The sequence below is a fragment of the Dermacentor albipictus genome, chromosome 9, assembly GCF_038994185.2.
Source record: "Dermacentor albipictus isolate Rhodes 1998 colony chromosome 9, USDA_Dalb.pri_finalv2, whole genome shotgun sequence".
NCBI classification, from domain to species: domain Eukaryota; kingdom Metazoa; phylum Arthropoda; class Arachnida; order Ixodida; family Ixodidae; genus Dermacentor; species Dermacentor albipictus.
In genome coordinates, this window is record NC_091829.1 from 71994476 (window position 1) to 72066564 (window position 72089).

The 72089-nt window shown below is 46.4% G+C and overlaps 1 protein-coding gene across 4 annotated transcripts; it reads right to left on the reverse strand.

Moving 5' to 3' along the window:
• Positions 1-17933: 17933 nt before the first annotated feature.
• Positions 17934-53838, reverse strand: LOC135921062 (endothelin-converting enzyme-like 1). Of its 4 annotated transcripts, none has more exons than XM_070524715.1 (9): positions 53503-53838; positions 50707-51053; positions 47826-48215; positions 44324-44719; positions 42167-42426; positions 39829-40086; positions 36744-37020; positions 32864-33141; positions 17934-20554 (listed from the first exon to the last, which is right to left on the reverse strand). In XM_070524715.1, the coding sequence occupies exons 1-9, from the start codon at positions 53810-53812 to the stop codon at positions 20170-20172; spliced, it is 2901 nt and encodes a 966-aa protein (XP_070380816.1). In that variant the 5' UTR covers positions 53813-53838; the 3' UTR covers positions 17934-20169. The 4 variants fall into 4 exon arrangements, with proteins under 4 accessions (XP_070380816.1, XP_070380815.1, XP_070380817.1 ...); XM_070524714.1 differs by having other exon boundaries at positions 32864-33138; positions 39829-40221; XM_070524713.1 differs by having other exon boundaries at positions 17935-20554; positions 39829-40221.
• Positions 53839-72089: the final 18251 nt, after the last annotated feature.

The window sequence follows — 72089 nt, forward strand, 5'->3', positions numbered from 1 at the left end:
AAGAACGATTATTGATAGGCGTTCAAAGCCCTAAGATTCTAAATGAAAATCAAATTCAGTTTTGCTAGAGTGGTACAAACTAAGCGCTGGTGCAAACGGCGGGCAAGCGCTGTATGTGAAATGCCCTAGCAATATTCGCTTGGGTGCCAGCAGGTGCGCTGTTTCTCACCCAATACTACGGTGGAGGCGGCCAGGATTACGCGTGATTTGTTTCGCCTTCATAACCTTCTGTACGTAAGCATTTCTCTATTCAGAGAAAAAAAATATATACAGGGATCACGGAGGCGAAAGTGCCAGCCCGTGGAATAGGATCAGCGGCTTTCCTTTTTAACCAAGAAAACACAGGCTCGGGTTGTTACTGCTTTGTGCGTGCTTCAGTCTGCCCTCGCAGGGGTGCCCGGAGGTTTGGAACGAGGATTCGAATAAACTGCAATCGCACGCGGAAACAAGGACGTAGACAGTGAACCGATGGCCTAAACTGCTCGTTTAGGCCATCGGCTCACGTTCGAGGATCCAATCTCCCGGCGAGCAATCCACCGGGACACGCTCGCTTGGTGCCATGCGGGACCCGCTGAACACGCCGAATATCGATCCCCCCTCGGTAGTATGGCCAACGGAGTTTGCGCAGCACATGAGAGCGGAGCCAATTTCCCTAGACAAGCACCGCGAAACGAGCGTATCAAAATTCTGGCGATGCAGGAAAACGGTGCGACGTGTGGTAAGGCATTCGCTCGAAGTCCCTGTAGGATTATTAGTTTTCGTCACATAGTTAGCACCCTTCAAGTTTTTTTTTTTCTCGGAACGGGTGATGTTGCTTTGCACTGATGTATTGCTCTTCAAGTGCAACTCTTGGGAAATTGTGTTCAAGCGGGTAAGAAGAAGGTCTCAGAAAAGGAAGAAATACGCATCGATATATATATATATATATATATATATATATATATATATATATATATATATATATATATATATATATATATATATATATATATATATATATATATACTTGTACCCTGTTTGCACACGTCAACTTTTTTGCATAATGAACAAGAAATTCTGAGTGTCTCAATACGTTATATTAAACTATACAATATGAGACGCTGCATTATTTCGTGAAGGCCATGGCATTGTGTGGAATTATGTGGCACATCTATCAGGTGACATCTAAGAGAACAATCAAGCACCGCATTGCACAAACGAATAATAAGTATATTACGTTACGGAACAGATTATTGCCTTTCTTGGCGCAGAGCGGGACATGAAGGCAGGGACGTCTGAAATTTCTTTTTCTTTATTTTGTTTACCTTGTTTTTCTCGTAATTAGCGCTCACGATCCCTGATTCTATCATCGAATCAACAAAAGAGACGCCTTATACTTGCTACTGTAGAAAATGCTTCCCTCCAGTACTTGCAGGTGATTGTCGTAGAAGACTGGTGACTTTTTTTGAAAGGGGCGAAATGCGAAAACACCCGTGTGCTTAGATTTAGGTGCACGTTAAAGAACCTCAGGTGGTCGAAATTTCCGGAGCCCTCCACTACGGCGTGCCTCATAATCAGAGTGGTTTTGGCACGTAAAACCCCATAATTCAATTCAAGACTGGTGACTTTGTGCATCAGGGTGAAAGCAACCGAACCAGGCAAAGTCAGAAGTTTCTGCCCCAAAGGCTGCTTACAAAAGCGTTCCAACGTTGCATTTATGCGATAGCCCGCTGTCCGTGTGTCATCACTCGTGACGGTCAATGAAGCGCAAACGAAGCGTTTGCAAACTGGGAATCCTTATCAAGCTCTAATGCGAATTTAGCTCGTAAAAAGCGCACCAAGCTTCGTCAGTGAGAGCACTGTAGCAATCAATAACATTCACTTTGTTTCTTTATCACTTTTTTTTTCTTAAAGTGGAAAGCGTATCGCCTTACTTATCTTCATGTTCAGCGCCATAGCATATCACTCATGGCCAGACATTTCGTTTTCAAATTTTCATTCTGAATTCAGCATTGCCAGATCGTCAATAGCTCTATCCGAATGGAAAGTTCATTTGAGATGCGCCGAACTTTGTCTGCGTGGCCTGATGTTTATAAATCACCGTATTCATTGCATATCTGAAGGCAGCATCTTGCATCAACTCATTCGAATAATACAAACAGTTGAGCGTCGGGATCATTTAGTGTTGCCATAAATAACGGCTGTCCTAAAGTTAATGACATTTCTGTTCAGGGATTCTTTATCTTTTTCTTAAACTTATCACATTAGACTTTTTTTCCGAGCAAGATAACCGAATAGTGGACCGGAGAAGAGAATGTGCGAGAAGCCAAATTCTGGCGTCGTTGCCGACTGTATTACGTTTGCGATGAAGCAACTAGGAAGTTCTATATTAAATCATAATTTCCCCGAATACAGTCGGCCTTTAAAATCTTTATTCAATGACTGAAATTGGTAGTTATAGCCACTTTTCTATACCGTATACAATATATCACGGAGGTAGTTGTACCTTTCTCCGCCAACGCCAGCACGCTATTTTGCAGTATGAAGACGCATTTAAAGGCTTGAGCTCTCTGCTCACGCGTCAGCTGAAGTCAACTGTTTACATACATACATACATACATACATACATACATACATACATACATACATACATACATACATACATACATACATGCATGCATGCATACATACATACATACATACATACATACATACATACATACATACATACATACATAAATACATAAATACATACATACATACATACATACATACATACATACATACATACATACATACATACATACATACATACATACATACATACATACATACATACATACATACATATTTATGTTTTATCTTCTGTACCTGCGCCCATGGGAGCCACTGGGTGTCGACGTTACAGGGCTTGCATCAACGGCTGGGAATGGTTGTCGGGGGCGCTTTTGTCTGCCTTCTGGAACTGGCCGTCGCCTGCGCGATCATTCATCGACGAGACCTTGGAGGCTTGGTGCCGGTGGCATGCAGACATACAACATAGCGTCAGGGAGATAACCTGCACGGACAGATAAATATGTAACGTAAGCATATATAAAAGCGCAGAATCAATGACATGATGACTGTCGACATTTTAGAGCGGAGTTCTTAGGCGCCCATTCCTGTGGCGAGCGTCAGTGTCGGAGTCATCGGCGGTGGCGTAAACGAGAGAACGAGCGCAGCGAAAGATAAAAAATGTGAAAAGCTGCGAGAGTTAACAGGCGCGAGGAGGAAAGCAGAGGAGGTGACAGCGAAAGGGTGAGAAGAAAAGCGCAGGATAAGTTTTAAAGCTTTTCTTATGTGACATTCATCAAACTGATTCCAACTTGCGCCAGCGAATTTCCTAATTTCATCAGTCCACCTAATTTTCTGTCGTTCCCGACAGCGCTTCCCTTCTCTTGACACCCATTCTGCAACTCTAGTGGCGAACCGGTTACCTAACCTACGCATTACATGGCTTGCCAAGCTCCATTCTTTGTTCTTTTAATGCCAAATAGAATATCGGCTATGCCCGTTTGCTCGCTGATCCGTACTGCTCTCTTCATATCCCTTAACGTTACGCCTAACATTTTTCGTTCTATCGCTGTTTGCGCGATCCTTAATTTGCTTTCGAGCTTCTTTGTCAGTCTCCATGTTTCTGCCCTATATGTTAGCACCGGTAGAACGCAGTGATTCTACATCTTTCTTTTCAATGAGAGCGGTAAGCGCCAATTCAGGATCTGGAAATGACTGCCGGTTGCACTCCAACCCATTTTATTCTTCTGTAAATTTTCTTATGATGAGGATCCACTGTGAATAATTAACTTAGATAAACGTACTCCTTCATTGAATCTAGTGGCTGACTGGCGATCCTGAACTTTTGTTTCCTTGCCAGGCTATTGAGCATTATGTTTGTCTATTCAGCGTCGTATGGATAGACTAGCGTTGGAACGTTGGGCAACGTTTTGCCAGACACTCGACCCCCGCAAGCCACTGTCACACATTTGGAAAACGGTGGAAGGTCTGCGTTGCCTTCCGGAACAGCGTTTTGCATTCAAGGCGCTCGTGCTTTTCCCAGGGCGGAAAGACATCGATGTCGCAGAAGATTTTTATGCGCGGATCGCATACCAAGCGACTCGTCCAGATCGTCCAGCCCGAGATGACATTCCCCATTCCCGTGATTGCCGCATGGACGCTCCTCTTACAATGGAGGAGAACCAGGTGGCACTAGCTCTCTGCAGGCGTTCATCATCTCCGGGTCCAGATGGTATATCATACCGAGCCTTGCGTTATCTTGGAGAATCCACACGGATATAATTGTTGAGTCTTTACAACACCTCATGGCAAGAGGGAAATGTTCCTGACGAATGGAAAGTAAGCCGCCTGGTGCCACTTTTGAAGCAGGGAAAATTCCCACTTCACCTCTTACAGTCCAATAGCGCTGGCCAACTGTGTGGGAAATGTAATGGAACGGATGACCCTTGGCCGCCTGGAATGGTTCCTTGAACACTACAAGATATATCCGAATTCCACGGCTGGTTTCCGACATGACCGTTCTTCCATCGACAATGTAGTTGATCCCATTTCATATGTCCAGCACGAAAGGTCCCGTAAGCGTTTATCTGCAGCTTTATTCTTAGATGTGAAAGGGGCATATGATAACGTATTAAATGAGGCCATTCTCGACGCTCTTGCCACGGTTGGCCTAGGTGGTCGAGTATTTTTGTGGATTGCAAGTTACCTTTCTGCAAGATCATTCTATGTGTTAACTGACGATGGCCCAACTACGCGAACGCTATACCAGCAGGGGCGTTCTTCAAGGCGGTGCTCTCAGCCCGTTACTATTCAACCTCACTCTTGTTGAACTTGCAGAATACTTATGAACTACCATCAAATTTTTAATATACGAGGACGACGTCTGCGTCTGGACTTCGGCAGTCACACGTCCTCAGATACGTGCGCGGCTTCAAAGAGCGGCCACTTCGACAGCGAACTACTTGTGTAAACAGGGTCTCAGCCTGTCACCAGAAAAATGCGCACTAGTAGCATTTACTCCCAAACCGATGACGCCTTATGTCATCTCAATCAATGGGTGGACGCTTTCTTATTTCAGAACGCACATATTTCTTGGCGTAATTATTGACCGAGACCCCTGCTGGAGACCGCATGTGGCCTACATGAAACGGCGCCTCACAGCAACTTCCCAGTTGTTTAAATACTTGACAGGAAAGACGCGGGCGATGTCACTAGATGTAATGCTGAAACTCAACAGACCTCTTTTTCTTGGTTGTTTTTAAGATATATTCTACCTGTACTGAACAAAACCTGCAAGACAAATATTCGTGTTCAGCAGGCAGCACAAGCTCAAGCACTCAGAGTTTGCCTTGGTTTGCCCAGATGTACGTCAACAGAGGCAACTATTGGGATTCCTCGGCGCCATCCAATGCAAACTAACATTACAGTGGAAGCGCTGAAAACGCACATCAGACATTCTGCACATGCCCCCTATCACCACCTTGCAACACTACCTTCAGTCAGGTTGCGTTCAGGAATCGCACTTGCGTTTCTGTGGCCTTCGACAACCGTAACATGCCAAGGCGTTGTCTAAGAATCTTGTCCAATAAGAAGGGTCTTCCGTTTAGGTGGTTAAAAGCGCTGCGCAGCGCAAACCTTTGAATTTCAAGGGAAGGGCAGTAATACAGAAGGTGTGCTGCCGTCTCTTCGCCACCAAAGGCGTTCTATTAGGTGCTATCATTCCTTTCAATAAAAAACGAGCGCAACACCAAGGCGTAAGCAGAAACGGCTGTTACTTTACGTGCGGAAAGACTAGGGGTCGCTTGCACGAACATTTAATAATGAAATAATAATGCATTTAAGAACACGTTCTTCCACAAACTAGGCGTTCTCTATGAAACTTTTAAGAGTGCATTGTTAAATTCGTTATTATTTTTGTTATTAAATGTCCGTGCAATCCGCTCCAAGTAACAGGCGTGGTGGCGTAAAATGGTTGAGTGACTGCCATGATTAGTGGGTAAAGTGAGGTGTGTGCTCCCTTCCGTAACGTAAAATTATGCGCCAACTTTCCTAAGATGTGGGTGACGTCAGTGCTTAATAAAGATATATAAAATAAACTAATTCCGCCGTGTGCTTTTCGAGCAGCTTTGTCGGTGAAGTCCCAGAGCAGTAATTGTATTTTTAGTTCAGGATACTGTTTTTACAGAAGCCCTTTCTGGGAGTACCTATGAGGGAATAATTAAACCAAGTTCTATGACAGAATGTCTCTCTTAAGTCAGAAAATATTTTCACTTCAAAGAGAATTCTAACACATTGTTCATGTGCACTCGATATAACCGGCGCGGTTAAGTGTGGAAAAGGAAGATGAACTAGTAATGCGCACCTGATCGCTGCCCAGATGAGACTTCCCCTTCTGTCAAGCTGCCTGCGGATTTTACCTAAAAGAACATCCCGTTATTTCTAGCCATGGGGAGTGCACTGTTATGAAACAAACAGTGGAATAATCATTAAAATAAAACCAATAAGTACATTATTTTTTAGCAATTTATTTGCAGAGCTAGCCATAACTGAAAACTCCCGTCAGCTCATCAAAAAAGTTACTACAGGCTATAGATTGGGATTCCAGGGCCTAAATTTGATTTTAAAGCGTCGCTATCCGCGTATCAGAAATGATACAATGGGCTTTATAAGGTTAAAGAAAAAGATATTGAAGATTGTAATGATCGAGTTAAAAGAACAACATGAAACTATAAAAGAAGACAATTTGAACAAACTACACGATCTGCTAAGGCTCATTTGCTCTTCGTTATCCTAAGAGATTATGATCTAAAATTGTTTAAATACGCTTATGCCGATTGCTGTCCTCTACTATGGCCGTCATTATCACTTTTATTTTCGTAGCTCTGTGAGATCCTTAGCTGTTCACATACTGCATTAATTTATACCATTCATTACGGCCTCGGCTAACGCAAATGCCACACCCGTTCTGCCCAGATGCGACTTAGCAACCAGAATCAATGTGATACCGCGTCGAATTAGCTCCACTGCTGATGAGATGGATCGTTAGTGAGAGCTCCATCGCTAGTCTGTTGAGTCTACCACAGAGTGTGTGAACGGTTGGCTAGCCAAAGAAAACATTGACCCGCCATTTGTGTTACGATCGTATATTTTCTTCTCGAGCATGTACACATGTTACCGTTCCTAAATTGGGAGTGTGAGCTAAGTGGACATGATCAGACTCTTCCTTTTTATTCTCGTGCAGGTATGCCCACCCTGATGCAGGAGCCCATGATTACTTGGTCAAGGTCATATACACTCGTCCACTGCTTCGACAGGCTCACTCTCAATACACAGGTAAGTCTTCAACTTTCCATTCAGCTTTCCTAATCATAACCCTGAAGTAAAACCCACCACTTTATTGGCGTCATATTGCAAGAGATGCGGTTACATTGGGACCCTCGTCTGTATATTACATTTATGTACCTATGTTTTGCATTTGAATAAATTTTAACTTGAACTTGAGCTTCCCTCTGCTTTTAAGCAGATGCAACGCGTACTGCCGATGCTTTGCAATCCGGGACGATTTCCCGCCCCTTTTCCAATTGAATGCAGAGAGAGCGATTGCTACGCCTTCTTCAATTCTCTTCCGGAGGAGACCTGCGTAGTTGGCTTCGCCTGCCATGTATTATCAGAGTGGAAACCTCCAGCAGCGACTCCAATACATTCGTTTGTTGCTCAGTGGGTAGTAAACACTCGTGTTTTCTTTCGTAATGCACGTGAGGATCAGCCCCTGAACTGCTGCATTGTTTAAGCACCGTTCAACTTATTCCAGTATGTGTAGTTTTGTTTGGGCCAGTCCTCGCGGTTATTAAGTATAGCCAATCGTGGAATGCTTTCTGCAACGCGCAAGGAGGCGTTCTTTATGTTATACGTTCAGAAAACACTCTGGATCAGCCTTTTTTGTAGGAAAAAGAGAACAAATAGATGCACGATCACTGCATGTTCCAAGTCGAATTGGATTCGACTCCTCTCGATACAAACTGCTGAAATAAGGTGCGCAGTAACTTGTAGGCAGTGTTTGTACGGATGCGAGCGCGTAGTATACTTACCGGTTTTTTGTCACGATGTCCTTTTGAAACATATTGTCTAACGCAGCAGGCATGTCGCGCTGGGCAGCTGCCTCCATATTGTGAGCTGTCCTACACAGGAAGCTACAAATGCCTACGTGCGTGAAAAAAACATTTGCGGTGAGACCAACGGGAAATTACAAAACTGTACGGTCAGCTTAAGATGCACATTCCAAAGCGCGGACTTTTCAGAAACAACGTTGCCTAGAGGTACAAAATGACAGTAATCAGTGAGGTGGATAGAAATTATTAGAGGATAATTAGTGAAGCGTAACGTGTTGACTTCAGTGGAGTTTGAATACAGTGCATTACTAGAGTACTGCATCAAACTTATGATAGAAAGGACACCCCTTGCGTTAGAGCTAAAAATACTTGTATCTAAAATTGTACTGGTGCAATTGCAAAGAAAGTGACTGGGAAATATTTTGAAGAGCGCTGTCTTGTATAATTTAGTTTGCCTTTCGTGGAAACAAAATTTGTTTTTCTGGAAGAGAAAGAAATTGGAGCCTCATCAGTTTTTCCACTTTCATCGGTAAGGTATACTAAGAGCCAGTGTCACTTCAGCTTGGCACTGAATGCCTTGGACCATGCAATGCGTATTTTGTGTGCTCGAAGGCGCGACCAAGGCCCTTTTTTGAGCGGGACCGAGTGCGGCCAGGGCTCGGCGAAAACCGCTTCGGATTGCTCGGGCCCATGCAATGCTCTAGTGAATACGCCTGATGAAGATTGTCTCGAATGACAAATAGAGAGAAACAGGATACATCACGTTAATATTTGGATGGGTAAAATGCCTAAAGGGGTTGATTGAGCTGTAGGATTTAACGTTCCAAAGCAACACCGTGTATATGAGATACGCCGAAGCGAAGGGGTCCGATGTTTAATGGTTCCCTGGGAATATTTAATGAGCACCGAAACACAACTACAGTATTGCCTTTTGTTGCATTTACGTTTTGCTTATTTTGGTGCGCAATACGAGCCAAAACCAGGATATGATTATGAGGTACGGTTTAGTGGGGGCCTACTAAATATTTTCTATCATCTGAGGGTTCTATAACGTGCACCCATTGCATTGTGCATGGGCGTTCTTTAAAATTTTCCCCATCGAATGGCGGCTGCCGCGGCCGGGCCTTTTTGCGTTTTGCCGCCATACGAATGTGGCCGCCACGAATTGAACGTGCAACGTCGTTGTCGGCAGAAGAAAATTGGTTACGGTAAACACCCGATATTCTCTGAAGGACATTGTCCCGAGAAGCAGAGAGTCTGGCCAAAGAATCAGGAGCGAATCCTGCCGGAAGGCGCTCTCATGATGGCTGCTGGTCCCATGGCCGCCAATCGGCCATGTTCCAAATAGATAGACTGCAATCACCCCGGGGCAATAGTACAAGGCGGCAGCTGCTGGCAACAGTAAAAACGAAAAAAAGAAAGACACCAGCGACCGCGATGTGTCTCCCTAAACTGATCAACGCTCTGGGAGCCGTGCGACAGGGCGGCCTTTCGCTCCGCGGTAACGCCAATGAGGGTTTGCCCTGCGGGGGCGCGGTTCGTTAGCCGGCGTTCACCGCGACCGCGTTCTCGTACGAAGCCAACTTATCCTCACCTCTGGCAACGTGCACCTGAGCAAGGCACTGAGAGACTAACTGGGCGCGTTTTTTGCCACGAAGCGATGATGGCTATGGTGCGTCCTTCCGTGGCGTGCGCTAAGGTGGCTCTGGTGTGCAAGATGGGTGGAACGTTGATGTGCCCTAACGAGGAGCCGAGGGCGTAAAAGAAAGTTGGGCTGCGACTTTCACTCGCAAGCCGGCTACACCGCAAGGAGGGAGAAGCGTAATGATGAGGCAGGCAGCTACGTTCAGCTGCAGGAAATCGGTGTACACCGCACCTGTTGACGCTGGGATAGAAGAAGAAGCGCAGACGGTGTGCTTCATTGCACGAGTTTATGTGGTCGAGTATAAAGGAGCCAGCTTGATGTGTTTTTTTAGCGATGGATAATACATAGCTATGAAAGGTCACACTTGTGATTGTATACTTACGTGGTAACAATACGTAATATCTAGCACGAATTCGCACGAAGGTATTTATGTGCAAGTGTTCACATATATATATAGTTAGTTCACATCAGAGACTGTGTCTGCGGAACATCTGGAGTTCGTCGTCTGGGTTTTGTGTCTCTGTGGACGTACAATGGCGACGCTGCACTACAATGGTAAGGGAGGATGAGGAGGGGGCGCTAGAAAGTTTTTAAAGTTGACAATAGTGATACATAGGTCGCCCAACCTCCAGATCGGGCTTTCTTTCTTGGTACGCTTAAGTTGTTGCATAGATGAAAAATATAGTGCTGTACTTGTCTTCTAAGGAAAGAAACCATATATATATATATATATATATATATATATATATATATATATATATATATATATATATATATATATATATATATATATATATATATATATGTGTGTACGTATAGTATGACAGTGCAGATAGCGCGGGCATGGCGTGGCGATGTTTTCAACAGAGCGATCATTCGGTGCCCCTTTTCTACATCGCATACACCTGCGAGAGAAGGAGTGAGTGCGAAAATAGATCAAGGGCACAGCGGCGCAGGTCAGTCTACTGTTAAAGGGAGCACGCGAGCGCTTGGCTCAGGTAGGCTCATGCTCATCGTAAAGCCAGTTGCAGGAAGCGGCGAACACCAAACGCTTGCGCGGAACACCACAGAGCTGGTGTGTTCCTCATATGGTCTGCTAGCAAACCGTCCCTTCGCGGCTCATGCGCCATCTGTTGATATGGAGAGGATTTAGAGGGCGTTGTGGCACTTTACTAGTCGGCAAAGCAATGGCTATCTAAAATAGTCTTTACCACACCTTGCTGCCTTGGTCTGAGGCAACCTATGCGTTTGTATGCCATGGAACGGCAGGTCACAATGCATTCAATTAGCGAATGGAGCATGTCGTAGCCCAACGCCAACGGGCCGCATCGCGAGCAGCTGGTTTTTAGAGCTTTTGCACATGGCATGGCCTCGGTGATCCCTGGCTACGTCGTTATCGGTGCGTGGAATGATAGGGGGATCTGATCAGTTTTGTAAATCTGCTTCTGGCGAATCGGAAAAAGAAATTACATAAACAATAGCTCTGCTGCGGCTTTTGCAAATTCCTCGCCACTGTAGTAGCATTGGCTGTAATTTACGCTTTGTACTTCTCGGGATTGTCAGCGGGCGAAATTTAACGTTCCCAGTGCAAGTTGCACCGGGCGGGTGATCTCACGTCCGGACGGCTACCCGCATGCGAATAGATGCGGTGGTTCGGTAGCAGACGACACGCGGCATGCCCCGGCTTTTTCGGCATTTCGCGCCTGCACTCAGTTGTCGCCGCTTCCTAGGCCTGGTACTACGCAGAGCTTAAGCCATTTGTTCGCGCGTTCACGCTAACAATGGGCCGACCTGCACATCTCTCACATCGAGCAAACAATATACCGTCAAAGCGTGTGAGTACGCCATTTCCGTATGATTGTTACCAGTTCCCGTAAGCCGAACTGTTACGAAGGCCATGACAACAGTGGCAGTTCAATGCCTGATTTGCGGAGGCAACTCACTACGTTCGTTTTGAGGAGCAGCTCTTTATCAAAACAGTGAATAGGCACAACTGCTCATGCACCTACATTTAGATGCGTGTTTGAAATATTCAAGTTCGTCACCTTTGACACGTGAAACTGCATTAAATCATAATGCCCAATATGCAAGTCCGAAGTGAACACGAAGTGAAGTTTCTTATTGCGACAGAAAAAATATAGGTCTTAGCATGACAAATCGGACTAAGGTTTATCTGTCTTAATCTCAAAATATTTTGTGACTAAAGAAAATTTTTTAATATGCCACACAAACATTCGGTAATGTCTATAGAAAATACTTTAGCATGTCAAGATTGGATTCTCTGTACCTGCTTTGAAACAATTGTAAGCGAAAATTTACGTTCTCGAGTTACGTAGGTTACTTGTTTCAGCACTAAAATTATGTCGTCGAAGCAACGTTGCCTGTATGTTTGTGTTCTATAACTTTCCAAGTAGCAAGATACCGCTATTTCGTACATACCTTTAACTCATGGCTAGGCTCGTAGGCAACTTCGTACTGAACGCATGCTCTTTCAGGTGAAACCCATGAATACATGTCGTCAGGGTAGGATTGTAAAAGACGTGCACAGTTTCATTGTTCCAAGAAAGAATACCCGTGCTCAAGCTTACGTTTCTATAGACATAATTAAGACGAATGTCACACTTACAGAGAAGAGCGCTTTATGGAAGCAGTTGATTACAAACATCGCGTTCATAAAACGCTACAAGTTAGCCCTCATGTGCCTACAAAGAAAACGGCACGAATTGTTCGCCGATGGGGTCGTCTCTCCACCAGGAACAATAGCACAGTACTTGAGTTAAGGGTAAAATTTTGTTTGCTTGACCATCCAAACTAAATGCGTCCTTTCGTCCTTCATACGGATCCTCCTTCCTTGAGCGCTTGCCTAACTTTCTACCTATCATGGGTCTCACTCCTGATGTTGGCAGTTCGCGTTCTGGTTTTCTTCGCTAGAAAACTCTTTCAGTCGGCGCTACTTTCGCCGCATGTCAAAAGTCATTAAACCAGCTGGAACTTCCACGCAACTTCCGTTAAGGTTGCCTCCTGTGTGTGCGCGTACTGTTCCTGCAGCCCTTCACCCATCAAAGTCGAAACAACGAAAACGCCAAAGTAATAACGTTTCAAATTCTTCACCCGTAAGCCTCAGTTTATTGCCCATCGCCTTTTAAACTGAAGCTCCCTTCATTCATGGTTTCACGTCACGGGTCTTTACGCCTGCGACACGCTCGAACCCACACGCATCCCAAAAGCCGGCGGTAAGCTGTCGAAATCGCTGCGCCGTCTCCAACACGCACTGATGAGCAGCGGCCCCGCCGGAGCTTTTGCGATTGACTCCTGGTGAGGTCAGACTTCATAAGCCATGGTTATTTCCACGTAGGAAAGAGCCGCATTCCCTAGGCTGTGGCCATCATGCGCGTAAACGCCGGCCCGTACAGTGTTGCACTAATGGGCTCATCCTCGTCGGTGACAGCGCAGCCCCTGTCGGCATCCCCGCGAAGGGGTTCTCCCTAGCTCGACGTGTCCCTCTTTCGATTGCTGCGTCACTTTCAGTATACGGCGATCCGATCTTTCCATCTTTATACACCTGGGCCTTCGATACTTTTCCTTGCGAAGAAGCTTCATTGTCGGATTCCCTGCACTTTGGTTATCGCCTCACTTATCGCTACTTTCGGCACAGAATCACCAATTATAACTCACATTACTAGAGCAGCCTTTTAAACAATGTGGAACACATTTTTATGAACAGCATTTTTTTTTGAACTCCGTACACAATGCTTCAAAAACAATATGAATTTGCCTGAGAAAAGGTCACACATGCTGCAATTAAACGCAGTCGAAAAGTCAATCACGGCGTGGTCACCATGAAATATTTCGGAAAGGCTCACTGCGGTCTAGCTGTCCGATGAAACTTAGTGGGGTTAGGTGTCGTTCGAGAATAAAATATTACACGATAGCTGAGTTTGAGAACAATAACAAGTCATAGGAAAGGCAATGATTAGTTCTCACTTGACTCCCCCCCCCCCTCCTCCCCTCCGCTTTCTCCGGGCCAATAATAACACCAGCACAATTACTCAGGTGCAGCTCTGCGCGCCAATTTTATCTTCTATTTCATTCAAACTGTGTCTTAAGTTTTGAAGATGGCACACAAGGCACAACAAGGCACAACAAGGCACAACAAGGCACAACAAGGCACAACAAGGCACAACAAGGCACGAGCTACTATGACGATTTCGAGGTGCTATACGAGAACTGCAGCAGAATGTATAACGTGTTGAATCAGATAACTACGCAAAAGTAATGTGCAAGGAACATTGGAAAAATAAAATTATACATCTCCTCGTGCTCTCTGCGTGGCTACCCCGCAGGGGCGTCTGCGCAAGCAGGCGTTTGGTGTGTTGCGCCACCACGTACCCGAGCACACGAGGGTTGGACCCTCCCGCGTGTAGCCGTGCGCGGCTTAGCCGTGTCTGGGGAAAAGGGGATCCTGGGGGTTGAGCTGATGCTGGGTGTTTGGACCTTTAAGGCCCCCCGGCGGAGGCAACACACCCCTTTGGCCTCTGCTTTACATAGACGGCACCCCCGGACTGACCCACCCGGGGGAAATCGGTAGTTGCCTTTTCCTGTCTCTCTCTTCCTCTAGTCTTCGTCTTTCTCTCACTTTTCATCTTTCCTGTCTTCTCCTAGCTTCCGCTTACTTCAAATTTTTCCAGGCAGCAAGGGTTAACCTTGTGTGAATAGCCACCCTAGGTTATATCATATTTGGTTATAGTGGTAATGTACAGCTGGCGTTTGCAGGCCGTGTCTCACAGGTCCTGCAACGTCCCCTTGTAGGACTCCATGGTGGGTGGCTGGCGTTACTGCCGAAATTACAATCTCTTATGGCTTCTTCTTTTCCCCCCTTACCTGATCGCTCCCTCAAGAGGGGGCGCACCGATGATGTCTTCGAATTTTTTGCCCGTCAAAAAGAAACTTTTCCTCGTTTCCATGTAGTGCACTCCGAAACACCAGACAAACCAGTGCGAGCAATCTCACCATTCCTGGTGTCCAAATCTCTGACCCAAGTTCTTGGTGCAGGCTACAAAGCATCCAGAATGGCAAGTGGTGATCTCCTCTTGGAGCTCCGCAACCTGAAGCAATATGAAAAGCTACCTAATCTAGTATCATTTGGCGACGCCAAAGTAACAGTAACACCGCATCGTACTATGAATACAACCCGTGGCGTAGTCTCCCATGATGATCTCTTGGAGCTGACTGAAGCTGAGCTCTTGGAGGGCTTCAGTGAGCAGAATGTCTTCAACGTTAAGCGAATTAAGATGAGGCGTGATAATAAGGAAATTCAGACCAAACACCTGATTCTTACTTTTGGCACAAGTGTTCTGCCCGAGTCCATCGAGGCCGGCTATATCAAGCTCCGTGTTCGCCCATATGTCCCAAATCCCTTGCGCTGCTTCAAGTGCCAGCGTTTCGGTCACAGTTCACAGAGCTGTCGAGGCCGCCAAACCTGCGCGAAATGCAGTGCTCATGAGCACACCTCTGAAACTTGTGAAAACTCTCTCCATTGTGTAAACTGTGAAGGGGAGCACGCTGCATACTCGCGGTCGTGCCCATCGTGGAAGAAAGAAAAGGAAATAGTTACAATTAGAGTAAAAGAAAACATAAGTTTCAAAGAGGCACGCAGGCGTGTGTCCTTCCTGCCAAAGAACACCTTTGCCGAAGTGGCGCGTCAGGGGGCAGCGCCACAACGGTCTCCGGCGGCTGTCCGACCCACACTCAGTGAGCCGGCAGTGACGCTATCCGCCCCCCCCGGCGTATGCAGCTAGTGCTGCTGCGCCAACCAAGCAGACGGGGCCATCTACCTCCGGGCAGGTGACCTCAAAGGCCTCGTCCAACGTGCCGAGGCCTTCACGCCAAACAAAGCGCTCGGAAGAGCGCGTGTCCAGCGCCTCGCAAGAGGCGATGGACACAACCACGAGCAAGACGGCGCCACCAGCGCCTAAGGAGCGGCGAGGCGGTCTCGATCGCTCCAAAAGAGACAAAACTCCCGTCACGGCGCCAGAAAAAGGCCCGTGAGCCAACATCAGTCTCTTAAAGACACAGCACCCTACACATATAGCATAATGGATACACAAATACTACAATGGAATGTGCGAGGACTTCTACATAACCTCGACGACATTAAAGAGATCCTACATGAATATAGACCAAATGTGCTGTGTGTTCAAGAAACGCACCTCAATCATACGCAAACTAATTTTCTCCGACAGTACGCTATTTTTCGTAAAGACCGTGATGACACTGTCGTGTCGTCCGGAGGTGTGGCCATTATAGTTGCCAAAAGTGTTGCTTGCCGGGAATTAAGACTTCGTACGCCCCTAGAGGCAGTTGCTGTCCGAGGAGTGTTGTTTAACAAATTAGTCACGATTAGTTCCATATACATTCCTCCGAATTACCATCTTCACAAAACAGAATTTCAAAACTATATAGATGAACTTCCGGCACCTTACATAGTTGCCGGCGACTTCAACGCACATAACACTCTGTGGGGAGATTCTCGTTGCGATGCGAGAGGAGGCCTAATTGAAAACTTCCTCTCCTCCTCAGGAGCATGCATAATTAACAAGAAAGAGCCGACGTACTACAGTGTGCCACATAACACGTACTCATCAATAGACTTAACTATAGTATCGAGTACACTAATTCCGTATATTGAGTGGAGTGTTCTGAAGAACTGCTTTGGGAGCGACCACTTTCCAATTATTTTAAACCTAACGAAACAGGATGCATGCTCTCCACATTTTCCGCAATGGAACATTAACTCAGCTAACTGGGAACTGTTCCAAGAGTTGACGTATTTAGGCGAAGATAACATTGCTGGTTTTAATATAGACGACGCTGTGGCATATCTAACAGGTTTTATTATTGACGCTGCAACTAAATGTATCAAGCAAACTAACGGTTTGGCAAGCAAACGTCGCATCCCATGGTGGAACGATGAATGTCGGAAAGCACGAAAAAATCAAAATAAGGCGTGGAGATTGCTTTGAAATTGTCCAACCGCTGAAAACCTTATTAAATTCAAACAAGTCAAGTCACAAGGTCGGAGAACACGTCGACGAACAAAGAGAGAAAGCTGGGATAGGTATATCTCCAGTATAAATTCATACACTGATGAAACAAGAGTATGGAATAGGGTAAATAAGTTAATAGGCCGGGAGTCACATCCCCTACCGTTAGTAAGTAGCGAAGGTGACAGCCTGGAAAATCAGGCGGATTCTCTAGGCGACCACTTTCAATATATCTCCAGTGCATCGCACTATACAGAAACATTTCTGAGACACAAAGAACGCGAGGAGCGGCATCCCCTAAACCGCAAAGGCTCATCGAGTGATGCTTACAATTGTCCATTTACTTTGGCGGAACTCAAGGCGTCTCTGGCTTCTTGCAGCCACTCGGCGCCAGGTGGCGATCGTATCATGTACGAAATGATTAGGCGCCTTCACCCTGAAGCTCTGGAAACACTTCTATCTCTTTTTAATACCATGTGGGCGGCGGGGTACATTCCATCGTCCTGGAAACAAGCTATAGTTATTCCCATTCTCAAACAAGGGAAAGATCCGGCCTTAGCCAGCAGCTACAGGCCAATAGCGCTAACAAGCTGTCTTTGCAAAGTTTTTGAAAAAATGGTAAACCGGCGCTTAATCAGCTTCTTAGAGAGCAACAATAAACTAGACCCCCTTCAATGCGGTTTCCGAGAGGGAAGGTCGACAATAGACCACCTTGTCCGCATTGAGGCGAACATTAGAGATGCGTTCATTCATAAACAGTTTTTACTCTCAGTGTTTCTGGACCTAGAGAAAGCGTACGACACGACGTGGCGATACGGGATCCTCCGCGATCTTTCCGCGATGGGCGTCCATGGGAACATGTTAAACACAATTGAAAGCTATCTCTCTAACCGCACTTTTCGCGTAAAGGTTGGTAACGTCTTATCGAAATCATTCACCCAAGAAACTGGTGTTCCGCAAGGAGGCGTACTTAGTTGCACACTTTTTATTGTCAAAATGAACAGCCTACATACAGTCGTTCCACGGACAATGTTTTATTCCATTTATGTTGACGACGTACAAGTAAGTTATAAATCTTGCAATATTGCTGTCTGCGAACGACAAGTGCAGCTTGGGGTAAACAAATTGTCTAAATGGGCAGATGAGAACGGCTTCAAAATAAACACCCAAAAAAGTACCTGCGTACTCTTCTCAAACAAGAGGGGGGTAGCACCACTGCCTAGTATTACGATCAAGGGAGACCACCTCTCTGTGAGCAGTCAGCATAAATTCCTGGGAATCACTTTAGATTCAAAGCTCACGTTTATTCCCCATATTCAAAATCTGAAAATAAAATGTTTGAAAACAATGAACCTCCTCAAGCTTCTGTCACGCACTACATGGGGTAGTGATCGAAAGTGTCTATTAAACTTATACAACAGTCTTGTCCGCTCCCGCCTTGATTACGGAGCAATAATTTATAACTCTGCAACACCAAGTGCATTAAAAATCCTAGACCCCGTCCACCATCTGGGTATCCGTCTCGCGACGGGCGCTTTCAGAACAAGTCCAATCCAGAGCCTCTACGCTGAGTCAAATCAGTGGTCACTACATCTACAACGGTCATATAGCAGTTTCACATACTTCCTGAGAGTACAAGCGAACAATGAACACCCTTGTTATTCAACCACAAACAATATCACCGCTGCTACGCTCTTCCATAACCGGCCTGCAATGAGGAAGCCGTTTGCTTTGCGTGTGAGGAACCTAATTGAGGAAATGGGTGTTCCCCTCCTTGAACAGTGTCCTATGACTCAAGCGAAACTGTTACCGCCATGGCAGTGGCAGATCATAGACTGTGATATGTCGTTTGTAGATGTCGGGAAACATGCGCCAGAGGCACATATTAACATGCATTTTTTAGAACTCCAGTATAAGTACTCTTGCACTGAGTTTTACACGGACGCTTCCAAGTCGGATGCAGGGGTTTCTTACGCAGCCACCGGCCCATCCTTTTCAGAATCCGGCGCACTGCACCCGGAAACTAGTATATTTACGGCAGAAGCCCATGCACTTTTGTCGACAGTGAAGCATATAATGAAATCAAAACTTCGGAAAACAGTCATATATACAGACTCTCTAAGTGTCGTAAAAGCCCTGAATTCACTCTCTAAACACAAGAACCCTGTACTTGTTGAGCTCTACTACGTTCTGTGCAGAGCATACATATCTAACCAGCATATCATTATATGCTGGGTACCTGGCCATAGAGGTATTGAGGGAAATGTTCTAGCAGACCAAATGGCCAGATCAATTACATCGCAAGCTACTCTTACCGCTGGGGTTCCTGCTACTGATCTGAAGCCTCTCTTACGAAGAAAACTACGGAACCACTGGCAACGCCTGTGGGACGCGGAAACAAACAATAAGCTCCACGTGATAAAACCACAATTAGGATTCTGGCCCTCTGTAGCAAAATCACGCCAAACGGATGTCCTGTTCTGTCGTCTCAGAATAGGACACACGTTTGGCACACATAATTTTCTACTCACCGGAAGTGACCCTCCAACCTGTGGTAGATGTGGGGATAGGCTTACCGTCCTCCATGTCCTCCTGGAGTGCCGGAAAGCCGAAGCGGAGAGAAAGAAACATTTTCCACTTGCATACCATTACCACATTCCTCTTCACCCGGCTATGTTTCTTGGCAGAGAGCCCCTTTTTAATTTCAAGGCAGTCCTCAATTTCTTAAATGACGTTGTCCTACATATTATAAGCCCATTACATTCGTAGAGCATCCTCGTTCCAGAGGATGCCGCTACGATAATTGTGTTGCATAGCACATGCCTCCAGACCCTTGCGTTTCAAGGGCTCTAAGGAGGCAGTAGTGCTCCAGCCAATCTTATAACCTTATATATTTTTAGACATCGTATCATTCTTTTTAAATGCATCTTAATATTCATAGCACACAACATACGCCATCGCCATAATCTTATTATACAGATTTTACGTACTTTAGAGCAGCTACACTTTAAGGCCCCTTTACAGCCACATCGCCCCAACTTCATGGAACTCATTAATTAAATTGCAAACCCATTATCATCGACATGGTGCTCTTTGGCCATACATGGCCCTTGCGCCATTAAAAATCAAACATTCATTCATTCATTCTCTGCGTGGCTACCTCAAGTCTTCAGGACATTCAAGCCTGGATGCATTAGCCATACTTAAATACAGCAAAAAATTGTTAGGGAATGAGCGATTCTGAAATCAAGATCGTAGCATTAAATAGCAAATCAACAAAACATTTGTGCCATCCACTAACCAAACCGGAAGACGCGTCTTTAAGGCGCACGCACAAATCTCACATAAGGGCCGTCTTGTTGGAGGGATTCATCGCACTGCCCAGTTCGCACCCAAATGCGTTGCCGAAGCCCTCAACGTTGCGAAATGTCTCGTCGCACTCGGCGCCGGCGAAGGGCAGCACGGTGTCGCTTCCCCGACACAGAGCGTAACACGATGCGATGAAGAACATCGCGGCAGCGCCGTAGCCCTCGAATCCTTCGAGGTGCTCGTCGCCCTCAACCACGCCGGCAGCGCGGTACGCGTCGTACGACACGTCCAAGGCCAGCGTGCGCAAGATTTGGACGATCCTGTCGGGACCACCAACGTCGCTCGGGCGGCTGGCTTTGTTGGCACTTTCGATGACCCGAATGATGGCGTTGACAGCGTCCCGAGATCTGGCGTAGCTATACGCAGAGGAAGAAAATAACACGCTTCAAATGTCAGCAAGTGGTAACGAATGTTCCCCAATAGTTGCCACAATAGCTTTCCATACTAACAACTGACTTTAGATTACTTCCGATAACTATCAAGTGATGAAAGCATATCAAGTCGGCGGGGCTTCTCTGTCATCTTGTTTATATACAGTTCAGCTGCCGCCTTCTGTGCGTGACTTTCGCGTGACAGCGGTAGAGACGTATTGATTTTGAGCTTGATCGCCGCATCCTAATGGAAATGCTCGAATTCATTTACAGCTGCGTCGACTTCATTGTCCTCTTAGAACACGGGGTTTCTGAGCTCTGATCTCCCGCTCTGAACCATGCTCTCTTGACCGGAACAGGCAACCGTACGTAAGCAAACAAGTACGGATAACTGAGACACTGTTCTGCACAGCGTGCGTAAATTAAAATAGGCACATCGCATTGCACGTGGCGCCCCATAGGGGCAATGCTTCGTTCTGTGTTCATGCTTGGTTGCTGACAATGCACACCACTGGAGGGACTCCGCACGAATTTCGGGTGAGTTTGTTAGTGACTACTCCTCTTGCGCTGGCCTCTGAAATATTTGTACAGCGGAATGCCAATAAATTCAAGGGCGGCATTATTGTGTGTGGCCAGGAGCATCTGTATATTATGCGTGTTAGGCGGTGTTGGCGTTACGACTCGAAACGTGCTCTGTAGTGACGCACACGAAGATTGAATGCGAGCTTTGCCTTCGCTATTTGATGGTACGTGAACGCGAATCATCACTATTTTTGATGACCCCCCTCTACCTCAGCAAAGAAGTGCCGGCTCCCTATGTTTCGCCTATCTGGCACAAGAACATACGTTATACTTCGCATACGAAGTACGCTGGAGCTTGCCACACAAATTTACAGCATTTAGGGTGACGTCAGAATTTGGGCTCGTTGTTGGACCTTGAATTTCGAACAAACTTGATCTAGATGAACTAGGACGAGCGGAAAGTATGCACACAGCAGTTCGTCTACTTTGTCAAAATTTACGGCTTCCTGATATCACATCACGATAGTTCTCATTATCACCGTTATTTTGGGCCGATTGCTTTCCGGGATATTGTTCCGATGATCTTGTACAGGTTGGAAGAAAAGCAAGGTTTCTTGACTAAACAGAACGAGGGTTAATGCAATATGCCTAAACCTTATTTCGCTATAATGGCAGCATCGTGTTGCTTCGCTTTTCAACTTATTTGATTACAGCAAGAAGCAATTAAGCAGGCAGAGGTAAAAGCTGTGTTTTCAGTTTCCATCGACTCCAAGGTGAGACCATAGTGATACGTGTACTTGTTTAACTTTATCTGGTAACCACGTTTCACCGTCTAACAAGTGTTGTCGCACAGCGCACGACGCGTCTGCGTGCATCGGAAGTTTCTCGAATAGTATCAGTATTCGATAGTGACTGTGTTCACCACTGTCGTTGTGCTTTAAGTGTAGCTTGCTTTTGAGGGCACTGGTTCACCCTACAAAAGTTAGTTTCGTCTTTCGCAGTATTGTTACTGTGTTCTTTATTCTTAACTACAACTTGACATCCGGTGGAGGTGCTTTTCCTTCATGTAGCGGACGCCCCCAACAAGCCGTGATCCAAGGCTGGACCGCAAAGAGAACACCAACGTAGTCCCGGACCAATACAAATTTAGTTCCGCTGCTTAGAGTTTTGCCACTGTGTTCGTCACAGTCACTATCATGTGACCTCTGGTGGAGGTGCTAGTGCGTTCATGCACCGAACGCTCCCGCAAAGCCCCGATCCAAGCGCAGGACGCGCCTGCACGTATCGCAAGTTTCTCGAACCTTATCGATGGTTCTATCCGCTGTCTGTTGTCGCCGAAACTTGTCTAATCTGATCTCGTGTACGCGCGACGCGAATGGTGTAGAGCTTTCTGGAAGTCACGCGGGCACCAGCGATTACTCTGGAACTCTCGGTGACTGATGCATAAAAGACGACGCGCTTGACCCGCTGATCAGATTTTCAACGATCGCCGGCTGTGTTCGCGGCTCTTTTAGTGCTTTAAGTGTAGCTTGCTTTAGAGGGCACAAGTTCGCCCAATGAAGATTTAGTTTACAGTTTTGCTACTGTTTTCGTCACCATCACTAAAATGGGACAATAACAACGAGTCACTCGTAGAGATTTAGCATTACTTCGTGAGAAACGTAGCCTTGGCCGAGAGGATAGGCAGTAATTTAAACAGCGAGTAGAAGAGTACCCGTTAAGCGATAATGAATAAAAGATAAAATATTTTCGTTACCTGAGGTTTTGTGAAATATTTATCGTTTCCGAATGCAGTATAGAAGGGAAGTCTATCGCCAATTCTTCGATAACTATGTGCCCGTCGCAAACGATGCACGTTCCATAACTCCGTATCTTGCGTAAGGTTGTGTACCAAGCCATTCGGTGGGCAATATATCTGAATGCACTACTTTAGCGATACGTGCTAGAGCACCGCGCTAATAGAATTCCGTTGCATAGCGTTTGTATTTCTGGTTTGCTGTTACGTAGCAGAAGAGTCACGCTGTGAGGAGTGTAGGGCCCATTCTATCGGCGAGGTGGAACGTAGCCCCGAACCAGCACGCTGGTATACGTGCGGATAGCCGTTTTTCCCAGCGGCAGCTTGGAACGCTAAGGTATCATAGAGAATTATTGCGATTCTAACGTGTCCCGTCTTTGACACAAGGTCAGTGGGCTACCACTGTACTGTATTCGGATGCGAAATTAAGTGTTGGCAGCCAATGTAAAGTGCAGCTTCAGCAGCAGCGACTTCGTGAACTCCACCGCTGCGATTGCTGACAAGCATCGCTTCTAGATTGCCAGCACAAACAGAAATGACTTAGCGCCATTAGCTTCGTCGCGTGTATGTTCCGAAGATTTTTATTCCAGCGAGCACATGGCGATGACCTCGCCACCCAAGGTGAAACTGGTATATAAACAAAATATTCCTATCCCTGTCGGTAAACTAGGGCGAACGGATGAACATAAAGATTAGTTTGTTCAGTTGTGCTCCGAGATTATCACGCTTGGCAGCCGACGCTTCGGCGGTAGTTCGCCGGGGACGTAATATGAAAACAGCAAGCGCCAACAGAGAAAATGATGGTGTGTGCTTTTTCGATCTTTAATCGAAGCCTTACATACCCTCTGGCCCCCGTGCCTATAATACACATGCGTACTGCCGTGCTTCCGAATCTAGGCGGCAAGCTGTCTGGCATGACTCAACGCATCGCTCGATGTGTCACTTCAGAAAATGAAGCTGTTGCAGAAAGTAGTTGTTCGTTTTTCAGCTCTTGTAGAGTTGTCGAGGTGACCTTGCCCAGGCACTCCTCGAGATCTTAAGAATCGACAAGGATTTGAATATCGTACCACGATAATTTTAGAAGCGTGAAAGCTAGCCAAACATGTGTTTCCTCAGAGCTTCGCTATAGTTGCGTGAACTGGGAAGTTCGCTGGTGCGGCGCACCCCACATTGAATACAGAGACGCTTCTGATTGCTGTCACCTGAGCGACATCTTATTCGAGTTCAAGTATATATTTAGAATAATAACACGTTGCACGTCACGTTACGTATTTACAATCTTCAGGCTAGGCTCGCCGATTTAAATCGCGGCAAGAACATTGGCATTGTCTCCAGGCTGGGAGATTTTCGATTCTGCGTCCACATGGACGCTCAATATTTGCTAACGACACGCAAACCAGTTCCATACTCTCAAAGAAATGTTGAGAACTCTCAGAAAGAAAGCGAGAGCTTGGCTCTCGTGGTCAATAGCATGTTCGCTGTGAACTATCCAGCGCGATCCAATCATACCAGCATGGCGCCCGAAGAACGATGCTGCTCTGATCGCAAAATGGTGGCGCCCTCAAATAAAGGGGCTTACAGGATGTTTGCGATCGTGCATTGTATTTTTTTTTACCTTTTTAATAAGGATGGATTTGCAGTGCCTCTTACAAATGTGCATAATTTGCGTGACAAGGTAAGTACGTAAAATAAATCAGTGTTTTCTAGTCACCGAACGGAGGTTGTGGCGTGCGAGGAGAGAACCGAAAATTATCGAAGCCGTAATCTCGCAGTGTCTCCGAAAGTACACTACAAGAAGCACACAGGCGACGTGTCACAGCTGCATGAGGGTGACAATGTTGGAGCACACGTAGCAATATACGTGGGCAAACGAAAATAAATTTAGGTAGAAAATAGCATGGTGGCTAAAACGATGACATGAGATTTACCGTGTACAATGGCATTCTTGTAGCACAGAGCACTAAAAATGGGACAAACAAACAAAAGTACATAGAAGTGTGCATTTTGTTCGTGTATTAACCGTCATCGGAGTTGTTTACTCTCGGAATATGCATCATCTAGCTTACATAATCACCTTATTGCTGTATCAAATAAAAGAAAAAACACGGCAGGTACAAAAGGAACCGCTCGCAGCACGCTCAGCGAATTTGAGTACTACACAGAAACGCAACTCCGGCAATCAAAAATGATGTGGGAGCCTCGCTCTTCTAAACATAGGGAGAGGAGAGGTTAATGCAAATAACGCCAGACAGGTCGGCCTAAGGTGTGTTCTTCAAGCCGGCTGCTTTGCCCTGTGCTAAACACAGTGACCACAGAAAGCCACAAGCCAAAAATGCTTTTTGTACACCTTAATTCTCGTTCCACGTAGGTTCAATCGGTAAGGGACATTTTTTAGCAGATTTTTTTTAATTGCCTAAAAATAAGGGGATTCCGTGTATTGGATTGATTGTTTGACTGTTCGGTACATATAGAAAGTAATATATGGAACAGCGTTTCCCGAAAATAGCCACAGGATATCCGATACAGCGCTTCTGATTCCTTTAACTTTTATCGGGAATGTTGTGTCGCATGTCTACTTCGAACCATGCACTTTTTCTAGACATTCTCCCACATACTTATAGCTCGACTAGTAAACGTATACTTGCATACGTATGCATAGCTTCACTTGTATAAGCACGCGAGGTGTTTCCCATGGTTATGCACGTTCCTTAGTAGAGGTGTGTTCAATAATATTCCGGTTAAACGTTACAAGTGCGTAGTACATGGTTGCCGCTAGGTACCATAGTTATTTGCATGCGTATTTTAAAAAGTTAGCGATTTTTTGGTAGAACGCATCTAACCATGAGTGCCGACGTATACTGTGATCAGGATTGGAACAACGCAGCGGCGTGCCATAGTGCCACCGCTGAGACTGTAAAGAACGGCGGGTTGCACAACAAGACTGCCACCTTGCCACCCGATTACGTCAAGGGGTGCAAGACGCGCACCTCCACCTCTCCGTGCTGCAGCTGCGAGGCGTTCAAAGAAGCGACCTTTGCGCTGGAACCCGCCGCCTTCCTCCAGCCCCTTCGACATGGTGACGGGACGAATTCGGTGTGTGGACAATGATTCCAGAGTTCCTCAACGCGGGGCTGATTTGACACGCCTGGAGAAGCTACCGCGGGAAGACTTATTTTTGTGCTTCTCACGGTTTGGAGTGGCTCGGAACAATGAGCGACGCGCGATCGACAACGTCGATTTTCTGGAACGGCACCACCTTCAACGCCGTCGCTTGGGCTTCGGAATGTGTGTGCCTTTGTGTCTGTAAACTGGTCTTCAGAGCAGCTGCGAGTTGGTGATGTGTAAACGAACAGCCGCCGCGTCGTAGGACCAGCGGATCGAGTGTATAAAAACTGTGGTTGTGCGATTGTTGGAGGCACTTCTCTTGAGCAGTCATGTTAGACTGAGTCACTTCTCTCATGCAGTCCTGTTGGACTAATACTCTTTTCTCAAGCAGTCATGTTAGACTGAGTTAATTTCTGTAAATAAACCCCTTTTTCCTCGTTCTCGATGAGAAGCAGTTCTTCACTTCATCAACGATCTCAGCGTAAATAAGTTGGACGACGGCATGGGCCAGCTACCTTCGAATTCATGCCGTACTCCAATCTTGGCAAAGGACCACGGACGAAGGGATTGAGCCCCCAATCCTGACAACTGGCTGACAGCGATGGGATGGACTTTGCGACATGGTGCTGTATCTGCGGTGAGTGCTTGGTTTTTGCTTTGACTCTCTAGGCTTCATTTTGTGGTTGTTCTGTTTAGAACAGTAGGGAAGCTAGATTGTTGTGTGTTAGCTAGGTTGTGTTTTCCTAGCTAGATTTAGAGAGCAGAATCAAGGCAGTAAAGCAGCAGTCATGGAGTTAAGGACATTGCTGAGAGACGAGTTGTTGATTGTTGGTGAGGAACTGGGCCTAGATGTACGCAAGGAAATGCTCAAATCGGAATTATTGGAGCTAATTTCCAATCAGGCCAGTGAGCAAGATATTGAAATCGGATTGGAACTTCTCAAAAAGAGAGAGAAACGGGAAAGAGAAAGAGAAGAACGGGACAGAGAAAGAGAAGAAAGGGACAGAGAAAAGCAAGAGAGAGAGGAACGCGATAAAGATCGCGAGTTTCAGTTACGGAAAATGCAACTTGAACTTGAAAGCAAACGTTTGGAGATGTCTCAAGGAAGTGAAGGCGCTCTGGGACGATCAAGTGAGGCAGAATCGTACCGCATGGACAGGCTATTAAAGCCATTTGAGGTCGGGACCGACATAGGCTTGTTCCTAAGCAATTTTGAAAGGACTTGCGAAAAGATGAACTTCGGCCCGAGTACAAGGCCACAGCGGTTGCTGTCTATGTTGCCGTGTGAGGCGGCGGAAGTAATCGCCAGATTGAGTACGCAGGATGCATATGATTATGCAAAAGTTAAGGCTAGTCTCCTGAAGAAATACCGCCTTTCAGCCGAAGCTTTTCGGCAAAGGTTTAGGAGCACAGGCAAGAAAGATAGCGAGGGCTATCCGGAGTTTGCATATAGCTTAAAGGCCAACCTAGTCGAGTGGCTTAAAAGCGCGGAAGCGTACGACAGCAGAGACATGATCATTGAATGCATGTGTCTAGAGCAGTTTTACAAAACCATCCCCCAAGCTGTGAAACTGTGGGTGCAAGACAGAGGTAATGTAAACACTGTGGAAAGGGCGGCTGAATTAGCCGAAGAGTACGCAACCCGTAGAAAGTTGAACGCCGAGGAGGGAAACTGGGACGGTCGAAATGGACCGCGGAAACCATTTCCGTTCAAAAAGGGTGCGCAAACTAGACGATCAGAGCCTGTAGACATGGCGGAAAAGCCCGCAGAAAAGAGCGAGGAGAAACTTAACGGAGAAACCACACAAAAAGAACAGAAAAGAAAATTCGAATCTGTTAGACCAATTCGCTGTTACAAATGCCACAAACTGGGACATATAGCTGTAAACTGCGAGAAGCCTAGCGTAGTTTTTTCCTACGTGGAGGAAAAGGATGAGAATATGGAACTTTTAAGTCCATATCTCCACGACCTGCAAGTTAATGGAAAACCATGCCGAGTGCTAAGAGACAGTGCCGCCACGCTGGACATTGTCCATCCGTCTTACGTGATGGTAGAGGACTTCACCGGAGAAGAAGCATGGATAAAACAGGTTGTAGAAGAACACAGCGTATGTCTGCCCATGGCCAAAGTCAAAATCAGTGCACCATTCGGGGAGCTAGAGACTGAGGCTGCAGTTTCCAAATTTTTGTCACTGCAGTATCCCTACATCTTTTCGAATCGTTCGAATCAGTTACTGCGTGACAGAGGGCTCAAACTAGGAGAGGGCATAGTACAGGCATTGACCAGAGGCCAAGCTCGTAAGATCGCGGCGCTTTCGGCTGAAAATGCTCAAGCTCCTCCAGCTGAAGCAGAAAAGGGGATAGCTTCAATCCCCGAATCCGAGCTAGGCCCGAGGGACAAAAGAACAGTTGAGGAGAGCCTGCCAGTTGACCAGCTCAATGAGAGCGTAGCACTAGAGTGTCAAAGTTCTAGCCTGCAGGAAGAGCATGCAGACGCGCTCCCAAGCGAGACAGGGTCGTTATTATCACCGGCCTCAAAGAACTTTGATCAACTCTTACGCGTGGATAGAGAGTCACTGGCAGCTGAGCAAAAGAATGATGAGAGCTTAGCTAAATTACGGGACACAGCTAAAGAAGGCATTGCTAGGCGCAACGTAACGATACATGAGAAAGGAGGTTTGTTGTATCGGCATTACAGAGATCGAAAGGGTAAGATTTTAGATCAGTTAGTCATACCTACTAAGTATAGGGAGGACCTTTTGAGTCTTTGTCATGGAAATGGGTGGTCCGGCCACCTAGGCATAAACAAATCAAAGGAAAGATTGCTTATGGAATACTACTGGCCTGGCTGTTTCAAAGATGTAGAAAACTTTGTAAGATCATGCGACGCCTGCCAGCGTTCTGGTAAACCAGGAGAGACTTGGAAAGCTCCACTGAAGGTAGTGCCCTTAATAACAGAGCCTTTCAGACGGCTTGTAATAGACACGGTAGGGCCTCTTCCGAAAACAAAATCAGGCTACAGGTACTTGTTTACCATGCTGTGTCCGGCCACCAAGTTTCCAGAAGCAATCCCTTTGAAAGAGCTCAGCTCCACCGAAGTAGTAGACGCGCTTTTGACAGTGTTTGCACGAGTTGGGTTTCCAGCCGAAATTCAGGCAGATCAAGGGTCAGTATTCACGAGCGCACTGACTTCCACATTCTTGCAAAAGTGCGGGGTAAAGTTAATTCACAGTTCTGTCTATCACCCTCAGTCAAACAGTGTAGAGAGGTGGCATTCGGTGCTTAAGCGAGTTTTGCGTGCGCTCTGTTACGAGCACAAGGAGGACTGGGAGAACTGTCTGCCGGCAACTTTGTTTGCTTTGCGAACGGTTCCACATGAAGCGACAGGGTTCTCACCAGCAGAACTAGTGTATGGGAGGACACTCCGTTCTCCACTGAGAATGTTAAGAGAGATGTGGGAGGAAAGAGGGGAGAGTCCAACCGTGGTTGAATACGTGCTAAATTTACTGGAACGGCTAAGCGCAACCCAAGAACTAGTCGGAAAGAACATGGCACTAGCTCAAAAGAACGCCAAATTCTATTACGACAGGAATGCGAGGCTTCGTACATTTAACGCCGGAGACCAGGTAATGATCCTCAAACCTTCAAGAAAGAACAAGCTTGAAGTTCACTGGGACGGGCCCGTTAAAGTGTTGCACAAACTTTCAGAAACTAACTATGCTTTGAGAATGCCCGGTCGCAGGAAGGAAGTGAGGATATATCACTGTAATTTGATGAAGCCGTATGTAGAGCGGAGCGGAGTCGTTAACTATACTGTCAAAGAGCCGGATGGCATTGGTACCAAGTTTAAGGAGTATAGGGCAACCTCCAACTCTGAAATCGGCCTAGAAGAAGTAGTGGAACACTCGGTAAGCTCTCATGCTCTAAGACCCGAGCAGCTAGATGAGCTAAAAGGGGTGTTAGGGGAATATCTCGACAGATTCAGCGATCGGCCGGGTAGAACCGAACTGATAACGCATGAAATTGAGCTGACCTCTACCGAACCAGTAAGATCAAAACCTTACAGGGTGTCTCCAAGACAGAGAGAGATTATGGAGGCAGAGATACAGCGCATGCTAGAGTTGGGAGTTATTGAGCCCGCTGAGAGTGACTACACGTCACCGCTAATACTCGTAGAAACCCCTAACAAGGACCCTCGTCCGTGTGTTGACTACAGGAAGTTAAATGCGATCACTAGGGATCAGCTGTACCCGATACCCAACATTGAGGAACGAATTGAAAGAGTTAGCGCTGCTAAATACATTTCAACTATAGATCTCGTGCGGGGGTACTGGCAAGTTCCCCTTTCAGAAAGTGCCAGCCGCTATGCCGCATTCATCTCGCCTGTAGGCACTTTTCGCCCTCTCGCACTCAGCTTCGGGCTGAAGAACGCGCCGTTTAGCTTCTCTAAGTTAATGGATATTGTCCTAAAGGACTTGCAGGAGTTCGCCTTACCTTATCTTGATGATGTGGCCATTTTTTCGGACAGCTGGGAACAACACGTATCGCACCTCAAACAGGTGTTCTCACGGTTGAGGGAAGCCGGCTTAACGATGAAAGCGGAAAAGTGTAGGTTTGGTTGTTCGCAGGTTACTTATCTGGGCCATGTTGTTGGTCAGGGCATGAGACGGCCGGCTGAGCTGAAAATAGCTACGATTAGAGATTTTTCTCAGCCGCGCACGAAAACGGACGTTCGTTCATTTTTGGGACTTGTGGGGTACTATCAACGGTACATTCCGAATTACTCGCAATTGGCAAGTCCATTAACAGACGCCCTCCGAAAGGGAGCACCGAGTAACGTACTCTGGGATAAGGACAAAGAGAACGCTTTCCAAAGTTTGAAAACGCTATTGGTTTCTCGCCCTGTGCTTCGCGCGCCAGACTACACAAAGGAATTCATAGTTCAATGCGACGCAAGCGACAGAGGTATGGGCGTGGTACTTAGTCAAGTCGGCGACGATAACGAGGAGCATCCTATCCTCTACGCCAGCCGTAAACTAAATGTAAGAGAGGAAGCCTACAGCGCTTCAGAGAAGGAATGCGCTTGTTTGGTTTGGGCCGCCCAGAAGTTGTCGTGTTACTTGTACGGAGCGAAGTTCATCTTCGAGACCGACCACTGTCCTCTGACGTGGCTCAATCAAATGTCACACAAAAACGGCCGCTTGCTCCGATGGAGCCTCACTCTCCAAGAGTACAACTTCTCCGTTAGATATAAGAAGGGAAAGTTGCATAGCAATGCGGATGGTTTGAGCAGGCTAATTTGAATTCTGCGTTTGGGGGTCCCGCCTAAATTTTAGGGTTACTAGTGTTAATTTTATTAAGCGAAGAAGATCCCCTCTCGTTTAGCAGGATTCCCTCCATGATTGCTGAATTTGTCAGCAGGAATTTGCTTCAGAAATTGGCATAGTGAAATGCAGCATTTTTTTTTGTTTCTGCACTTATGTTGTTTTTTTTTTTGAAGCCTAGCGAGTTTAAAGTGAGAGCCAATGCACGTCATCTCGGCGCAGAGCCGTGTTGTGGGGTTCATTTTGCAGTTGCCTGTCCTTGTTGGATGTTTTGGGGCGGTGACATCAATGCACAGGTGGTCGCTGCGAGCCAAGACATCAATCCCCCCCTGACCAGCAGCCATTCTCTTCCTGCCTAGCGGTTGTCAGCGCTAGACAGTCGAGACTTTTGGGGCCATGGAGGCGCTGTAAAGAACGGCGGGTTGCACAACAAGACTGCCACCTTGCCACCCGATTACGTCAAGGGGTGCAAGACGCGCACCTCCACCTCTCCGTGCTGCAGCTGCGAGGCGTTCAAAGAAGCGACCTTTGCGCTGGAACCCGCCGCCTTCCTCCAGCCCCTTCGACATGGTGACGGGACGAATTCGGTGTGTGGACAATGATTCCAGAGTTCCTCAACGCGGGGCTGATTTGACACGCCTGGAGAAGCTACCGCGGGAAGACTTATTTTTGTGCTTCTCACGGTTTGGAGTGGCTCGGAACAATGAGCGACGCGCGATCGACAACGTCGATTTTCTGGAACGGCACCACCTTCAACGCCGTCGCTTGGGCTTCGGAATGTGTGTGCCTTTGTGTCTGTAAACTGGTCTTCAGAGCAGCTGCGAGTTGGTGATGTGTAAACGAACAGCCGCCGCGTCGTAGGACCAGCGGATCGAGTGTATAAAAACTGTGGTTGTGCGATTGTTGGAGGCACTTCTCTTGAGCAGTCATGTTAGACTGAGTCACTTCTCTCATGCAGTCCTGTTGGACTAATACTCTTTTCTCAAGCAGTCATGTTAGACTGAGTTAATTTCTGTAAATAAACCCCTTTTTCCTCGTTCTCGATGAGAAGCAGTTCTTCACTTCATCAACGATCTCAGCGTAAATAAGTTGGACGACGGCATGGGCCAGCTACCTTCGAATTCATGCCGTACTCCAATCTTGGCAAAGGACCACGGACGAAGGGATTGAGCCCCCAATCCTGACAAGACGCGCCGTGTATGAGGAGCGTATACAGCCGGACTCCATTCGCACGCACTTCGCTGGACAAGCGACGCTACCGCATAGACCGCACGTACTGCGTGAGTGATTATATATTCGGACAAGATTCAACAGACAAACGAGAAAGTGCACGAATTATCATAAGAATACTAACCGCAGTAAACTTTCCAAATTACGGAACGCCGTGTCATACATATTGCGATTTCCAAGCGAGCGCTGTTCAATTATGGTAGGTTAAGAATGTTTGCAAGTACTTTTTTTACTCTTATATTGCTCTAACCTCAGCGGAACGAGATTTCAAGTGCACGAGTCGAACGCAGCCGCGCTACACCGCTTGCACGTGCTTACCCGCTGAGGAACAGCGCGCTGAGTGCCCAGGAGACGTGGCCTCCGAGTCCACCGTGGTTCATGAACCGCGTGCCAACCTCGCTGAGCCACGGAAAGGTGAGCGCATACGGCAGCAGTGCGAGGTCCTTTCCCGGCATCAGCACGAACCAATCGGCGTGCTCTATCTGCTCGGACACCCAACGGTGGGCCTCCGGGACGTGACCCATCGAGGCCAACCGCATGTTGTCCACAAGGGAGTCGCCCAGGTCTCTCGTGCACGTGGCATCCGCCGTCTGCTGCTGCAACAAAGGTTGCAAGACGTCATGTCACGGTGGTACTACGCGAGGCACGAAGAGGGCCGTCGAAAAGCTGAGAAACGAACGCGCGGTTATTGATTGAACAGCATTCAGAGCTCACCAACTTGGTGTGGTTGCCAAATCGCGGTCGTGATGTATCCAGTGCGATCAGAAAGTAGTTTACCTGCGCTGTATTTGCAGCACTTAACGAAACGACCAATTCCATGAGCTTAAATTGTCATTATAGGGGAGGCTCGTTGTTATGGCGTGAGTGTATGGTTTAATTTGCGCTGCTAAGGGGCCGCAGACAGACACGGGGATGAGAATCAAGCCAACGAATAAGTTTATTGCACGCTCCACCGTGTCGGCCAACTAACCTGCCAAACTTACACCACAAAGTGGAGTAATTGTGAGGTGCTATAACATGTCCTAGTGTGGCGCTATTAACACAGTGAGCAGCAGGCTAGTCACACCACCGGATTTTCGCAAGGAGGTGATAACTGTAACACTTTCCCTGAATGCATCTTCTTTGAGATTTCTTAGGCACCGTATGTAGGAGATGGTGGACACGAAAAAGTGCTAAAAGCTAAAGAGCCTACACTCACTACACTACACTACACTACATTTTATCGCGTCAACATACAAATTCGACATATATATCTATTGAAACATCAAGGCAGAAATACTGTGGCATCGTAAAGCACACGTTTACATTACCTCACCCATTAAACATAGATCAAGTACGTAGTAGTACCGAATCTCACATGCACTAGCCATACCCCACCTTCATTTGAGTGTGTACGAGATCTTAGAGTTCAGACCTTTACTTTATAAGGTGGTTTGTCGATAGTTTAATTCATTTATTGCTATGTGATGTCTTCTTTGTATAATAATTTCGAGATATAATTATTTACTTTGTATTTCACTGGGTCTGTATGCTGCATTGCCTTCAGCTGCAATTCTGAAACCACATAAGGTGACACCTGTGTGAAGTAGCCATTTGTCATTCTTTATTTGTGTATACATGTTTTTGTAGGGGAAGCGACGCCCGTACAGTGTTAGAAAGTGCACCAACTTCGGCCTCCATATTTCGATTTGTAGCCAATGAAGCGAAATACACTCATTATTATTGAATTGTCCCGAATGTGAAAACTTTCAGCATGCAGTGTGTACGGTGCAATTATTCTTTACTCGATTACCGTTATCGCCCACAGCGAGCTTGAAGAAATATCTGCGCCTGTGCAAAAGCGTAATACAGTCATCTCGAGTAGCGTTACTAGACTCGCTAAAACAATTACTAGAGTAGACTTAAATTATGATCTTCACGATCCTCCTCGTACGCGCATGGTACAAACGAGGACATAAAGGAACACGTGTAAGGTTTGGAGCTCTTCAGCATATTATTCTGTTTATTTCCTTCATTTAGTCTCCACGCTGAAACAGGTTAGGGGGTCGGGAATTGCCTTAGCTGAGGCCGTTTCCTATGGAAGTGAAACTACTTTGGCTTCGGTAACAATAAAAGATCTAACGCCTAACGAATTAAAACACCTTCTAGTTTTTACAGTACGCGAAATCTGCCAAAAAAGTCGTACTTTCGCCAGAAAAACGAAGCATCGATTGAGATAGCAAATTAGCAGACAGCCATAAGAAGTCAGGATAGCACTTTTATCGGTCGTATCAACATGTAAACACTTGCTTGGTAACTAGTGAGTGAGTGAGTGTCAACTTTATTATTAGAAGGGGTAAGGGATAAGGGAGGCTAAGCTACGTAGGCTTCCAGTAAGCTAAATTAACAAGCATGCTGTCATTGCGCACAGCGAACATGATCGCATCAGGCTCCAGGACCGCGAACACTCGTAATCGAAATGCTGGGGGGAGGAAGCGCAGCAGCAGCAGCGAGTGAAGTGACCTTCGTGCTGTCTATCGCTTCAGCGCCAACTGAGCGCCGAGAACACACAGCGCGCTTAAAACTGCGAGCCGTAGACGCACCTAGACTGTGCCTCGTACGCAGATTGCTCTCGAGATACGGCCAAGCGCCATTGAGTTAGTCGCCATTTACGCAGTTGCAGCCCGAGTAGAACGCTGCCCCTCCTCCCTCCCCTGCCCCGGTGCCTCGCAAAATCGAGTACCTCGAGCACGTCGGAATAAGGCGCGCTTCCTCCCAACTCGGTTCCTTTTCACGCGGGCGATGATCGAGCCGCCACTGTTGGCTCCCTTTGCAAGCTTTCCCTCTCACCTACAGCGTAGGGCGCGCGGCGACGGTGTTATCGCTCTTAGACTTTATACAGAACCTCATGGCGATGCCGATGACAGAAATGTGCCTGGAGTTTCCTATAATGGCTGTCGGAATAAAAAGAGTCGGGACTATTTCTGCTATGTTAGCGCAGAGCATGAACTTAACATTCGCAGCCTTTGTTTGTATTGGAAGCTCAAGTTCACGGAAATTATGCTTTTAACAGAAAGCAGTGCCAAGGTAAACTTTCAGTACGGTAATGTTTGATCAATTCCGAACATGGCTCGAAGTTATACTAAAAAAATGGGACTGTTATCAGTACGGATTCCTATAGCGGGTCATCTCTCGTTCAGCAATGAGTGGGGTAAATCGAGAAACAATTGACGCGGTGACGTCCGGAGCTATGACAATTCGGACTTCTAATAAGATCCTGTCAGCGCAAGTACATCAGAAAGTAGGAAAGTGGAAAGATAGCATTGTATCTCGACTATATTTATTGAAATTTGAACTCTTAGCCCGGTATTCATCGCAGGATCCGCGCTTCTAAAACGTTTGCTCCACTCCACCAAGTGTAGTGGGGCGCCACTCCTTGACTAAACAAGATGCTGAGCTTCTCAAGAATCGCCGTGCGACTCTAACACTAATCTAGTACTCTAATCTAATGAAGCGCAGTGACCGTTTCTTTCCAGGAGCAGCGCCGCCACCAAGACTCTGGAATCGAAGCTCATTCAGGGAGGAACGTTGTAGACTGCTGGGGTCAGTGAAATTCGCCCGCATTGCGGCTTTGTTGCGTTTCTGGCCTTTACTCGAGCCCGTCGTTCCGATACAAAGAAAAAAAAAACAACTTTGACAGTCGTCGATATCGAGCCCATGCTCTATGCGTTCGGCCCCATCACCGGGCTGGACAACGAGGAATTATTCCTCAATTAGCACACACCGGCACTCCACCGCTGCAATCTCGGAGGCCATGTTAAAAGAGCAAGAGTTCCCGCACGCTCCGCTCGATGGCGCCACCTGTCTATAGAAAAGCAGTTTAGAAGCCCGGTTGCAATACGCAGGTCATACATCATGCCTATATATATTTTTTTCGGCAGAGACTCTTTCAGTTACCTCAACTTGTCCTTAAATTCTTGGAGGTGCATTATCAAGTGGTAATCATGAATGCGCGCGCGCATTTGCTCTCACCCATCTGCGCTTTCATTTGTGTTTGGCGGCATGTAAGGCTGTGTAACGGCCGCCGCACCTTGAATGCAAATCGAATCAACGACGATATACATCCCCAAAGGATTGGTTCTGCCTGAAGTTTGCTTCTTCGTAATTTAATCGCGCTAGGACTGTTGGCTTAGTGGAGCGAAATCATATAATTCCTCACCAGGCCTGGATATTGCATATAGAGTGGGTCGAAGTACCCGAGGGCGATGTCGGTTGAATGCCAGTCCTCAACCAGGGTTATGTTATCATCCCTGTACTGCCACCGCTCTAGTCGGCTTGCGAACGCGTGGCGGGTACCAGCTACCACCCGCTGGGCGGCGCGCAACTCCGGCTCCGAGAGCACATCCTGGAAGTACTTGACAAACAGGTCACTGCCACACAGCAGGTACGCCTTGCTGAGGCAGAGGGCTGCGTGGTACACGTTGGCGCTGCTTTCGCTGCGCCGAGAAATTTCATTTAGTCACAAATACGTGGGGTGAAAGCTAACGGTGACGAACGAAGCACTACTCGTCGTACTTCTTGGTGCACGATTATAATCTGTACATGTTTCACAGTGCGTGTAGAACGAATACAAAAGATAGACGCAAATGATACACACGCTTGTATGTTGAACAAGAACACACCTTAGGCAGGAGGAAAGCAGAGGCATAACGAGCGCTAACTTATTTAATTTAGGGAATGTGAACAAAGCCTACCAGCAACACGCTCTAAGAATACACACTTGGTACTAATTCGACAGTTTCTTTTATTAAAGCTCGTTATCGTTTTCATACATGACACTGCAAACACTGATGATATTGGTAGACATACTGCTTGCTCTACATGTGTGCTGCACATCAAGAATGCAGATACGTTAGCTGACAGCACGACTGATGATATTGTCGCTACAGTTGCTCATGTGTAGTCTAAGTAGAAAACATTCCAAGCTCCTTTAGTCAATCCTGTCTATACATTCGTGTATTTCTTTGTTCGGTGATTCGGTACTTAAGAAACAGGGCTCCGCTTTCACAGTTTTTCCGATGCATGGCTAACCCACGCTCCGTGGGACGAAGTTTATGGAACGTCTTTATGGCATCAACACAATAAAGTGTTTATCGCATACCCTTTGCATGTAGCCTGTTTTTCCTGAGAAGGTGAGGTCAATCCATGAAAGATAGACTGTGTGAGCAAGCTAAAAATGTGAAAGAACCAAACGAGAGGATGACTAACTGTGGACTGCAAGAACAGTGGACTCAATGTCCTGTGCTGTAGGTGCAAAGGAATCGCCAAAGCCCTCAAGGAATTGCGTCAGCTTCGAAGTTTTCAATTTTCGAACTTAGAGGACAGTTGCGTCACTATGGCATCAAGGGCGTATTTGTACCCACTGAATCAACAGCTGTATAAATATAACCAGCGAAACACAATGCCGCAACTTATAGTAAACGTAGACGTACGGCTGCCGAGTCAGGTGTATCTAAAAATACATACCAAATTGGTACAGATGAGTTAATATTAGACAGTTCGAAAATTCAATCGAATATTGTGCTAATCAATGTTCGGATCGGCTTCAATTTGGGTATTCTAAGTTTTCAAGTGCACGAAATGAACTAGCATACGCATTTGCCCGCGTAAAAGCCCCACCTCCAATTACAACACCCCGGAAAGAAAGAAAAAAAGAACATCTAAGTATCTATCTCACGCAAATAACTACATACAACTCCACAATATTTCTGAAATAACCGTCTCAATTCACAGATGCATGAATCATCAGCGTCATATTTTGGCTAGCTGCTCTGGAACACGCTTCTTTGGCAACGCCGAATGTCGGAGAATTTTGCCCTAAAGGTGGTTTCTTGGCAATATGGGTTATGCTGCTGTGAAACCATCCCTCGAGATTAAATTCACATATACCTCGCATATCGATTTTATTCTTACAATTACATTTCTCTTTCGTCTGAGCAATTGCAGAATGGTATCCGTTAAGCACTCGCGTAGATTGAAAGCATGCAGCTGAATTGCCGCAACACTTCGTAAACTGCTGGCGTCGTGCAACGTTGCACTTCACAGCGTTACGACCACTCACGAAGGACGAACGCGAAGTGCCTACCTCAACCACCACAAAAGCACAAAAGATAGCGGGAGCATGTATACAAACCTACTGTAAAATTGCAGTTGCAAGAAATGTTGAACATGTATATTTGCGTGGAAATACCCGAATAACGGCCCTTTAACCATGAACCGCCTCAGGAGACGAACACGTTGCCTATTTTGCAAACTTTCGTAGATTGTCAACATCCGGCTCTTATGTGGAGTATTTAGTAAAATCCCACGACTTATGCAATGCTGCAAATTATGCAATGCTGATTATTATTCGCTTCGACCTCTCTTCGAACCGAAAAAAAAATAATATTCGCAAAAGCCTGTAAAATGACTATCTGTGTGACGCCAGCGAAACAGCCAAGGTGAGAAGAAAAACGTCGCAAGAACTAAATAATGGTGCGTACAGATCTCCGGCTAAATCTTCAGGGAAGCTGATGAAGGAATCTACTTGAAATCGCGACGGTTTGGTCGATGTGAAATGTCCACCAGGGAACAGCGAAGAGCATAGCTTGGGTTGTAGCCCCAAATTTGCTTGGAAACGTAACTACCAAGGCCCACAGAATAAAGGGTACCTTAAGTATAGCTAATTGAAATAGACAAACACTTCTTGCCCTGCTTTCTTTTTCCTTTTCATCAAGTAATCAAGATTATTGTGTAACCTCGAATTTTTTTTACACATCGCGTTTCACCGGTTCCTCGATCGAGCTGAGGTAGCAGTGACGCAAATTGATCAACATGTTTTAGGAATGGCGTCGGGGCTTTTTCTCTGTGATAAACATAAGTATCTCTTCATTTCGATACGTTGGTGCCATACCGTTCTTTTAATGATTTAAAAGAAAAAAAAAAGAACTTCGGACTCTGCACAGAGCTGAAACACAGCGAAAACCAATAAAATTTTGGGATATAGCGAACAAATTCCACCGGGTGAAGAGGCAAGCTTGAAAAAGTCTTTGGCCATCAACAGCTATGGCAGAACAGAGCCCAAGAACTTCCCAAGGGTGGGAGAGCTCTTTTGTACAGCATTGCTGGTCTTAGATGTATCACTTGCTCGGATTAGCACACACCTGCGGAGATTGTTTTTCTATCTTGCGCGGTTTCGCGTATTGTCGAGACCGCACAAGCACCGACTCTACACAACGTGCGCACGCCAGCGATTCGCTGTTTACCGTTCGTAGAAGTTGACCAGCAGACGTCGGTTCGCGTACAGCGCGACCGTCTGGACGGTGCACCAGGAGAGGAACAGGTGCATCTCGCGCTCGCCGCGGTACTTCCATAGCGCTAGAAACGTTCTCACGAAACCCGGCTTGGTCGACGCAAAGACGACGTCCTCCGAGACATCGACACCGTTGCGGCTAAGCTCCGCCAGCCATCGCTCCCGCGTCAGGCTCGGCACGGTGCCGAATATCTCCGCTGGATCGAGCGTGCTGTAATTCGAAAGAAAGCCCGTTGTCTCTTGTAGGGCGCGCAGGTACATCGTATCCATCTGGTTGGTGGCGGAAAAGCTCACGGTGCCTTCGGTCTCGTTCGCCGGCGACTCAGTAACGTTGAGAAACTCCCGCCTGCGTGTGGCATCGCAGATGCGTTTCACGAATACGAAACAGTAGGGTGGACCGGATAGTCTATGAACGTGTTTGCTGGATTATGACGCACACTTTCTGCCTTCTGTAAAAAAAAATCGTTTTTTTACCATGCGTGTTAAAAGTGCTGTGCAAATGCTAATCGCCCGGTGCAGAATCGCAACTCGTTGTCTCGCAGACGACACGCCGCCGGCGACGCTCTGGCGCCACCTCGTGAGGATTATTGCCTTTACGCGTCGCCCGTGAGAGGGAGATTACAATGCTTTCGAGACAGCAGGAAAGCCGATAGGCTGACCGCACTTTACGGCCGTTCCCGCGGTCTCCAACGCAGATGACAGCGTGTTTGACCCTGGCTCATAACAGACCGAAGCAATTTGCTGGACGCTCGCCCGCATTGGCCCCTTCTGTCCTCATCAGTAAAAAGTACACAGGATTCTGCACTCTGTTTTCCTTTTCCTTTCATTACCCCTTCGACCTTCCTTTTTGCTCTTTGTGAGCTGCGCTACAAGCCTAAAAAAATACTCAGGGTTACTTGACTCGCATGTGACGGTGAAATAAACTCCAAGCCATATTACCTTGTGCAAATTTCGTTCTAATTATTTGCATTTCACGTGGCTACATTAGTAGAATGTATATTAGAATTAGTATGCGGCAGGCATAAACGTTTTTCATTTGCTCATGCAGAAAATGTGTTACCAGATTTCTCAAGTAATTAGGAGCCGATTTTCCGTGTTTCACCGGAAACACGTGTTTCACTACCGGTGTATTCTACGAAAGTTATAGAGGTGCGCCCACTGCTACTATTCATGTACCTCCTCGAAGAAAAGTACGGAAGTGGAGCTTAAAATGCAACTCAGAATAAAATTAAAACGAACCTCTTGTTTATTGTTGCCCTCCATTGACATAAATTTAACCTTTCACCCAAACAATCCTTTTCATAGAAAAGTATACGTAGCTACACACAGGCATGTGAGCTGACAAGAATAGCCTACTGAAGCAATCTGAAAAGCTACACGCAAACAGTTCGACGTTGTTGACCAAGGCTTGCCTTCCTAGATATACAGCACCTTCACACTTTAAGTGCCAATAATTTTATTTCAAATCTTCTACCAGCGATGCTGTACATGTTTTTACACTCACTCGCGATTTTTGTGCAGTCCAAGTTGTTCGAGTTTGTTCAATGCAAGCAAAGTAAAACAAACCTATAAATAAAAATAAAAGCACGATGCTTGCCGCGTCGCAAGTTTATATTTGAAAGTTGGAGCAAATTGTGCCCGATGACAACTCTCTTGTTTTTATTTTTACCAAACTCTTCTCCTCCTACAATAATCGTTGCCCAATTTGAGACTCAGTGCGCTAATGTAGTAATCAGAGAGGGAAGTATCTGCACAATCGCAAGCTCATTGTGTGACTACCTAATTTCGCGCGAAATGAAGAAATCAGTTTTGTTTTCACCAATTGAGAGCAGGAGGACTCAGCTATGCCCCGCTTCTACACGGGGCTACAATAGGGAGTGACTCTGAAAGAACGCTAATTAACCATGCTCTAGATGCTACAAGATTATTTATCATGATCTCTAGCTCTGCGGAACTGATTTGCAATATTCAATTTCCCTTTGCTTCGAGCTGTGCATCAATTCGCCCTCGCACTCCGATCGGACAGCCACCTCGTTATCTCAGATGGTAGACCAACAGCCACGGAAAGGCGCTTGTACGGGGTTCGACTCCCGGCCCGTGACGAAATTTTCTTCAACTGCGAAGCTTTCTTTCTGAGCAATCCGTACAGGTTTCCTTCGTAGGTCTGTGCTAAATTAGGGTGCATGGCGATTTTGCCTCTCACGACATTTCCCCTGCGCTCCAGGATTCCGCAGAACTGATTTGCAATACAGCTCTAGGTCCTAACTGACCACAACGGACGCAACGTTCACCTGAGAGTCTCGAAGTAGCGTTGGGCTTCCTCCAGATCATGGGCCCACTTTTCGTGCCTTTCGGCGATGCGGAGGAACTCTCGGAGTGGTTCCAGGAAGATCACGGTGGTGTTTGTGTCACGCCGGATGGAAACGTCCAGAACGCTGCTCCAGCGGAGCCTCAGGCAGGTGTGCAGCCACGTCCGAAGAACGTCCACCGGGTCCGAGTCTCCGGGCAGGAGAGGCCACACGATGCCTGCTTCCAGCAGCGCCGCCTTCACCTGGAGTGACACCAGAAGTGGTCTTATAATTTATACGGGCGCAGTGATTCGGTGAACGCAGAAGATTGAAGCAATGAATGTACACAATCGGAGCACTATGAGTAGTGGACCCGTGTTAGTATTTGTGCAACCCGTCGTGGTGGATAACTGGCTTAGGGGCTGCTCTGGTGATCACAAGGTCGATGGTGCGATTCGAGGCCACGACAGCCGCATTACGAGCGGTGTGGGAGGCAAAAGCGGTCGTGTTGCGTTTTCAGTGCACGATAAAGAATCCAAGGTTGTCATAATTATCAAGGAGCGGTCTAATAAGGAGTCCGTCATAACCCAATGTGCAATTTTGGGCCTCTCAACAACATAACGTTTTGTTCCTATAGTTTTATGAACGCCACCAGCGCCTATATCATTGGCATTGGTCGCCACACTATAGCGGTTGCAGCGTAAATGCATCAACGACCACCCATATTCTGCTGCCGCTTATATTCGGTGTCAGTCTATCACGCCTCGAATCCGCTGATTTCGATCTCTAAAGGTATTGCCTTTGCATGGGCATGGCGACAGTCACCTTGCGTGGTTCAGCTTACCAAGGTTCCTATATCTATTGCAGCCCAACATTGGGCTCATATGTTTTTATGCGAAGCATATTACTAGAGCTCAACCCAGCTCCTCAGGCGCGGCGGCGTCGCCTTCAATACCACGTGACACCGTGACGTCACGACAGAGGAGAAACGGGGCTCCAACTCGCGCCGTCGCTCGCGGCGTCGCGGTGGTATATAAGCAGCTGCGCTTGCCTCTGCTAGACACTCACGAGGTGAGATGCCTCCTGGAGACAGAGCTGCTCGTTGGAATGAGAAGCGAAGGTTGCGGCGTGCTACAGAGACTGTTTCTAGGTGGCTTTGCTACGGCGCAGCGACTACGCGCCCCGCATCGGACGCGGTGAGCGTCGAGCAACGCAGCGTTCGGCGCGACAACGAAATGTGCGCCTGAGCAAGCGCCGCAGGCCTGAGCCGACGCCGATGACCCCGGCTTTTCTGCGACACGAGCTCCTTAACGCTGTCGCGTTAAAATAAAGGCTAGTATGCTTCGCGTCCTGGGCTCAACCTTAGCTAAGCCACAGCCAGTTTTTTTCTTTTTCCTTGTTACCTGCATTAGCTCTATAATCTTAGTTAAGACTGCTTGTAATGACACTGGTTTCCACCCGCCACGTTAGCCCAGTTGGCAGAGTGTATTCAGAATTTGCGTGCATCCTATCAGACGAGCACGCAAATATTAGCTATTGCTGACGAAGACTTTGAGGCCCCACGGCCGTTCAATTTGCTACGGCGGCATGCTGCTGAGCACGAGGTTATGCGCGTTTAGTTACTCGCAGCGGCGACCGCGTTTAGATGACGAAGAAACCCACAAAAGCGCTGAAGAAACGTAGCGGAAACGCACTTCGCTACTCGTGTAACTGCTACTTCTGTAAGTTACATGTTCATAATTACCGATATACACCGCAGTATAACTTGCTACGGCTCGTTTCTAAGGCAACACCGCATTCACTAGAGGCGCTTTTGCACAGCTTTGAAGCATCGAACTCGTGGCTGAGTGGTAACGTCTCCGTCTCACACTCCGGAGACCCTGGTTTGATTCCCACCCAGCCCATCTTGCAAGTTGTTTTTAATTTATCAAGTGCCTGCCGGGATTTATCGCTCACGGCCAACGCCGCGGATGTCGACGCCGACGACACCGGCTTTTCTGCGACACGAGCTCCTTAACGCTGTTGCGTTGAAACGATCGTGATTTAGCTGCAAGAGCCCCAGCTGGCCGAAAATTAACCGGGTATCCTCACGCTTTACGTTGTCCCTCAAGACCGTCAGCGCACTTTTCTGACGTTAAACCCCGCAATTTTTTTTCTTACCTTAGGCATTTCGTCCACGTCGCCATTTCGCACAGCCTCGCAGCTGCGCAGGAACGCTGCAGCCTTTTGGAGCGAGTCCTGACGCTGGCGCGGCACGCGCACGGAGCGCAGGAGTTTGGACAAGCGGCTCAGGTCGGACATCATCCACTCGTCGTGAACGGACAGCCGGTTGCGTCGCCTCCATCCGGAGCACACGAATCGCGTAAAGCCCGCGCAGGGGTTCACCGACGTGTTCACCGAGTCGGCGAGGAGACGCGCGTACTCGAGGCAGGGTTTGGTGCGGCACACGGCCGCTGCACCGAGTCGCCAGCCGGCGATCAGCATGCCGGCAATCAGCGCCACCAACAGCAGCACGGCGCTACAGACAACCATGGCTGTGCATGGTCTGCAGAACGGCTGCGACGCAGTTTATTAAGAGAAGCTGAGCAAACGTGTCGATGAAACTGAGTCGTTTTTTTTTTGTTAATTGCAAGTTGGCATAGCTTCGGCCCAGGCGCAAAACATTGAAAGCGTTAGCAAGGTCTGTCGTCCCCCTGAAGCTCCTCGGACCCTGTACTAATGATTCGCGGGAGGCGATGTGTTGACGTCATGGCACACGCAACCAGCTATTGCGACGCAGCGCAAACAGTGCCTCGGTAACGCGTCTGGCAACGTTGGAGGACTGAGGACCGCCGGCAGTGGCGCTGTAGGCGCCGTGACTCGTTGGCGCGGGCAGAAAATGACACCGAAGGAGAGTCGTCGGCGTCTGTAGCTTGAAGCTTCCTGTTCGTTTCGGCACAGACAAACGTTTCGACATGACCGCATGGCTCAAATGGTAATGTTTATACGCACACCACTCTCTTGTTGTTGCTTAAGATATCATTTTAGCTTGTTCCCCTTCATTGGTGCGCTAACCATTTGCAGCGTGTTATTCATTTTGTTATTCGCCAGTAAGCATAGCACGACCACTCTTTGTCACTATGGCGTATCTAGAGACTGTCCTGTTTTGTGTTATGACGATTTCCACTATTCTGACGAGTAGTGATGCACCTATAAAATGATTACCTAATAACAAATAAACGGCTGAATTTAAACTTGCGCGTCGAATTCTCTTCAAAGTAATTGTGCATAATGTGGTCGTTTAGTTGCGCTAAGAATTACTTCCTGCCAAGTTAAAACATAGTGACCAAGTTACTCAAGTATTCGAGAGTGACCTTATACGCAGGAATATGGAGTTAAAGGTGTCGCTACTTTGGTATAGCCTCGCATGTCTGCTAACCCTCCCTTCATGTACCAAGTAGCACTTGGTGATCCTTGTGAATAACCCGCTTTTTACCCATGGAGAGCTGCGGAAATCGAAACGGAAGACATTCAATACGAGGCTTTTTTGATTGAATTCTTTAACTTCGTGTCTACACGAGGTGGCGTCCGGAAATACCCTTGTCAATTCTTGTTTCTTCGAGGACCCGCAGAGTGTCAGTTTAAAACGGTGCGCATGAATCAGCCGCCGATGACGCGTTATTACAAGAGCCATTGGCGGCAGCTCGGCAGACAGCCGCGACTCGACAGAAGTTCGCCGCACACAACCAAGTGATGCGCCATGATGCCCTCCTTACAATAGTCCGCGAAAGGCCGCCTAACAGATGGTCTCTCACCAGGCGGCAGGTCCATCTCGGCAGTGGCGACCTGCCAACATACTGATCTTAAGTCTTAAACAAAATATAGGATCCCACGCACTGTTTGAATCGATGTAAGAGAAGTATTGTATGCTCTTTGCTTTGATTGAGAATAACTAGCGGTGATGTTGGCGGCGATTCGGCGCCATTTCTTCTACTTCCAGTCCATTGTCATAGTTGTGAGTTGATCTAAAACGTTACCTTGCGTGAAACATTGTTGTTTGTATGCGTAGTCAACAGAAAACACAGGGAAACATGCTTGCTTGACGCGTTGTTGTGCGTCGTTGTTTATAATCTCTGAGAGGACACTTGGGACATCGCACCGTGACAGAAGTGTTAAACTTCATTAGAATAATGGGGCTACAAGCAATTCGATTATTATTATAATTGCATGTATACATTGTATCCGTAAATTCAGGGTCTTCACCACGTTTTCAGTACGTAGCGAAGACGCTCCTAGCCCGGGCGACGTTTATTTTTGGCCTGGGTTTCCTTGACCATGAATGCAGGCTTTGGTGCAATTTCCGCTATCACGTGTTCACGTGCTCCTTCTGCATACGTGGCGAACACGCTGTTGAGACATCAGCTATAAGCGCTATCAGTACGATCGGAATGTTTACGCTATAAATCACAGCCCAGCACGCGACCACCAGGGCCCAGCACCTGCATTTTTGTCGCATGGAAAAACAAGCACAACACGTGCCATGCGCACAAACCGTCAAACGCTGCCGCGGCGGCGCCGGCCGGGATGTGCGATGGCGAGCGCCATCTGGTAGCGTTCAAAGAAACCCAGCAGCGCGCGCGGTCAGGACCTTAGCAAGACCAGGAATCGAGCGCCATCTGGTGGTGTTGCAGGACCGTCACAGCAGCAACAGCGACCGGAAAATGGGGAGAAGTGGCAAACGAAAGCTTCGCTTTACAAGGAAGCGAACTTGGCGCCTTCCGAAAAGTCAAGAGCACCGCCCATTCGCGTCTTCGCGCATTTGAGCGCAATTTCGTGATGTTGTCTGATTTCAATGCACAAGCGAACAGAACCATCCTTATCCTTTACAAGGGCGACTGGCGAAGCCCACGGGATATGAGACGGCTGGATTGCACCAGGCTGAAGCATATCGCTAATTTGTTAGTCGACGACACAGCGCTTAGAACCTGCTAGTTGCTATAAGTATAGACAGCTGGGCTAGTTGGTTATGATTAGCATTATGAAACATCGTTCCAGCGCACAACTGAACAGGGACGAGAAGAGAAAGACAACACGAACGCCGGTCGTTCTCTTCTCGTCCGTGTTCAACTGTGCGCTGGAACGATGTTTCACAATGCTAGTTGCTATAGGAACGCTGTCAGAGCAAGCCGCCCGAATCGGTGTCGATGCTGCGCGAGAGGGTGGTGGGGCGTCCCAGGGAACGTTGATGGCAGTCGAAGGAGGTCGTAAATTGGTTTACCAGGCGGGAGCGTCGAAGAGTATTGAGGTGTCCACTGTTTGAGTTTAGTCGAGACATTCTCCACCATGCAGAATAATTGGCAATGGTACATTGCACCTTGCTGACCGGCGATTCTCCGTTACACACTAAGGTATTTTCTTCCATTACTTCCGAAATGCGCAGTACAAGAATTTCTCATTACACTTCGCTCTGTAAGGCAGAATATGCGTGGTAGGAGACCTCTTTAAGACGGACATTGGCTCAATGGCTATAATGTCTGCCTCCCTTTGAATGTTTGGTAACATCAAGAAATAAGTTCAGAATTAATTTAAACACATTTTACCAGACACTCAGGATCCTATCAGAGATCGTGAAATTGGGTTGCTGTTTGCTCGGGTGCATAGAAATGCCGTCTGCTACACTCACCTTCGCCCCTCTGCGGCTGCGGATGTGTGGCGTGTAGGGAACGCTCCGGGATAACCGCAGCTGCGAGTTGGGCGTCGAGGTCGTGAACGTTAATGCCGAACCACTGCTGGTCCGGGAACCGAGCCACGCCCAAGGGAAGAGGCTGTATTTGCGCCGGGATTTCTTTCTGGTCTCCGAGACGTCCTGGCATGGTTGCTCGAACCGAACACTTCGTCGATCGTACGATTCCATCATAGGCATCGACGTCGACTGCCTCGCCGTGTTGAGCTTGCCTAGCATTCGATCGGGTGAATCGGCTAACGGTAGCGAAGTCGAGCGTCTCGGCGATTGGAGCTTGTGGAGCGTTCCTTCCTCCTGAAATCCTAGGTCGCACGAAGAGGAGGCCGGAGACTGCGAAATAACGGGGTATGGGAGACCATCTTAGAGACTACAGTTGCACCCGATGAGAACGAGCGTGACGTATATTGTTGGGCAACATTACAGGGAAACCGAATTCGTTTGTGTAGGGGAGGGGGGGGGAGAAAAGGGAATCTGATCAGGTTTCTCCTTTGCAAACGGGCAAGCCACGTGCGTAGACTACATGCTGATGATCCTGTATGCGAATGTACCAAACCACTGGGCGGCGGGCCAACAGTTAACATTTTGCACGAGAGCACTTGACCAGTAGAGAGCTCCCTTTGCTGCCAAACGTTAAAGCTCTACCGCTTACGCACCTGCTCCTGGTTCGTCCGCTCTGCCTACAGCGTCGCCGATTATGGCACGTTACTTCGGTTGCTCGTTCAAAGTAGAGCGCGCTGATCAACCACTGGAAGTGTGCCGTGGAAAGGAAGAAAATAATATGAAAAAAGAGGTGGAAGGATTGTGACGTAAACGTGACGTGGCCCTTCTGCGCCCCCCCCCCCCCCCCCCAGTAAGAGAAAACACAGCTAGGAAAGCCTTGTATTTTGCAATGGCTTGTAGAAATGCTCGGTATCTTTATGTTGTTAGTGAAGGTAGCCACCCGAAAGCATAGGTGACATGACATTACAATTTATACTATCTCCTTTATACATTAACGGATTTGAAGAATTATTAAACTAAGATGCTCCATAGATGGCGCTTTACACCTTCCAAAATAAAACCAATATTTCCGATCAGACTTGGTAAGTGTCTCTTTAAAACGGCCTGTGTGCATGCCTCGGCTAAAGACCCTCAAAGCAAGCGAAATCTTCCATTCAATTGTACATTGGTTTTGTGTGACATTGTTAGGTTTTACATCTCTGCCCCCCCCCCCCCGAAACACCCCCCCCCCCTCCCATAGGGAAAGCTGCCACCATATGGTACTTTCTCGCAAAACTCGTGTTCTTCATTTCTTTGAGAGGATGTAGTCTTTACGACGATCAAAGCAGAGAATGGGGTGGCCGGAGCAACAAGGCAAGCTTTGTTCTTTCATTAATGGCTGAGGAACTCGGCTGACACCTGGTGCTTTCAATTTCGCAGTAGGTGCTATGCGAGTAGGCATGCTTCACTGCCGGTAACGACGTGGCCCAGTCGACCGTATCCGCGTAGTGCAGTTCGTTTCGAAATGCTCCCATAGTGTTCGGAGCTGCTTGTTCGAAAATGCTCATCGCCTCGTATGATATAAGGCGCGATCGCGCTATAAGTGTACTTGCAGTCGCCATAAGCTGCTTATTTTGCAAAGCAAGTGAGAGCATAAAAGATGCTATAGAAAGGAATGTTTTTCAAGCAATCGCGTCTAACCTATCGCCCACGGAGATTTACGGAACATCTGCTTTGGTGAACTTTATCAGATGACTAAAAACAAACACTATATCCGAGGAGCAACGAAGCACTGCGTGAATCTCTTCTTAATGGTTCATAAAGATGTTATTCTAACACGGATACATAATGGCTGCAACTCGGTTTTGTGACTGATGACATATTAGAGCTGTTTTCGTCCGTACAAATCCCTCTCTTGACTAAAAATGCCTGGAATATTGTGTTGAATTCCGGAGTTAGCTCCCTGCGCCCGATACCCACGAATGAGGATAGTTACAGCGAGGATTACCTTAGAAATGGTAAAGTTAGCTGCCTTGCATCACGGTAATGCCACTGAAGTACCGGGTAAGCACTTAATTGGGAGTGCCGGGCATTTTACTCGAAAACATGTCCTCGAGAAAAATCGTGCATTGGGCAACGCCTTTTCCTGCACGTACGAATCCACTGTGCTGCCTCAGTTGTTATGGAATTCTGCTTAGAAGCACGAGGTTTCCGGCTGCATTCCAAGCCGCTCTTTGACTGATGCGGAACGTAAAAACGCTCCATTGCTAACATTTAGGTGCACAATAAAGATGCCAAGGTGGTAGGAATTATTTCGTAGGTCAGCCGCTACTACATCTCTCATGGCTAAAGTTTGTTTGGGGCATTGAACTCCAAAATTAATTCTTTTTTTTTCCTGGACGGAACGATGGCGAAGTGACAGTAATATTTGTACAAGAGTGCGCTTTTTTTCTTTGGAGGCAACTAAAAAAAAAACAATGGCTGGGGCTTAGCTAAGGTTAAGCCCAGGATGCAAAGCATACTAGCCTTTATTTTAGTTCTTGAACCACTGTTTCACCTGGTGAACTGCTCTTGCTTGGCTATATTTGGTTCGGCAAGACGAAGAAACCACTCATGCAGGCGAGCGCACGAGCTGAGAACCGGCTATTCAGATATGCGGCCGCAAGCGAGCGCACGAGTTGAGCCTCCGCTTTTGCAGCTGTTATGACGTCATATGGTAGCTACGCGGCCGCGCGCGGCGCAGCAAGGAAGAGCGTGGTTGTGCGGATAGTATGCTTCGCATAAAAAGCAACAATTGAAGGTGGATCGAGACTGGCTTCTTGGCGCTATCAATTCTCCTTACCGTTTGTGCATGGAGCCCATGTTGGTCATCAGGCTCCGTTGGTCCGCTTCCCCTCGGCTCGCGTCTCCCTAGCTCTCCGACCAGCGCATCGCTGGCGCCGCCTGCAGAACCGGCCCTGGCTTGTCGCTGCTCGGCCACCGAGTGCTCTGTGCTGAGAACAGCGGGATCAGCTTTCCCATGGAGAGCATTGCGCGAGGCGTGGTCGATCGTGGAAGGCTGTCCCAGAGCAGCCTGCTTGGACAGATTTTGTCGCGGTGTAGTCGTCGATGACTGACAGATTGTCGGTGTGTTCGAGACGTCGGGGTCGTTGCAAGCTCGAACGACTTCTTCGCTGCTGTCTTGCGGAGCTGCGTATTGTTTACAACGGTGCTCAGTGGGTGATTTTGTCAGGTTGCAGCATGGGGTTTGAATATCGCATTGTAATCGTTTTTAGTTTGCAGACCCACAGATGTGTAGTACTGCAGTATAGCTTATCTACTCTTTCTATATATATATATATAAGAGAGTGGCAGCGTGAAGCATTACATGCGCGTTCGTGTTTAAACATGGCAGTACGTATGCAACCGCAAGGTTTGAAAGGCCCGCCATGTTGCTGCCACTACACTCTGTGAACCAAAAATAGAAGAGTTCTGGTGTTGCTATACAAAGTGCCTGCATGAGTCTGCGACTAAAACTGCGAGAAACATGCAAAAAATAGTTTTGTCACAGTAGAATCGATTTAACCACTCTCATTTGTCGTCAAAACACAGTACAATAGACGAATGGTACGCTTCGGAGGCGTTAGAATTTCAGTAAAGTTTATCCACTTTTCTGTTGAAGTCTCTGCCTGTGCTAGATGACTCAATCGACATCACCACAAACCTTGCGGAGAATGGCCCAGTATGCTACAATGCGAACGTAACATTCCCTGTCGAGGTAGCGGATGTGCGTAAAGTAGCTCAGTAGGGCATGCGAAGCCCAAGAAAAATTCGAGCGCCGTACTTCTTTATTTTGCTTGAAGACCCCTGACTGGATGTGTATTACATAAGGGGTGAGGTTTACATATGTATCCCTTTAGAAAGATCATGAAAATACACAGAAAAAAAAGGGATTAAAATTGAATCTTGCACGAATACACACATATACATGTAGCCTTTGTTTTCCTTTGTAACTAATCCAGCACTTATTTTGAATCAAACGGAACATTTTGACGAATTTGTTAATTTTGATTTCAGAAACTCTGCAAAAGCGACGAAAGACACAGGAGGACTACTTATTTTGCGTCTACTTCAGTCTGATAATAGCTCTCGGGTCGTTAGCAAGTGATCGCGAGACATTAGCTGAGGATTGATTGTTCACTAATTATTGTTTGGCTAACCGGCACTCTAGTCTTCTATTGTGTGTCGTCGTCTGGCATGCACTGTTAAAACCCATTTTATTCGTCTGTCAAATCTGCCTGTTGAACACCTACTTAGCTTCTAGCTTTGTGAATGATCCAACTTCTAGGTGCACCAATCGCGCTTCAACAAAACGTCACCTGCACCGTATTAAAAGGTGGCATAAAAATATATTTAGACCTTTGCACAGGAAGCTGCACTTTGGCCACTTTCCCTCTAGTCGGGCCGCGCCTGTCCTGTTGACGTCTAGGCTTTACGGTCGGAAACATTATTGCGTTTACCGTTTTTTTTTTCTTTTGAAGCGTGCCACTAAAGTAAGATGGAAATGTCACTAAATTTTCGCTAACTTTACTACTCTGTCAGTAACTTGTCGCTAAAACTGCTGAGATGATTGTAGATAACGTAGGCGTTTTGGAACATAATAATAGATAACCTGGCGCATATCATCTACCGAGATGTTTCAACTTCTTCTAGTGTCAAAGCAGGCGAAGAATAAAACGCGAATTCACCAGCCGGGTGCAGAGCCATTTTACATTACTGAAATACCTACGTTACAACGGATGATGACAGCTGAAGTTCTGAGTTTAACTACAGACAGGCTCAGCTTTATTGAGTTCGGATTGAAGCGGAAATGGAAATGGAAGCGGTGCGTTCATATTTGGGGAAGAAGCCCAGCCAGTCCGACTTTTCATACAATCGAGCTCTCTTTATCACCTTGGGCGTTATAATTGTGGCCATATAGTTTGTTGCAATCAGTTGTGGCAGAAAATTTACGGTCACACTTGCGAATGTCGAGCAATCAAACAGTATTTTGGGAAGCTGTAGACCCAGCCATATTTAGACGCTATTTCATACGGTTTTGCACATAATAAATAAGCGTAAATTTTGACACCACTATGGTTGGTGGTGTTCACTGTGCTGTGAAGCAAGAGTACAATGTGAGGACTCTGAAGGCAACCGCTGTTTCATTATGGTTACAAAGCCTGAGCGTCGTGCAGACAATATGATCGATTTACATGTATCTTTCGAATATTAAAAGTCGTGCTAGAAGCTCACTTTTGGTGCAAACTTGCTAACTTCGATGTCGCCTAAATGTCCCCGATTGTTCATTCATGTTGCTAAAGAAGTTCGCTATGACAGACAAGAAAGTAGCGATATTTAGCAACAAAATCCCACAAAAGGACAACACTGGTTGGAAGCCTTGGCGACCTACTCAACGCATTGTCAATGTTTTAACCGCTGTTAAAGAGCACATACAAGCGAGCCATGTCATTGCAAAAAATAATAAAATAAAACATTTCGCAAGAGAACGCGTACACAAATCTGGAATCGAATCTCATATTGCAAACTGATAATGGCATTTCGCGGCGACGATCTGAGTGCATGTGAACGTCCGAAAGCCTACAGTTGCTGCCCTCACCTTGGCTGCTCTCTAGCGCCTTGTCTTCCGGGGTCTCTTTCGTTTGGACGTCGTGGGGGACTTCGGTGGGATCCTTAACAGCGCTGCGTCCACTGCTGCCTCTCAGCGTTTCGGTTGACGCCGTGTTGCCCGGGGACGCCGATTCCTGCAGTTGATTCTCGGATGCTTGCTTGAGTCGCGGATTCTTCATCCTTCTGCGTTTTGTCGCCTGAGATGGTGTGGACGACCGAGTCGTCCACACCAGAAACTCGGTGATGGGTGCGTCAGAAGATTCGCAGGGCATATCGCGTTTTGCTTTTTTCGAGGTCATCCGCTCGCCGGTGTGCGCACTTTGCTTCTTACGCTTCTTCTTTATCGTCTTCGAAAAATACGGCACGTGTCCAACACGAATGACTGGTCAAGCCCAATTGCTCCGCAAGGTTCTGGGTTCGGCTAGGTGGCGCTGCATTATCCATGTTTCTAAACTCGTTAGACAGGGCCAACAGAACGCATGCACACAAGGCAGTGTGTTAACTGAGATAAAAAAAATTACGCAGCACAGCTATACTAAAGGAGTGCGATTTCCTATCGCGGAGTGAGTTACATGTGTGGCGGGGTCCCTTTTTTTTTCAGAGGGCATTCTTTGTGTCTTTGACTCTCCTGTCTCTTTACCTTTTTCCTGGAAAGAAAGCGTAATAATACCTCCTTTCAGGAAACGAAAGTTTCAGTCGTTTGCTCAGCGATGTGTGTGTCCATTTTGTTGTCCACGCTGATTGCGCGGCGGGAAGCATCGACAAGGTTAACTGGTTTTTGTAAATACAAGTAGGTCTACTCGCTACGCGGGAACATCGAATATTCCAGCGGTACTTGGGCAAAAGAATGAGAGCTGTGGCGTCTCTCTTCTGTGACACATAAGGGAAAAGTCGAGGACAGGTGACTAGGACAGTTATCCTTCGCGACCAAGGAGTTACAGTCTATTTGTGTAGATAATCGCCTGGTTCTCTTCCAAAAGTACACGTTGGCAAAGAAAGTATGCTGATCCAACTAACACGTTGAAGTTTAGGTGAAACGAAGCACTAGTTAACCGGTTAACAAATGGTAGACAACTAATGGCGGCGCGTGCACTCGTGTAAGCTTTCATAATCTGCGACGTGTAATTTCGTGCAATGTTTATGTTTACCTCTCACAGAGGTCACAGTTTTAATCTCACGCACCGATAGGTTTATTCACTGCACCACTCACTAGCTATGCAGAAGTGCGAACTCTAAATCAGTCGATGCGCTGTGCGAGACATCACGATAGCAATATCACGAGGACGATGGTAATGTACAAGACATGTCGAGGGAAGAATGGCAAGAATATATGTTACTCCAAGAAGTAAAACACATATATAGCTATATTTAGGGATTCCACACCTATTGTGTCACTGTAGCACAATCGAAATCTTAAAAATCGACCAACAATGTGCGCATACCCAATGGCACATACCGAATGGCTAAATAAAAGAAAATGAAGCAAGTGAAAATGTCCACTTAATATATTTCGCTGTTCCATTACATTATCGACGGGCCTTAGATATCATTGTTAGTCCGCATTATGCAAACAGTTTTTTAAGCGATAAAATTTAGAAGAAAATTGCTGCGGGAGACAGTACAATTCTAACCCTTGAGCTGAGTTACTCAGCCGGCCTTATACGAGAAATCGAAATGTTTAATTGAATAGTTAACATAACTCCACTAATTATTTTAAATGAAATTACTTTAGACTACGTATTGCTATTCACCAATTGTTGGCTGGCAAGTTCGCCAGGCATTCCCACTTGGAACGAATTCCCACGACTACACCAGTTTGGAGGTAACGTAATCGTATTGTCTGACGAAATGCATTGGCGTTCCAGGAACTTTTGTGCTTGAATGCATAAATCAGCGTTTTCCTAAAGAAAGTAAGGTGAACGATAGTGCATTTGCGCCGCAAGTTTGACGGCGCATATCTCCAAACCGGTGGCATCCTCAAAATTTGTTCCCGGTAGATATGTCATGCAAACTCACTAGCTGGAGTGCTTATGTTGAAATATGTGCCGTAAAGTAAATTGCTAACCAATAATTTAATGTAATTATGTTAAATATCCAATTCGGCATTCGGATTTCTCGAAGTGATGGCCGCTTCATAGAGTAATTTAGTACGATGGTTAAAATTGTGCTCTTTGCTTCAGGAAAATTTCAGGAAACTGGTGCAGCTAATAAAATACCGTACATTTTCAAGCTCCCTATAGCATTATTTTGTTAGGAAGAACGCATGTGCATTTATTGGCACTACTTTCTCGGTCAGCATACATGTGGTAAATATGCCGGTTTGCTCATACTTGCCTTTGGCACACATGAAACGTTCCTATATATATATATATATATATATATATATATATATATATATATATATATATATATATATTCTGTTGTTTTCATGGTTTTCGAGATGCCGCGTGACAAGCAAGTGGGTGTGGCCCAAAACTTTTTTGGCCTGATATGAGTGCATGCTAGTGGTCCTTTGTTGTACAGTGTATGAAATGACACTAAAAAAGAATCCGCTGGATACCTTTGTGGCCAGGAAGGGATAAAGAAATTAGCGCTATTTTTCTGACCAACTTGGAAATTGCTGAATACAAATTTTTACAGCCTAACTCTTAAGGGTTGGTTCCCCAATGATCGTGTCTCCATACGTTGGCCGACCCCCGAAGATAGCGCAATGCCGGGCCGACCCACGGCGAAAGTGCAGTTCGCCATTAGGGGGCCCACATACGCAGCTTGGCTGGGCGTCTTTCTTGACAGAGTGGAAGGGCACTGAGTTTCTTCACAGGTGATGAAAGTTAGCGCTTGTCCTGTCTAGTCTTTATCGATCGTCCTTTCCGCGCTATGTTTCCAGTGTAAGTTTTTCACAGGGCCAGGTAAAGCTACTGGCCATGTGTATTTACGATTAAATCCACGTGCGTTTAGGTACTGAGATATTCAGAAAGAAAGTTTGCGCTTTACCACTATCCGTGCGCATTTTATACCCCATTTGATAATACCGTATCTTGATCCCCTATCCTATTCGGTCGCTGGTGCGAGGGTGTGTTGCGGCCCTGAAAAGTCATGGCCAACGAGGAGGATCGTAAAGTTTAGGCTCGTTTCGACTCTGGGTGATAAAACAAGTTTACTAAACTTAATTTTTTGTTGTCTTTTGATGCAACACTTCTCAACACTCTCGTATTTGGGCACTTGAGCTGCGAACGCGGAAAAAGGAAGCTTGCACCCTTTGGAGTTGCCGCTGTGACCTCGGCTGACGCCACGATGATCGCCAATGACGAGGCAATAAGCAATCAGGCTAGAGGAGAATGCAGGCTAGGACGTTTAGGGCGGTGACTTCGACATAGATCCCCGTTTCTCTCAGAGTGGGTGACATAATTGATAATCAGCATGCAAATAGTGCGCCCCGTGCTATTCGAACCACTCAACTTTCCATGCATAAAAAACTTTTAAAGACATTATATGACAGAAAGCAGCGAAAAAATATGTTTGCCGCACATCTTGTGCGTAAATTTTGACTTTTTGTCTATGTCATCGCCATGAAAAGTTCACCTGAAAGATTAGTGAACTTAAGTAAAGCTACCAGACAGGTATTATTTTGTTGTAGCGCATGCTGAACGACAAGGGCAACAGAAAGTCATATCTGATACAAACAGCGCTAAGTTTCAACAAATAATTTGTTTACAGGTATTGTGGCTACACATTCCCTCGAAACGTACGAAGCTCGTAAAGAAGGGAATTGCGAAGATGTGTTTCAGGGAAGCACTGAAGAAGTCATTCCAGCATCTAATGTGTGATAGCTTCGGACGGCAAGCCTGACGTTTAAGCAGCACTGGTTACCCGAGCCACGTGCTTGTGTCGGTTGCAGAAAGATTGCTTAAGAAGGCACAGGAGAGCAGTTCGGAGCAAATGAATGGTACAAGCATTGACACTAACAAAAGTAAAGTTGTTATCATCCTCTACATACATAGGTTCTCCCACAGAATAAAAAATATTGATGGAAGAAGCGGCATCAACGTTGTTATTTCGGCGTCTAAAAAAATTGCGAAACTGTGTAGAAACACAAGGCCAGAAAGTATCGCAGGTACCGCATGCGAAAATTAACATGAAAAGAAATTCATTGATTGCATGGCGGCTGTGGTATACCGCATTCCTCTCGGGTGTGGACGATCCTACATTGGTCAAACAGGCGGATGCATAAATGACAGGTTACGAGAACACAATAACAAAGCAATCAATGTGGCTTCTGACGGCTTTCTTGCCGCCATTGCCAAAGATGCAAATGCAAACCCACATTTAAAGAAACAAACATCAGGAGTAGACGCAGGTGTGAGATGACGCGCGTGGTAATGGAAGCTAGAAAGCTAGAAACATTTGGTGACACATGCATCAGTAAGCCTTCCATTTCCTTATCTACAAAAGAGTTCAACTATCTTTGCTCGAGTCGAACATGTACATTTCTCTTATTCTGTGTGGTAAAGTGCCTGCGCGTGATTTCCTGTTTATTTTTGTTCATGTTTACTGAGATTTTTCACGTGTTGTATGACGTTTCTATGGTATATATGGTGACGGAAACTTGAAATATATCTATTATTGAAAGCCAATGCCCTGTATGTCAAATTTGCCTTTGTTTTGCCCTTGTCGTTCAGCTTTTCCTACAGCAAAATAAGATATGTCGCAACAGCAAGGCCCCTACAGCTATCGTTTACAAGACAGGGGTAAATGGTGAGAGCGCTAGAGAACCTAAAAGTTGCATTAGAACGAGAGATGCAAGACGACAGGCTCAAAAAGCGCTATCAAAAAAACAGCTAAGAAAAAAGTGTTTCTGTGCTTCACAGGGTATTGCTTTATGACAGGCAGGACGAGCCTTCGTGTTAGGGAACGTTTCTCGGATCAGAGTAGTGAAGACGCTGTCAGGACTGTGGCAATGCAAACGTTAGGGTTGTGTCGCGCGCTTCGCCGCAAACCCTGTCGAAAGCGATGCACACTGTTTCCCTCTGATTGCCCCAATTCTTTCGCTAGCACAGCTGACAGCCGGGTAAATAATTTTCCGCAGTGAAATTAAGGTGGCGTCTATTGCGCATTCTAGGACAAGATATCATTAGGACCCTTCCAAGAGAGCTCGCAGTGGCACCAGGACCGAGTGAGCCATGTCGCGTGCGTAAACTTTCTTTGTGTTTCGGCGGAGAGTAGTAAGGCATAAGAATGATTATAATGTCTAAACCGCAGGACCCGGTGCAAAATAAAAAAAAAGAAAACCCAATGTCTCGTGAGATGCTGGAAGAAAGCACGAAAAAAAAAGAACACGTCCCGGAAAGTTGCTCTCGACAACTTGGGAACCAGACAGCGCGATGAAAGGGAGCTGCCTTGACGGGGATTCCAAAGTGATTACCCATTTGCCGGTGACAAGTTTGTTATGACGTCACGGCTATTGTCTCCATCTATGTGGCGGCTGCTGCAGAGGAAGCCGCGCGACCCCTTCATCGGCATGGCGGCGACGTGTGACGCTTGCTAGCATCGCAACACGAAAAGCAATTGCTGCATAAAGCCACGCAGAAACTACACAAAAGGCTTGATGAGGCGCGCAACCACCGAGATGGTGACAGCTTGACGGCTGTTCCGGCTGCCTGGTCTCAGAGTTTCCGCTAATTCTTTCCCCGATTTCTTCGTGCACGACAGTGATGGGTTCTGGTCTCAAGCAGCACCGTCCTTTCAGGCGTGACTATACTGCCTAAAAACGGGGACACAAGCGAAATTTTAGGATAGCAATCGTAGCAAACGTACAGTTTCTGAACGTTATTACAAGCACTTCTCTGTGCCTTGTACATTTGACAAGTTCTTGTGGCTGTTGCCATTGTCATTTTAATTTTTATGTTTCTTTCCTCGGACACGTCCTAGCAACACTTTACGTATGCTGAAGTTCAACAACTTGATGTAGTTCTCTCCCACAAGAATCGTAATCTGGTAACGTAAATAAAGTATCGTAATATAAGGAGAAAGAGCGCAAGCTGGAGTGAGATACAAACAAATGACGACGATTCGAGCGCTTACACAGAACTGGTTGATTTCACTTAAATACATGTATAATTGGTAGAATCGCGATGAGTAAATAGTAAAGTTCGCTAGGTTGATCATAAATGTACAGAAAGTATTCAGAGAACACGACAAGTGGTTATCAAGGAGGCATTTTTTTTTATCTACAAAATGAAACGGGGGCATGGCTATTCCGTATATATATTTTTTCACATGCAATGTCACGACAATTTTGCGCGATGTCTGTTTATAATGCCTAGCCACGATAACTGTGACATGAATATCGGGATCAGAGCATAAATCGAGGCCATGTCTTGCCAAGTGTGAATGAGAAAACGTCAACTGTTGCTTGCGTTTCCCTTGGTCGCGTTAATAATGGACCACGTTTGTCCGCGTAAGTCATGCCACAGGTCACAGGATTCTGGCACACTACTGACACACTCTATGGCACAAATTTAGTGACGTGCTTCACCCGGCTATCTTTGCTTGATTCTTTCTTGGTTCAAAGGCAATGACTCCAGCTGAATAAGTGTTTATTGGTAGTGACAAAGACAGTAATGCTGATCATGTATATGCGCAGCTTTTGTGCATTTTTTATAATAATTGGGTGGCTATATTTTTCAGCTATGCATTCATTGTCGCCTGTCATGCATATCTAGGAGTTTACTACACTCCTTACCTCGTAAACGCGTCACCTTACTTGTAACGGTCAAACAATAAATGCTGACTTGGTCAAGCGTACGTGATCAAACAATGACAAGATATTCCCGCAGCATGCTCAGGATACATCGCCAAGCTTCAAAATTCTGTGACGAAAGTAAACTTCATTACGACGTCCTAGTTGCCCTCCCACAACGTTTATTGTAACCTGCTGCATTGCTGTAGCCGAGCGTTGTGACATAAAGTGAGTACGTACTTCGCCAATGTGAAAGCCGCTTTTGAGGCAACGGTGCTTCGACTGACAGGCAAATGTAGACAAGGCTCGTGGGCTCACAAAGTATGGCGTATTCCACAACCCACACACAAGAGCAGCTCCAGCCGATTTTAGCGAACATAATATTAGCGAAATTACAAAAAAAAAATTGAATTTGTCAAAGGTGGGCGAGAAATGCTGGGCCTCATATCAGCTCCCTTCGAATGTACCAACAGGCCCTCTCAGTCGGTGCTTTGTCATTTGCAGGAGCATTTCCGTCAGGGTAACGAAGTTTGTGAAACCTACTTCTTGCAAAAACGATTGTTCCCCTGGCTGTTTCTGTTTTTGCTGCTGGTCAAAATATAAGGTAACCATAAAAGGCAAGCACACTATAGCGCGAGGTTGTAAAACACGTCCCGGATTTTACGGTTTGCGAGAGTGTGTCTTAGCTAAGCTGGGAACAGGACCCATATTTTAATTCGCGAAAATTCAGTACGCCTGTGTCTGGAAATGAAAACAACGTGGGAAAGCGGCAGTTATTAGGCTATATTCAAATATTCTTCTCACACACGTCCATTTCCCATGGAGGTGCTCGTGCCTCAATACTCGGCCTTAATACAGAAGACTACGACAGGTGATCGGGGAAGCCGTAGCATGTGTCTTGGTTCTCTACGATTGGTGCCAAAACCCTGGCTCGAACCACGGTTCCACAGAACGAGTGTCGCCACAAACATTGGTCGCCCTGGCTGCCGAAGTGACCAAAAAATTGGCCAGAAGCTTTACTCGGCAAACAAGTCCACTAAATTATTAGCCTACACGACACTGGTCCGTTTGAAAATGAAGTACGCGTCTTTTATACGGAATCCGCATCAGTCATACCTCATAAACAAGCTCGAGTCAGTCCAAAACAAAGCCGCCCGCTTCATTACAAAAAATTACTCACGAACGTCTAGCATCACTAATATTAAAATATGTCTTAACCTCCCCTCACTAGAAAATTGAAGACTGATAGTACTTCTTTCCAATTTTCACCAGCTTTACAATGGCAGGTCGCCTGTCAGCGCATGACACATCAGGCCTGCCCATAGTATCTTCGCGTGCTTTGATCATATCCCTTTAAAGTGCATCCCGTTCTCGCGCGCTCTAACCTCTTGAGTCACTCGCCCTTCTTTCTCACGATATATCACTGGAATATGTTACCAAATGAAATCGTATCAGTTCTAAGTCATGATGATTTCCTAGCAAAACTAAAACACTATTCTAACGTACTCACGTAGGATTCTCTTGCTCATTCGTTACATGTATCACTGTGTTATTGTGTACTTTTTCTTATTTCACTTTTTCTTCCTACCATATTTTGATGTTCCTTGCGCAAATGACCTTGTTTTAGGTTAGCACCGTGTTCCTTGTACTGCGTAAAATTTTCTATGGTTTTATTATTTTATTGTTTCATGCAGTATCTGCTCGTATGTGTACCTTTTTAGCAAGCATTTCTCTTGTGTGAAGTGACCAAGTAATGTTGATCTTGCGTAATACTCCTTTTAATGATATAGGTATCTTTAATGTTTAGGATTTGTCGTTGTACTGCGCTTATACTGTTTTATTTTTCCCTGTTTTTCCGCTTGTCTTCCTTTGATATTAGTATGCATTATCTGTTTCAGTGCGTATACTGTAACTATCAGTGGTTTATTGTAACACCCCTAAGTAATGCCCTTATGGGGCTTTAGGGTGCTTGAATAGTAAAAAAAAAAGAATCGAATGTGGACGTGTCTCATCACAGCAACGATTGCGGCTTCAAGATTCATAACGCCGGCATAGCTAGTGTCATGCTGAAGCCTGATCATGGAACCACAGCACTCGATTCCACCGCCTGTGTGCCTGCTGATCTGCTGCGCTTTCATCGTGACGATCACTACATGTTCGCGAGGCCGTGGGCCTGAGTTCTGTCAGCTTGGACCATCCTAGAGGCTCTTCGGCTAGAGCAGCCAACGCCGTAGCAGGAGCAGCACCAAATGCACGAGCCACGATGATCATTGACCGACCACTTCAATCAAGTCCGCTTGTCGAGACGTTGGCTCCGGTTTTTAACTTCTCGTTTTGCTCGTCGTCTGTGGCAAGCATGAAAGAGCTCCCCGATGCTGTGCGCGCCTCATGCATGACTCGGTTCGATGGCGGCAATACGTTGTGTCGCTATGCTGATTAAATGCTAGAGCATTACCGTCGACAGTCATCGTAGGATAAGTTCTGCCGCATTTTTCTTCTTTCAGCTAAACGAGTGAGTTATTGAACTTCACCGTTGTATGTCTTGGACGTTTAAATGATAAAGACTCGCTGCAAGAAAATAATGATTCCCTGTAATAATCAGTTCTTTCTCTGATTTTTAAACTACGAAATTAAAGCTGCCGAACAGTCTGACTAATGTCCTGTTGCAATGGAGCTAATGTCGAGAATAAATGAGTTCCAGGAAGCCTAATGTAGACATATCCACGATGACGCCTGCACCCTATGGGACAAGGTCAAGCACCTGTTCTGCTCAATATAACAAGGCTGCCTTAATCGTCATGCTGACGCCCACGGAGGAAACCAGAGCCACATTTCACCCTTTTAATTTTGGTATGAAACTGTCAAACTCTCATCATGCTGTTTATGCCGTCTTGCATGATCAACTTTTCATTGGCCTTCTTAATCACATTAGTATGCGACAAGTGCTGTGCCACTGGGAGTATCAGCAGCAGTGCATTTTGTTTTTAATGACAGTACATCTCCGTTTCATGTTAGCTCTACGGAACCTCCATCGAATTGTATAAGTATGAAGGTTCATATCAATGACTTGAAAGACTGAAGGAAAGACGCGAAAACCAACTGAAAGGTTATTTATTACGTGCACGGTTTGGCTCTTCTATGTTTCATTTCTCTATGTGTTGCTGTTCACTTCATTGCAGTTTATTACACATTTGCTTTCTTTAGTGCTGCACCTTGATGTTTCCTCGAGTGTCCTGGTACAGTCATTAACTTTGAAACCATCGACTGTACGTATACGGCTACTCAATTTCTCCTCTGTGTGCCATAACAAAAACTGAGAAAGGAAACGGGCAAGCATTGCGACTGAATTGGAAAACACTTCGTTGACAGCAGCATCAACCCGTTCTTCTTGTACCTAATAGTGCGAGAAACACGGAAACCTTCCCAGGAAAAAAAGGACAAGAACGATTGCCTCCTTCTAACAACCGGCATAGCATTAATCCAAGCCCGGTGTTTTCTTCTCAGCATTCTCCGTTACAGAAGAAAGCTACTGGCGCAGCCTTAAGCTCGGGGTGCGTCGAAAACGTCGCCCTTAACGGGTGAATTAGTGGTCTCACGTGTGCGAGCCATTCCTCTCTCGGAAGTCTCGGGCTTAATAGAGTGTCAACTCTGCCACCGACGTAGAAAAATCCTTCGTTTCATGGGCTCTGTTCACTTTCTTTCTGTTTATCTCTCTCGTGCCGACTTTAGCTGCCGACTTCGAGACAGCTGAAGACAATGGAAAAATCGATTAAGCTACGTACGGGCTCTCATTGCACTTCATATAAGATTTCGTGCCTAGTGGTAGGCTTAGAGTAATTTCGATTCACTACAGGCACAAGTTGTCGGACGTGGTCGTGTTAAAGCATTCTTACCTAAATAGCGCGAAGTATGCCACAAACAATGCGTGTCGTCAGGGCATGCCTTGCCACTGGCATGAATCAGTTACGTATCTGCGCGACTATGTGAGTGTACCCTGCGCAATTATTAGTGACTCGTTTTGTCGTAATGCTGTTTCACTTCTTTCTCTTTCTCTCATATAACATTTATTAAGGGTTGGTTTGAGTGTTTAAAAGTAAACCTTTCTTGCCTACTTGACCTGGGTATTTTTTTTAGCAGCCGCGGCAGCTGCTGGTTATGTGTGAAGGTCGGTGCCTCGGCAGGTATATCTGTCGATATCCTGAGTGTTTCAGCGGGCACTTTCAAACATTGACGTAATAGTTCTGAGGAGACCCGCAAAGTGGAGAGATGTAATTTAGGGACAATGAGACATCCAGCTAGTCGTAGCAATTGCCACAACGGAAACCTATACGGTTCCTCGAAAGAAAAGCGTCGCAGTTGAAGAAAATTTCGCCCAGGTCTGGTATTCGAACCCGGGCCCACTGCCTTTCTGAGGTAGCCGCTCTACCATGTGAACTAACCAGGAGGATAGCAGATGGCAGCGCAAAGTAGAAGTCGCCAAGAACTAGAAGCATTGGCAAAACATTGACGTAATAGTTCTGCAGAAACTCGCAAGCTAAAAAGAAGTAATTTCTCGAGTCCCGGACGAGGACGCACATTTCTTCAACTACGAGGCTTTTCTTCCGAGGAACCCGTATGTGTTTCAATTGTACCAATTGCGACGATTGGGCGGATGTCTCATTTTCCCTTAATTAATTTCTCCTGTATACCTGCGGGTTTCCGCAGAACTATTACGTCAAACTCTTGCCTTTGCTTTGCGTTGTCGACAAATTTGACTTCGCCTTGCCACTTGCTAGCTGCCTGGTTAGCGCAGATGGTAGAGCGGCTGCCTCGGAAAGGCGGTGGTCCCGGGTTCCAATCCCGGACCAGAACCAATTTTTCTTCAACTGCCAGGCTTTTCTTTCTAGAAATGGGGTTCCTTTGTAGCAACCGCTACGATTGGGTGGATGTCTCATTTTGCCTTAACTAACTTTCAAGCATTCTTAAAGGTTGCCTAAGGCAGGTAGCGCAAATCTAGTTCATGAAGTTGTCTACTCGAAGCAAGGGACACTACTTCCACAAGAAATGCAAATGCACAATCGAATAATTAACAAAAATTAGTTAATTTACTTTTAACCTATTACTTCATGGTCTATATAGTAATTCACAAATTCTAGCCGTGGAGTTCGCAAGGAAGATCGGCTTGCAATGAATTGTCAGGGTGACACCAGTTGAGATATTAATTCCAGAAATTTGCGAAGAAATGCATTGGCATTCCAGTTACTTTTGTGCCTGAATGCGTAAAAAGATGGTATGTTAAGAAATTAACTGCAACGCCAATGAATTTCTCGGCAAAGTTCGGGATTTAATGTCTAGAAACTGGTGTCATCCTGAGAATTCGATCCAAGTGGATCCACCTTGCAAAGTCAACGGCTAGAATTTGTAAATTGCGATATGGGCCATAGGTTAATTAGTTGAAAATTTAATTAGAGAATGGTTGTTAATTTGTTAATCATGCATCTCAATTTTTTGTTCAACTAATGTCTTCCTGTAAGAGTAGACCATCTCATGAACTAGTGCTATTTGCCACAGGCAACGTTTAAAAAAAAAGCTTGATAGTGTTTTCTCAAACACCCGGTATAATGTTGAAGGTTACATGTGTGGCTAAGGCCAAAAACAGTTACGCTTGTAATTGTAATTCCGCAATAATTTATGGGCTGCCTTCATTTCCATAATTTCTATGATTTACCCATTGGATATGTGCCGCTGTGACATAAGAGGTGCACAATGTTTAAATATATAGCTAGATATGTGACGTTCGCTGTGAATTCATCTGCCATCACTAATCTTCCCTTGACAAGCATCATACGTCGCTTTCGTTCTTCAAGATTGTTACGTAGATATCCCGCATCCTGCATCCATCATTATTCCTGTCGGCATAGCTTGTAAGTAGTGGAATGGATGAAACGTAAAAATTGTGTGAGGATATCGTTGTAACCATTCTGGAAGAACAATACAGACTTTCGTTTGTGGTTCCGCACGCAGTATCGGATGAACATCAACGCAATATTTAGCATTGCTGTTAGCTTCCGCACACAATCTTGACAAAGGTGTTGCTCAACATAGAGTCCAACATATACGTTCGAAATGCCTATTTTTAAAACCCAAAACGTGGTTGTTTCCTGCAAACCCTTGTATATGTACTTATCGCTTGCCTCAAAATTACAACAAATGAGCCACAATGTTTCGCTTTCTGAATTCATTTGGTGCCAGACGCGATGCAGTCGATCGGAGCGCTGTAAAGCACTTACTTACCAACTACGTGCTGGTAAATAATTCATAGGCGCACTAAGATATTGCTTCTCCGGAAGAAATAAAGAGGTTAGGAAGTCAGCGAATGCAGCCACGCGTATTGACAACACATACCACGAGCCTCTCCTACTAATTATTCTGAGCAATAATTAGGTCCGTTCGACGCATAAAAAACGAAATTTTTGTTTGCATCATTTCACGTTGTAGGCTGGACGATTGTATGCGGGTATTGCCGGTGATGTGTAGTTGTCGAGCTTGTTATATACCTGATCTCACAGTGCAGTTGACTTGTGAAAATTTGATTGAGTGATCCACGATCCACCCTTGTTTCTGCGCTGTTTATTGTTTTATCAACTTGAAGTAATTGTGCCTGGACCACTGGTTTACATCCAACGTATTCCAAGGTTTGCGTTGAAACCAGTGCCTCGCTTATCGCCGAATTTAGTTGAAGCGCTATACCGCGTCAAATAAATACCTCCTGTGCGCGAAAATTGCAGTTTTCTTTCTCATCAAATCGCCCGATTTTTCGCCGTCCTCGACTGCAATTTCCTTCCCTTGGTACCTATTCTGTTACCTTCACAAACCGCCCGTCTTCTGCTCCACGCTTCACATAACCCGCGAAACTCCACGACTTTCTTTTATTCTCGCGTATCAAACACCAACTTTTCTTTATTCTCTCGATCATGCGGGCTATTCTAGACTTCGTATGTTGTGTCCTTGACTTATTTAGGTGGTCTAACACCCTTCACTGGCCACCTATGCATCCAGAAGCACGAATCTGCACCAGAATGTTCCCGTTGCCACGTGGCCGGCGTGGCCAAGGATAATAACGCGTCCTTTATGTTCGCTAGGACAACACCGAAGCCGCCGAACTGCCAGGACAGATCCGAGTGTGCCTGTGTCCGCTCAGCCGCACAATTTATATCTGGCTGTAGGAGCCGCGGGTGTCATTTTTTTCTGCTCAAACTGACTGTTGACTTGCAGTTACTGTCGCGTAAAAAAGAAAAGCGTCGCGGTGGTCCACTTCCAGGAGCTTTGTGGCATGGCGTTGTGGGTCAATGGCGCCTTTTATTATCTGACCGCGGGCAGCCACCGCTTTTCGAGGCTGCTTCGCTGAGCTGGAAATAACAGCGCGCATAATTGCTCGCTCACACGAAAGCGGGAGGGATACATTGGCCGTCCGCTGTACAGAGGTGGAACATTGCCCCGTCTTTGTTCGAAAAATATTGCCTGGCGCGCTCTGGTGAGTCTAGCCGGGCCGTAGTGGAAGCAAACCAAATGGCCTCAAGCGACGCGATGCCCGATATGACTCCAAGTGTGGGATTGTGATGCATTTGGTTTGCATTACGCTTCTCGGTGGAATGCCTGCAAGTCGGGATGATACACACCGTTGTGGAAACTTCGCTTCCCTGATGAAGAACAACAAGAGCTTTGTATAGGTTATAAAACGAGTCTTTTTTTTTTGTTTCTCCCAAATTATTGTTACCGAGAGCAGCACATGTCAGGAAGAAATGGGCCGATTGTGGTTCTTAGTTCAGCACCCTTCGCTTCTCGCTCGGCACAATCGGCCGTTCGAAAAGGTAATCCGACTTGGGATCGAGCCAGTGGTCAAGCGTTTTCAAACTGAGCATCGGCCTATAACAGCAGCATTAGTCGATACCTTCAATACATAGTACCGGTGGCTTTAGTGCAGATGCACCTCAGGATGCTGCTTGCTGTTGGTGTGTTCACCTTTCGCTTCAGGTGCTTGTCATGAAATTTTCTTGCTGGGAAAACAAATTCTGACAATAAATGCACGAAAAAGAAAGGCCCTGAAAATCTCACAGCTTGCAAAAAAGTGTTTGATGGTTGTTCCTATCATGTTGGAATCTCTAAACGCATCGAGTAGTCGGGTTCTCGGTAAGTACGGTTTACAGGGACGTTTTCTATTTCGTTCTCATTCCTATGACGTGCAACAACGGCGAAAATTGCTGGGCGCCACCAATGATGTCTTATTTAGGATGAAGTACGCCAAAGGATACGAGTGAAATTGTTTTAAAGCGAACAATTGTTTTCCTACTATTTCTTTGTTTCACCAGGGTTGGTCGGTCGGTCGCTTGTTCGTCGAGTTTATTCACATTCATTATAGAAATTAATCACGTCCGGCTGCCTCATTCAAACCTCGGGCTTTAAGCTCACCAGCACGATTCTCTATGCATTAGGCCATAGCCACAGGTACAGTGCTCACGTGTCAAATTCCATCTAGCACTTTCAGATGGCGGCCGCGTGTAGATTCCGATGATAATTTTCATACTAGGTTAGATACCGACAAAGTGCAACTTAGCAAAGTAAAGGAGGCAGATCGAACGAACATGTCGATATTCATGGGCAGCAAACCTCCAGTGAAACGGGTAATTATTTGCTATGCGACAAATGGCGATGCATACAATTGTGTTTACGTTCACCCTGCGGTCACATCTAATATCGTGTAAAGCCGATTTGTGCGCCCCTCAAGGGTAACAGCTTTAGTGTCATCTGCATTTTATCTTTATTCACAACACGGCTCTTATATGCTATGCCGAAATCCCAAAAGTAAATGAGGCAGGTCTATGCAGTGCACAAATTCTTCGCTGTGACGCTTCAACGCGAACTGACGCGCAGGTAAAACACAGCGCAGGTAAAGTTACGAGCCGTCGGCCATTCTAGACTGTGCCACCAAAGCAGATCGCTTTCAAGATAAAGCCCGCACGCTCGCGCGCGGACGAAGTACAACGCCCCGCCTCCTTATCCCGGTGTCCCGCGCGCGACGGAATACGGCGCGCTTCCACACTCTGCGCACGCGAGATTGAGCCGCCATCGTCGACTCACCGTCACACGCCTTCACTTGCACACGCAGTGGGCGGCGCGCATGGGCGATGTTATCCCAGTACGTGTGTGTCGCAAACAAAACCCAAGGCCGATTCAAATAGGTCGCGAAGCTTCGGGCGAAAAGCGGTTCAGTACAGATTGTCACCGACATCAGCATGGGGGGTTATGGGAGCAGCGATCGAAGCGCGACTATGTTTGGAGGGAACAAACATTGGGAAAGAAAAACGCCTTTTTTCTTTCAAACGAGACACAGTTAGATTCATTCAACGAAAATAAAATTCCTAGTCAATTTTATATATTCGTGATGAGTTAAATAAATACATTTAATTTTATTATTATTAATAAATGCATTTCTTTTCAGCGCCCATCGCTACAGGGGACGTTGACGCCACTATCACTCGCAGTGCAATGCACGCCTTGAAATGGGCAGAAAGGCGCACTGGTATCACCTGTTGAAATACGCCCCCCTCACAATTTGTGATTTCTTGCTTGTCGAAGTTTGTCTGAATTTGGTGACGCGGGTAGCTTCATTGCTTCTTAATCTGTTCAGTCAAAAGTAGTGAGTTGCGATCGCCAGATAATTGTGTAGTTGTTTTGGTGCGACTGCGCTGGCCGACGGACTTGGCATCCGACAATAGGATAAGCACTCTACACCTAAAGCTTTCGTCGGCCTCCAAAGAAAGTATGTTCTGCCCAGGGATGCGATTTCGACAACCATGCGGCTGGCCTTTTCCTGCATCGCTTTTCACGCTGAAAGCTCGAAACGCCCATCAAGTCGAATGGCGGGGCATTTGAATATATAGCTCCCAAGGAAGAACAACAAAACGAATTTCGCGCCTTAGAAAACAAAATGACGTCACTTCTGCTTTTAACGGACATGGCGTCACGTTATTTTTTCTTCCGCCGGAAGTGTTCCCACCACATACAGATGGCGCTAAGCCCCATGAACCGGCGATGGACCGCCATGTTTTGAAGGTATGGCCTCCTATGGAAGCTTCGCTACCAGGTACATTTACCTTCCAAAACCTTTCGCAACTACCAGAGGAGGTCAACCCGGCGCGCCTCTGCCTACGTTCGTCTTCCGTGACGCTTGGCATCGTTTGTCCTTCCCGCCTTCGCTCAACGTTACCTACACTTCCGTCTAGGTGGCGGTACTTTGCCGCGCGCTCGCACTCCTTGGTACTTGGCGCGATTTTCGTCACCCATAGGCGCCTTCCTCGTTCGCTTGCTTGCTTCGCGGGATCCGACAGACGCTGCAGTTCTGAAGAGCTGAACAGTTACGCTTGCGCGTAAGAGCGCTCATCCATAGTGCGAGACCATGTTCATTGAAATGTCAAAAACCTACTAGCAAGCTTATGGCACATGTGAACTTTATGTTGCGCTAATCTGAAGTTTTCTACTCAGACGCTGGGTTTCGCCTCAGTAACCTCAAAATTGTGCCCAACGGAAACCAACAAGCAATAATGGAGTGAATCACTTTAATTACCGATCCGGGACATTGCGTCTTTTCATATAGTTTTCATAAAGACAAATTCGACGTGTTCCAGACGTCGACCACAACGGGTGGAACAGTGCTATCTTTCGCTGGCGATATTTAAATAACTTCTTCGAACGAAAACAAATAAACAGGTAAACAAACACAGCTGTTACACCTATATAATATAAATAATAAATAAATTACTGAAAATAGAACAGCCGGTGAACCTTTCAAGGAGTTATGATGTCTACGAAATTACTTTTGGTTTTGCTTGTTTAAAGCTGCCGAACGTCCAGTGTTATATTGTGCTCGATTTGCCCCGCAAGATATATGAGAGCACGTACAATAACTTAGCGTACAAAAAATACGTAAAGAAATTAAAGCGACGTTGTTTGCAGATCTTACCGAGAGCCGATGCCATAAGCTTGACCCCGCAGACAGCCAGTTTTTAGACAGCGCAATATCCACCTCTGGGGAACACTGCACGAAAGCCGATACAACGTTGGTGCTCCGCAATCTGAATTGCTAATGCTTATGAGGTTGCAGTGTTGCCGCCACCTCGACGACTGCGCCGATTGGAACCAGGCCACAATCCTAGTAACCCCCCCCCTCCTCCCGTTGGTAGGGTTCACCTTCTTAGTAAGGAAGAAACGGGACGCAGAGAAAGAGAGAGAGAGGGAGAGAGAGGGAGGGAGAGTATCGAGGGGCTACCGCTGTGTCGCCCGGCTCCAAATACCAGAAAGACGTGCCATACCGAGTTCCTTCTGCCCGCTTGGACGATGACAGCTCGGCTTCATCGATTATCTTTATTCTACCACAGCTGGCTTCCTCACATGTTTTCCCTCTTCTGCGAAATATGCCGTGTGCTGCGCATCTTCGACTGGTCTCTGACTCCTAGATGAATAGTTTCGTTCTGTACCTGTAGGTTTAGGAATTGAAGACACATATCGTCCGGGAAATTTAAGCTGCAGAACTCTTTGCTGCCGCATCCGCACATGCAAAGCTTCCGCATCTATCTGCTATAACCTATAAAGACGTATTCCGGTACTTAACAAGGCTCACAGAAGAAGGCCCAAGCCTCTCGAAAAAAATGCACAAGTAGATGTACATTTTACTGGCCCCCAGTGCTTCAGTCAGCACTAGGAGCAAATCAATAAATAATTATCAATCTATATACTTGAGAAGGCCCCCGAGGGAATCACCCGTTTATTGCTAATCTAACTTTGCTATTTAATTTTAGGGC

Bases quoted from the DNA above. Each gene is read 5' to 3' on its own strand.
- LOC135921062 (XM_070524713.1), bottom strand. From the start codon at position 53,812: ATGACCTCGAAAAAAGCAAAACGCGATATGCCCTGCGAATCTTCTGAC. The intron at 37,021-39,828 runs GTAAACAGCGAA...TTCTCGGCGCAG, and splicing joins CTGGTCAACTTCTACGAACG to CGAAAGCAGCGCCAACGTGT. The intron at 20,555-32,863 runs GTAAGCACGTGC...CTCTGCGTATAG, and splicing joins AGCGCGCTGTTCCTCAGCGG to CTACGCCAGATCTCGGGACG.